The sequence below is a fragment of the Engystomops pustulosus genome, chromosome 6 (genome assembly GCF_040894005.1).
Source record: "Engystomops pustulosus chromosome 6, aEngPut4.maternal, whole genome shotgun sequence".
Classification (NCBI taxonomy): domain Eukaryota; kingdom Metazoa; phylum Chordata; class Amphibia; order Anura; family Leptodactylidae; genus Engystomops; species Engystomops pustulosus.
Window position 1 is genome coordinate 40,349,698 of NC_092416.1, and position 72,089 is coordinate 40,421,786.

A 72,089-nucleotide genomic window follows, 5' to 3' on the forward strand; every position below is an offset into this window, starting at 1 on the left:
TTGGGTAGTCAGGTCAACTAAAGCAGATCTATAAGGAAGGTGGATCTATAAGGAAGGATAAAATAAAATGTTCATTTTATAAGCTACTACATACTGAAGACCACAATTGCACTCACTAGGGGAGATTAATTATGTGGCAGAGAAGGCACATGAATACCCACCTCCCCACCAGTTTTCAGGCTTTTCTGACCCACAAACTAATTTAAGCATTCCAGTGGCAGGGAGTAGGTGGGAGCAAGGAAGGTGGAACCCCCCGGCTGGGAAAACTCACGGATGCTATAGCAAAAAAGTTTGCATCCATATTTACTAAGAGGTTGGAGAGTTCATCTTAATGAATTTCCCCAACTGTCTCATTCCTGAAGTCTCACCATCAATGCCCCCACTTGGGGGTCATAAAGTTACATGGTGCGTGGCGTTCAACTCGTTTCATAGCAGTTCTTATTGTGGACCCAAATTGAGTTCTGACAGTGGATAAATAGTCCACAATAAATAGCTCTCACCCACTCCTTGACGCTCAGATCCACTGGGTAGAATGGTGCTAGATGATAGGTCACAGCCTTTGGACAAATAAACTTTGTAAGTAAAAATAAAATATCGACACTCACTTCACACTTCAGAGAATCTTCCAATTTGATGCTTTATTCCAATATAAAAATGTGCAAATAACACAGCACAGTAGTAATCAACCCGTCTTGATGCTACAGCGTCTTTATCATGACGAGAATGCTGTAGCGTCGAAATGCATTGATAACTGTGAAGTAAGTGCCGATATTTCCTCTTTACTTTGAAAGTCCTAAGTTATGTTGGTTATGTTATGACTGCAAGAGGTCCCTCACTTGGCCTAGGAAGGTCATTTCTCTAGACTAATCTGACTCTACCAATACCAAACTTTTGATGCCAAAACTACTTATCTCTCTTGTCTATTGGCTGGGGATATTGCCATGGGATTTTGTAGCACAGGAAGATAGCCATCGAGTTACAGATGTGTCTATCCCTCTTGACTGGATATGTCCAAATGTGTGTCTCAAATCATGAGTGACTTTATTAACATAGTTAACCACACTCAAACTAAATATAAAAACCTGTTGGTCTAAGGAAACAGAGGATTGATATTAGTTACGTTTGTTATCTATGTAAATACAAATGATAGAAACATATGGGATTCCAAAAAAATTTATGAAATATAAACATATGGCTACACAAGATTTATTTTAAGATTTGACTTATTTGCATTCGTAAAAATATAGGAGTGTGTATTCGAACGCCATTTAAAATACATCCAAAAAATGCGTCGCCCATGAACCTGTTCAGTCATAGGCAATCCTCCAAATCCAATGGTAGATGAATGTCGATAGAATCACTTGGCTCCACTTTATTTACTGCAATTCTGAGAAACCATAGGGGGATATACCAAATTATTAATGTTTTTCATAGAACAATATTGTTGCACAATATGGTAAATCTACCCCAACATTGGGGGTCATTTACTAAGGGCCCGAATCGCTTTTTTACAGCGGGTTACCCAAATTTTTCTGTTTTGCGCCGATTTTTCCCTGAATTGCCCCGGGTTTGTGGCGCATCGGTGCCGGTGTGCACGCGCATTAAAATAAAAAAAAGTGTCGCTTGACACGTGCTTACCTGCACCCGGCCCAGCTTGGTAAACTTCAGTGCATCCAAATGAACTTCAGCGCAGCAGCGACACCCGGTGGATGTCGGAGGAAGACCCGAATCCTCCACACAGAATGCGCCGCTGGATCGCGAATGGACCAGGTAAGTAAATCTGCCCCATTGTCTTTTGTGCTCAGAAGGAATCTTGAATCTTGAAGGATGAATGTACATGGAGTAAGATTTTAATAAGATAGAAACCGTTCTAAACATCCAACTTTGCTCCAATTGTTTTACTTTTTCTATTTCTAACAAACTTTATTGAACAAGGCATAGATGGAAAATGAAACACCACCGAAAATAAGTCCTAGTGCATCTTTAGAAGTAAAAATTCATGTGAGAGGCTGTCTTATTTCAGGGAAACGTTATATTAAGATTTTAATAGTGTCAAGCAGATAAAAGGGTAGATATAGAGAGACATATGGGATGTGTAGTGGTGTGGGGGGTTGTAATAAAATACTGGGGGTCATTTACTAAGGGCCCGATCGCGTTTTCCCTACGTGTTACCCGAATATTTCCGATTTGCGCCGATTTTTCCTGAATTGCCCCGGGATTTTGGCACACGCGATCGGATTATGGCGCATCGGCGCTGGCATGCACGTGACGGAAATCGGGGTGCGTGGCCGAACGAAAACCCGACGGTTTTGGAAAAAACGCCGCATTTAAAAACAAAGTGTTGCGGAGCTTGCACTTACCTTCACTAGGAATAGGCCGGTGAACTTAAGTGCGTTCTGATGCTCTTTAACACAGCAGCGCCACCTGGTGGACGTCGGAGGAACTGCCTTAATGAATCCCGGCCAGACCCGAATCCACCGCAGAGAACACGCCGCTGGATCGCGAATGGCCCGGGTAAGTAAATCTGCCCCACTGTGCAGATAATCATCAAGGGTCGCACTGCTCACTTTTGTCAAACTGTGCACCTTTTTTGGGGATTTGCGGCTTGCACAGATATTTAACAGGTGTCTGCGCTGGGATTTTGGCGCACATGATCACTTTTTCACTGATTCGGACTGATCGCAGGATTAAACTTTCAAATTGTGTCGCAAGATTAAGCACTTACATGCACCAGGAAGAAGAAGGTGAACTCCGTTGGATCTGAACGGGTAAGCGACACATGCAGGATTTCGGGGGCACGATCTTAGTGAATCGTGGCACAGGGCATTATCAGCGGACAAAGCACTTTCAGTGAACTCCAGCGGCTGGGTATGTAAAAGAGCCCCAATGTGTACCATAGATAGACTATTACTATAACATTAATATTAACTATAATTGTAATCTCCAAAGGTTAAGGTATTCTTCAAAGGTTCAATTCACAAACGTTTTGCCGAATTCTTGTTTGATTCCATTCTAAACAAACCCAAACTTTGTTCTTGAGATTGTCCTTGAATCATGAAAAAGTTCTGTTTTTTTTTTTTAAACTTTCTACAATATTTTATTTTTCCTCTTCCGTTCCCTCTCCTTATGCCCTAGGATAAAAACAGAAGTTTACAAGATTTGTCCAAGATGAAGCCATAAAAATTCTCATTTGCTTTGGTGACTGACAAAATGCCAGATTCTTATGGAGTCTATGAAATATCTATAGTTTCCGTATTTGGTTAGTATAGAAGTCACAGCAGCAACATCATACATCATTCTGGTCATAGTTAAATAACTTCATAATTATATTTGTATCATTATCCATTTTCTGTTTTTCACTCTGAAATTTCTTCAGACTTTATAGAAAGGTGACTGTGTCAGACTACTTAGAGACAGAAGCTGACTGTGTCAGATTACTGTATATACTCGAGTATAAGCCGACCCGAGTATAAGCCGAGACCCCTAATTTTACCACCAAAAACTGGGAAAACATATTGACTTGAGTATAAGCCGAGGGTGTAGTATACAGCCAGCCCCAAGTGGTATACAGCCTGCCCCCCTAATGTATACAGCCAGCCTGCCCCTCATGTATACAGCCAGCTTGCCCCTTATGTATACAGCTAGCCTGCCCCTCATGTATACAGCCAACCTGCCCCCCTAATGTATACAGACAGCCTGCCCCTCATGTATACAGCCAGCCTGTCCCCTCATGTATACAGCCAGCCTGCCCCCTCATGTATACAGCCAGCCTGCCCCTTATGTATAAAGCCAGCCTGCACCTCATGTATACAGCCAGCCTGCCCCTCATGTATACAGCCAGCCTGCCCCTCATGTATACAGCCAGCCTTCCCCTCATGTATACAGCCAGCCTGCCCCTCATGTATACAGCCAGCCTGCCCCCTCATGTATACAGCCAGCTTGCCCCTCATGTATACAGCCAGCCTGCCCCCCTGTATGTTGAGCACATTTAAAAAAATAAACTTAATTCTCACCTTCCGGCGATACTCACCCCTGATCCTCGGCGGTGGCTCTCGATCCCCGGCAGCATCTTTTGTCTTCTTTCTTCTCTTGCCGGTGGAGTCGCGTCCATTCGATCTCCCCGCCGGAGCTCACTATGATGCGGCTGTGTCGCCGCTGATGACGTCACACCGCTGCATCATAGTAAGCACCGGCGGGGAGATCGCATGGACGCGACTCCGCCGGCAAAAGAAGAAAGAAGACAGCCGCCGCCGGGGATCGAGAGCCACCGCCGAGGATCGGAAGCCGGAGCCGAGGATCGGGGGTGAGTATCGCCGGAAGGTGAGAACTAAGTTTATTTATTTAATGTGCTGAACTTCGGGAGCCGCCGCCGGTGGATCCGGGCACCGGAGGGTGAGTATTAAAATTTATTTTTTTAAATTGACTCGTGTATAAGCCGAGGTGAGGTTTTTCAGCACATTTTTTGTGCTGAAAAACTCGGCTTATACACAAGTATACACGGTACTTAGAGACTCCATAGAGGGGGTGGGCAGTTAGTCACAGCAGCTAGGTCCCCACTACCCAGCTCATATTGTAAATAAAAAAAAATAAAAAAAACTGTAAAAATAAAGAATTCAAGTCACACAATGGCCAGAAACAGTGTTTCTTGCTAATGATTATTTATAGTATTTTTTTTCCCATTGTGTACCATTAATTCCATGGTGCTAAGCATTTGAAAGAGGTGTTACATAAATTGCATAAAAACGAGCACAAATAGGTAGAAAAGAATGGATTAGAATAAATGAGAAAGTAGCTCAAAATACATTCCAAAAATGTATTTTTTAATAAATTCTCCTTTACAAAGTATCTATAATGAATGGGTAGATACAGAGTTATTCTTTCTGTGGCTTACGGGCATGGACATAGTAATAGCTATCGTAATCACTGATGTCTATCCCTAACTTTTCAGTCCGTGGTATCACCTTTAATTTCACAATTTCATACCCGGCTTCTTTAAATGCTTTTTCCAGCTCATCCTTAGTTAAGGATAGACAAGAAAAACATTTCTTACCAACATAGTAAAATGTGCAGTTAAGAACACTCTGAATTACTACGTGTCCTCCAGGTTTCAGGAGCTCCTTCAGCTTTTTCAATATATTGGTGAAGGCCTCCAGGTCTTTACATGGAGCTTCGAGGCAGAGGCAGCTGGTGATACAGTCAGCTTGTGGCATGGGCTCGGCACCATATGGCTTCTCTGCCAGGGCGTCACACTTCAGCACTTTTATTACTTTCCTCCTCAGCGTTTCTTTCTTTTTTTCCAAATTGCTACTGTTGACAAAAATGTAGAAATCGATTACAATTTTACGTTTCATTATATTCAGCAAAATGCTTTACACATACAATCTGCACATGTAAATATGAAAAGATATCTTTTAATTTAGAAACAATAACAGCAAAGCGCAGGTCATGGTCTGTAGAAGACTTGCACTTTACCATTATAGCTCCTTGATCACATTGGCAATATCATATCCTGGAGCAGATTTGCAACTCTAGAACAACGCCACAGTCCTGCTGCAATCATGGGGGTCAGAGAAATTTTTGTTCTTTGTTTTATCTGTGCAGAAATTTTACCTGTCACCTTCCAGGTCACACACATGTCTGACAACATGAGTCCAGTCCAAAGCATCGGTGTCCTTTCTCAGCCATTTCTCTAATTGTTCTCGGTTTTGAGCAAGAAAATCAGAGGTGATTATGGTGTTGAACACTTCACAAGCCGAAAGCAGATGGTAAATTGTGGGTCCAGCTCCAAAATCGATTAATATGTCACCTTTCAGTCCTCCTTAAAAATTAAACAAGTGTCAGATTAGCAACTTGGAACAAAGAATATCATAGTATATAAGGCTGGAAAAAAAAGATGGAAGTCCATCAAGTCCAACCTTTAAGAACTAAATAAATGTTTTATCCCCATAACCCGTGATATTATTTCTCTCCAGAAAGGCATCCAGGCCTCTCTTGAACATGTACATAGAGTCCGCCATAACAACCTCCTGTGGAAGAGAGTTCCATAGTCTCACTGCTCTTACAGTAAAGATGGTAGAATCGCCTCTCCTCTAGGCGTAGAGGGTGCCCCCTTGTCCTGGTCACAGGCCATAAAAAGATCTTTGGAGAGATCCTTGTACTGTACGTTCAGGTATTTGCACATTGTAATGAGGTCTCCCCTCAGTCGTCTTTTTTCTAAACTGAATAATCCCAAATTTTGTAATCTGTCATTGTATTTTAGTCCCCCCATAATCTCGGTTGCTCTCCTCTGCACCCGTTCCAGCTCTACTACGTCCTTTTCATACACTGGTGCCCAAAACTCTACAAAATATTCCATGTGTGGTCTGATCAGGGATTTGTATAAGGGCAAAACTATGGGGGGGCGCAGAGGCCCTGAAATAATCGCAAATGCTAGCTTATTGCTAGCTTTTGCGATTATTTTCCCCAATCCGCCACCTTCACGCCAGTGGGGCGTGAAGGGATGTGAAGGGGGGGGTGCGGCCGGCTGAGCGGAAGGCGCGGCCGGACGGAAGTGGGCCGGCGCGGGGTGCTACTGTCCCCACGCCTGCGCACTCGCTGCTGCCGGCGACTTTTCATACGTGAAAAGTCGCCGGCTGCGGTTTTTTCTACGCCAGGCCCTGCCTGCCGTAGGATAAACGCTGCACTGCTGGCAGCCCGATACATCAAGAGGCAGAAGCCTCTTGATGTATCGGGCTGCGAATTTGCAGCGCCGGGCTATCATACGCTGGCGCTCGTGCGCCAGCGTATGATAAATATCCCCCTATGTCTTTATCATGAGAATCTATTCCTCTCTTGATACATCCCATGATTTTATTTGCTTTAGCAGCAGCCGCCTGGCTCTGGTCAATAAAATTAAGTTTACCATTCACCAATATCCTTTTTCAGCTCCAGTTTTACCAAGTATTTGACCGTTTAGAACATAATTATACTTTTTGTTTCCATGGCCCAAGTGCATAACGTTACATTTATCTACATTAAACCTCATCAACCATTTCTCTGCCCACTCCTCAAGCTTCCACAAATCCCTATGTAATGCTAAAATTGGCTTCTCTTTCTGTTGTCAGGGATGTATGCCTTATCATAGTACCATAATATTTTATTTATATTCTTCATCTTGGAGAAAATATTTCTTGTTTTATTTACATAGGAGACTTATCTTATGATTTACGTAATCCCCAGCAATGACCGTACATTTTTCAGCTATTGTATGGACAATTGATGAATGTACTCCAAGATGCCAAATGGTACGCAATATGAAATACCAGTTTTATCTGACTGTATTACTTTTTTGACTTCTCTGATCAATTACTGGAAAACTATACAAATGTATATGGGCAGCACGGTGGCTCAGTGTACCCCAGTGCAGTTCCAAGTTCCAAGGTCAACATCTGCAAACAGTTTCTATGTTCTCTCTGTGTTTGCGTGGGTTTCCTCCGGGTTCTCCAGTTTCTTCCCACACTCCAAAACATGCTGGTAGGTTGATAAGATTGTGAACCCCATTGGGGACAGGGACTGATTTGGCAAGCTCTGTGCAATGCTGAGTAGGCGCTATATAAATAAAGGAATTATTATTATATACTAATGTATTATTCATACTCTGGGGTTTGTTTTGCTGTGTTTTTGTTGCCAAAGTACTTTAATAAACTCAAGTTTTACTATGATTTTTGGTGAAACACATATGATCTTAATGATAAAACCCATCCGTTTGTCCATACATCCAGTACATTTGAACCTAAATAGGCTTTATGGCTATGTGGTGGTAGAACACCTATGACCATCTTTATCTTTACTTATATAATGGGATAAAGTTCTAAAATTAATATATTATAAGTACAGTTAGCTTTTCTTAAACATGTATTGAGTATTTTCTTATTAGATCATTGGGGTCTGGCCATTGGAGCCCCAGGGAATTCAAGAATAAGGGATTTCAAGTTAACATGAGCAAAAACAACAATTTCTGTTGGCTCCATCGAGATGTATGGAGCAAAACGGTCATGCGTGGCCGTCTGCTCAATTACTCTCACTGAACGGCACGGGGTCTGACTGAGTTAACTGGGACCCCATCGGACCCCTCGTTTTCGTGATCTGTGGTGGTCTCATCTCTGAGACCCCACCGATCGGCAAATTAGATCCTACCCTGTGGATAGGGCCTAACTGTGACTCATGGGAATACCCCTTTAAGTAACAAAAAAAGACAACTAGACAAGTCATGCTTTCATAAGACCTGGAAGGGTAGGGTTATAAAAAGAGGGTGAGGGCATTAGAGGGGCATGAATAAAAAAAGAGGTGTGTGGGTTTCAAAGCAGAAAAATTGTGAGGGCTCCAGTTATTTTTAGTAATGTCAGAACTAACAGACATAGCCATCTAAGAAGGTAATGGTGGAATGGTGGAATTGTGTCCTATTCATATGGTACACTCAGGAGCCCACATTCATTTTGTCAGCATCAGAAAAGGTTGAACCTCCCGCAGTCGGACACTTACCCCCTAATATTTTACCAATTTAGTAACTCTATATTATTTTATGTGTCCTTATCTATGAGATATATCTCACATGAAGCCTATTGCTACATTTTTAGTAATTCAGTAAAAATTGATAGAGCACCTGTAAAATATTGGATTTTGTCATCCAACATTTCAGCTGACACTAGTCTTACATGACATCTATTCCTGAAGAGCACAGAGTAATAGCTTCATATGGAATAACCTGCTTAACTAATCTCAATATATTCACTATATTCAGGCAAATGAACATTGAAAGTTTATAAGAGTCTTATTGACTTATGCTACATTCATAAGACTGTTGGGGGACGTATATATGGCTGCAAGCTTGAGGCCGTATATACATCTCCCATAGGCCGGCAATGGGCGCACCGAGTTGCACACGTTTGGCAACATACCATTCCATACCTGGGGAAAAGATAGGACATGTTCTATCTTTCCCTGTGTTATGGCGCCGTGCCATGTATCTCTATGGAGAGGGGCGGGGGCGAGCGCCCTTAGTGTGAATGTAGGCTTATACTGATACAAAGAAATAACTTTTACTATTTATCTGGTAATAATGAAAATATTTACCTGGAGCAAACGTTTCGTGCATATTCCGTAGTACAAATTCTGTCCATTCTGCAACAAAAACCCCTTGTCCGGTAGCATAGTATGTATGGTAGTAATCTAAAGGGTTAAATTCATTAATGTACCATTCTGGTACAGAGTATGAGGTCTGCATGATAATGTCTTCTCCCGATAAGCTGAGCTGCTTCAGAAAGGTCGACTAATCTCATCCCCACATATTTAAACACTATGTCCACGCAGGATTGTATCATCTATCCAATGAAATTTTACTGGTTTATTAAATATTCATCATGATTTTTTTCATCAATTTTTTAAGCACATTAACCTTGTCATCGAATTCATCGCATTTGAAACTATTTTGGCTTTTCTTTTTCTGTTGGCAGGGATGTATGCCTTGTAGGCTTTGGCACTGAATACACCCTATTTAGTAAGTTAATTTAGTTAATGTGTCAACACTACATTCCAAGTACATTTACTATTCTAAAAATTTTTGTTTTTCCTTTATGTGTACATGTCTCAAACTATCATTATATATAGAATAGGAACACTGGGGCACATTTACTTACCCGGTCCATTCGCGTTCCAGTGGCGGCTTCTCGGACGAGCGTTCGGGTCTTCCGGCGATTCATGAAGGTCCTGCACCCGATGTCCACCTTGTGTCGCTGCTGCGCCAAGGTCCGCCGAGTTGCATCGGAGTTCACTGATCTCTTCTTGGTGCATGTAAGTATGGCGCGTGCGACCAATTTTTTTTTTAAAATGCGGTGGTTTTTCCGAATTTGTCGGGCCCCCCGATTTCCGTCGCGTGCATGCCAGAACCGATGCGGCACAATCCGATTGCATGCGCCAAAAACCCGGGGCAATGCAGGGAAAATCGGCGCAAATCGGAAATTTTCGGGTAACACGTCGGAAAAAGCAAATCGGGCCCTTAGTAAATGACCCCCAGTGTGTACTAGTTACAAATGTGTCCGTTCTTAACTTTCCTCTTAGCTGGACACGTCTGTTTCTGTGTCTCACAGGATAAGCATCCTTTCAAGACAATGGGGCTCTTTTACTAAGGGTCGCGCTGCTCACTTTCTTCGGATTGGGCACCTTTTTCAGGTATTGCACCGCTTGCACAGGTATTTAAGTGTCTGCACTGGGCTTTAGGCGTATACGACCCTTTAGGGGGCGTACCACCAGATGATCTGACTGATTCGGACTGAGCTCGAATTGTGTTGCAAGCCCAAGTACTTACATGCACCACTAAAAAGAAGGTTGAATTCTGTCGAACCAGAGCGGGGAAGCGACACTTGCAGGATATCGGGCGCACAATCTTTTGTGAAACGCGGCAGAGTGCATTATCATTTGGTGAACTCCAGCAGGAATGTAGGTAAATATGCCCCAATATCTCAAATTAACTAATGTACTAGACCTAGAGTACATTGATAATTTATTCCATAGCTACTTCCATAGGTAGAAGTGAGGGGAGTCCTATCGGTGATCTAGAGTTTAATATATTTTTCTCTGTTGGTCTACTGTTATGACACTGGACACTTTGATTTCCTGAGGAGTCTACTATGTTGGTTAATGATCTGTATAGCTTTAAATCTGGTGGTCACTACTGCTCCAAAGACATGTTTCCCTTTCTATCCTTTTTTGATCATACAGATTATCGAGAGGGTAGATAAAACAGTTTTCAGATCTCAGAAGAAAACCCAAAAACTCATCATCATGCATGGTGGGTTTGGACACTTTCGAGCACATTCATCTCTTAAAGAGGACCTGTCACCCAAAATTTATTGCACTAGGAGCTGCTTACTAAAGTAAGCAGCTCCTAGTGCTTAAACAAACGCCGGTAACGCTATCTAACACTGCGGTGGAGTACAGTGTAATCATCGGACCGCTTGCAAAGCTGTCCGACGTATTCATGAGGGGGCGGTCCGAGGCGCTGCCTCTTCCCCGGACCGCCTCGCTTGCTCCATAGGCCGGCGGTGACTGGCGCGCGTCATGTGGCAGTCACCGCCCCTAACCACGCCCCACCCCCACATGAATACATTGGACCACTTTGCAAGCGGTCCGATGATTACATTGTACCCCGCCGCAGTGTTAGATAGGGTTACCGGAGGTTTCCGGTAACGCTATCCTTCTAACACTGCGGCGTTTGTTCAAATTTTAGGTGACAGGTCCTCTTTAAACGACTGTAGAAATGATTCCTGGAAATTATAATCTTAGTTCTCCAATTTCCACTAGGTTGGCAATTATTATTTTTCAAATTTGAATTGCGAAATTTAGCTTCTTCGGTAGCAGCCCCAAGCTAGTGGTCACTGCTGCTACTCGTGTGCCACGACCCTGTAAATGAACCTGAACGTGATGTCAACGGCTAGTATCATATGATCCACAGGAGAATTGTCATCTGTGGCTATCTCAATTAAGCAAATGCCTGATTAATTTCCAAAACTTTACATTAGTGTATCAATATGAAATTTTCTTTTTGAGGGTGGAGATATATGTATATACATGTACAATCATACTTGGCTGTTGTGGTGGTTTACTAAATGATACAGCTCAGGCTAATGATTGCCTGCAGAGGTTGTATGTGTATACACATCTGTCTATACTACAGACACATAAACAAGACTAGACATTGCACCTTTCATAGCAATCCAAGGTGCATTTTTTCTACTAATATCTTTCTGTCTTACCGCACTTCAGTATAAATTAGTTTTTAAATGTATCTGTGTTCTAAGGATGGGGATACAGTGTTCACCAATGGTTGGCACTATATACAGATGTAGCACTGGTTAGTGTGAATGGCTTAACCCATTAATCAGAGAAAAGATAACTTGGCACTCCTTATAAAATTGAGGAGAATTTATTTAATCCAGAATAAACAGTATAGCAATCCAACAAAAATTATTATTTTGCAACGTTTCGGTCTTATAAAATTAGACCTTCGTCAGGCACGGATTGCAAGGTATGTGGAAATGGAGTTGAGATGCGGTGCTATGACCGCTAAAGCGCAGGTGGAAAGGAGGAAAAGCGGGTGCTCCCGCTGGAGAAATGAGCACTCAATTTTTGACCTATAAGGAGTGCCAAGTTATCTTTTCTCTATATATATGGTGTAGTAACCTACTTGTGCACCCATATACTTCGAAACATTGAGTGACGTGTAATTTTCCCAATAACCCATTAATCAGACGTGATAGACAGTTTGTAGTGAAAGGGAAAACAAGGAAACTACATTTTGGCAGATAACATTTGTAGATTGGAAATATGGAATGGAGTGGAGCAAGGATGTTGGTACCACTGAGGTCATTCAGCACTTCTGTCTCTCCATACTAAAGCTAAAATCAATATTAATACAAAGTTAGGTGAAGGCGAAGGTTTTACAGCTAAAACATAACCAGAAAAAGAGCAACCACCTCACATGTCCTGAGCTTTACACTGGGTGGATTTACATAATATGGCCGCCATCCAGGCATGTAGACAGGACATTTACTAATCCTGATCTCATCTCCTTTATAAATCAGTAAACTGGCCAAAAGAGAAATAAACTGTTTGGGGAGTGACTTGTAGCTAGAGATGAGTGAAGTGTAATTTATTCAGAATTTCTGGAAAGATTTATTTGTCACGAATGCAGATTTCTTGTTGATTTGTTTAAACACAGTTTTTCCTAAAATTATTTCTGACACAAGGTTGAATGCAGAAATGGACTCCTGGGAAGACTATATTACATGTCAAGATGTGCAATTCAGCAGCTACCTACCTCCAGTGATGTCACATGAGTGATTACGAATGCTTGATAACATGACATGTCCGCCATCTGCTCACTGGCTGAGAATAGAGAGATATGTTGTATGAAGGGACAGCGCAGTCTGTAGGGAAAGTGGAGAGATGGGAAGGGATAGTCTTGTGGCTAACAATACTGGGTTTGAGCCAACACTTAGTTTGTCAAGACAAACTTAATTTGTTGGGTTATTTGACTTTATTTGCCCTGTTCCTGTAAATTTCTATCATCTTGCACCTGACCTAGTTTTTGCATCTTCCATATTATTTGTTGGGGTTACCAGTTTAGTTTAGTTATTTTGAAATAACATTTTATTGAGGTCGCTTTGGTTAGTGTGAAATTCACTGCATTGTCTTGCTGGCTGAAATTGCTTGTGGAAAATTATTATAATGAAGGTCACCTTCTCCTTTAGTGTGAACTACATTGCATTACCGGGCTGGTTTCAATTGTTTGTGGAATAAAATTATATTAAGGGCATCTTCCATTTCTGTTTGTTTGATTTACACAGCATTACTTGTTGGGGTGCAATTGCCTGTGAAATAATATTTTATCTGGGCCCCCTGCATCCTCCAAACTGCAGAACATCTTCAAAATGACCTTGATCTGCAGAGTCAGAATGGTGTTCCCTTATGTCAGCTCATATACTAGGTCAGTGGTGGCGAACCTATGGCACGGGTGCCAGTGGTGGCACTCAGAGCCCTTTCTGTGGGCACTCAGGCCTTCACCCCAGGACAGAGTTTTCCAAACAGGACCAAATCCATCAAATCTTCTTGCAGTCGTAGGCAACTTGCCTAGATGTTGCTCTCAGCGCTATTTTATAGCGACACTTCATTACCAGTTTGGAACTGCTTGAAAAGGGAGGTGGTGTTGAAAGAAGAGCATTATCTTTGGAGGTAATCCTACTGGACCCACCATTCTTCCTGCTCAGAGAGACCCTGGAGAGAAGTGACAATGATAGTCTGCATTTGCCCTCCTTCTATCAACTGTATTGGTGGACTCCCGGTAAATAAGTGTATTTTGGTTGTAGTTTGGGCACTCGGTCTCTAAAAAGTATGCCATCACTGTACTAGGTGTACACAAGGTGGAACTCCACCCTACATATATTGGAAAGTTTATATGATTTTGTGATGATGCAGACAGACCTGCATGTAGCGTTGACATCAACCATTGGCAGATGATGCATGACACCCGCAATTTGCTGCACCCCTTTTATTTGTCAGTTGCCAGGACTGTGGCGTAAATAAGGTAATTTCACTGCTACACATCCTGGCTGGGGGATACAGAGCATTGAGGTTGAATTGCCACTGGAGGAGAATGATGACAACATGTAGGACTTGAACAAACATTGGTTTAAGGCAGAAATTTGTGTTATATCAACCCAAGCAACAGGAGAGGAACAGGAAGAGCAAGGGGAATGTAGGAAGATGTTGAAGATGACCTCGAGACACCCTTTCAGTATGCCACGGAGCTAGAGGCAGAGCGTCCTTTTGACTACCTGGTGGAAATAAATTTCATCTTTACTATAGGTTGAAATACTCTTCTAGCCTCTACTATTTGGATTCTAGGTGCGGCATGACTATTGGCTGCATGACTGTTTGGATTCTGGGGGTCTGTGCTGTTTTTGGGTCTGGGGGCTCCATAACTATTGCCTACTCTTTGAGGAACATTATGGCTGATGGAATTTCCATTTTCTTGACTAGAATTTTCCTCAAGAAAATCTTCTGTGTCTCAATTTATCCCCAGACTTTTTCTTGTAAATTTTTAACAATGTTCCTTAGATTTTAATTGAAATCTGCCAAGAATATAAGGCAAGATGCTTCTTTTTTCTGCCAGTGAACAAAGCCACAGAAAAGAATGCACAAAAAATCTTCCCAGTGAGTTCAAAGATCCAAACCTACCAATTACTTCTCATCCAAGTATGCAATTGTTAAAGGGCATCTACCATCAGAATGAAGGACTGTATGAAAAATGAGCCTGAGGGGCTCCGGGCTGTATAGATGTTAATGGTGCTTGGAGCCTCTGATTTGCATACCGTATTTCATCCTGGTGGTAGTTGCCCTTTAAATATCTTTATGGAATTTTAAAATTCTTTTCAGTGTCCTTTGATATATTCTTCCCAAAAAAGACTTCTAAAAAGTTAAATTTATCATGTCAGTCAGTCTTTGTTGAGATTATGTTCTAGTGTAGGTCGGGAGGTTTCACCTTCTTCTGTTGGTCTTCCTTTTTCCATGTCTTCATCCACATCTAGTGTGTTCTTAAGTTTCCTCCATATGTGTGTGAGCTTGGTGTCTGTAAAGCAAATGCTTCCCCATCCCCCTTGAAGAGGATCCTTTTCTAAAGTCTGCACTCCTATAGAGTTACATTTTAAGCCAAATTCATCCTCTCAACTTGTTCACATCCATATATGGTAACCCTAGGAAAATTCCCTGGTTAACAAAAGAAGCCTTTATGTGGTCAGCCCTAACTCTTGTCACCATCTTGATATAAGTCAAGAACGTACATACAACACCAGTGCTGGCCGTATATGGTCCTGAATTACACTTATTAGTATTACACACTTACTCTCCATTTGCATCACATTTGTATCTTATGGACCATGCTGTAGCACTGTTGTTACTTGATAAACTCTTCAGTCAATATTCAGGCCTAAATTAGAATATTGTAGATCCTTAATATTTAACAGCAATAGTCTAAACATTGTATTACATAGACAGTAGCAGATTAGATGACTTCCATATATGTGCTCTTTAATTGATAATGTTGACAAATGTGGCATTCTTTTTTATGGTGAATTAATCCATAGGTAGTCTTTAGGTTTTCAGTCTCAACCCAACCTCCATTTACTCATTGACCTGAATTTTAGAATACATATTTCCAATAGAAACATGCAGATACATACAATAGCAATGGCTTTAAGAGATGAAAGGAGATGCAAGAACTTGCTCTTACTTAGGTTTACAGGCACAAATAAAATACTTTCCATCATAATCAGCAACATCCATCCTTGATTTATCAGTACGCGGAGCATACACAGCTTTTTCAATATGGTAACCAGCTTCTTTGAAAGCATTCTCCAGATCCTCCTTTCTTGAAGTCATTACATTAAAACGCTTTTTACCAGCATGATAAAATGTAGCATTCAGAGTACTCAAAATCAATAGGTGTCCTCCAGGTTTTAACAAGTCCTGGAAGTTTTTAAGAACATTACAATATGACTTTATGTCTCTACATGGAGCTTCAAGACAGAAGCAAGACAAGAGACAGTCGACTGGTGGCACAATGACGGGATCAAATGGGTTTCTTTTCAGAGCATCACATTTGAGGACCTCTTTCACTTTACTGCGGAGCTTCTCGGCCTTTTTATCACAATCATCCCTTTAAACATAGAAGAACAGAAATAATTTATACATTTTATAGAGAAATAATTGCTCAAATTGGATCAAAATATTAAAATAAAAGGAGTTTTTTTTTCATTATGGCATATGGACAGCAGGTTTTAAATTGAATTCATTCCCACCATGGGAATAACCATGCGTTTGAATGGAACTGGCCACCATGAAACACAATGTGACCCATTTACTAAGAGTACGCACGGAGTATTTTCGTCGGGTTTCCCGACTATTTCAGAATTGCGCCGCATTTAAGTGGGGTTTTTGCCGCACATGATCGGATTTTGGCACAATCGCGCCTACTTGTATGCGCCACAAATCAGGGGCGTGGCGACAGACAACCCGACTGATTCGGACTAAGCGCGGGATTTACAATTCAAATTGTGTCACAAGACAATGCACTCACATGCACCGGGAAGAAGAAGATGGACTCCGGCGGACCTCAGCGGGGAAGCGACACATGCAGGAAAATGGAAGCACGATCTTGAAGAATCATGCCGGACTTCATCCTCGTCGGAGAACGCACCTCAGGGATCGCGACAGGACCGGGTAAGTATATCTGCCCCAATATTTTCTCTACAGTGGCAGCTACATGGTTTATGTCTAGTAGCCATCAAGTCAACTGTACGAAATTGACTGTTAGGCTGTTGCAGATGAAATGAAGGAGGGCCATGAAATATCTCAAACGTGAAGTTATTTGTATTTCTTTAAATTATACAACTATTGTCATAATTGCTTTAAAGTGGTTGTGTCACAGCTTTGCGGATCAATTTAAGACTCCAAGGGTCTTTGCTGTTGAACCCCACAAGTTCCCATCATCTTACACTTCTGGGTTTTGACTGCAATGTATATAAGTCCCACAGAAGTCAAAGGAGTACAGGATAGATTTCCTTCTTGTGATTCATTGACTTCAAGTGGACTAGCTGTCAATTAACAGGATGTAAATCAAATAAGAGGAACTTTAGATTCTAAGTTTTCTGCTGACTGTGCGTGTGCGTGCGTGTGTGTGTGTGTGTGTGTGGGGGGGGGGGGGGGGTAATTTAACAGCGCCCTTCAAAATGATATTTATCCCTTATACTATGGGTTGGGGATACATATCATAAATTAAAGTAAGCTTTTACCAGCAATTACCAGTACGGATGATGGGTGTTAAAGGTTTGTGTACCGTGGACCCGCAATGTTTAGCAAAACAGTAAATAATATGTATGAAGTTGGTGTAAACTTGAAATAGAATACCTGTTTCCCTCTATCTCACATACTCGTTTAATAATGTGAGACCAGTCAAATGCGTCTGGATCCTTCTTTAGCCATTTTTGGAATTCAGCCCGATTCTGCTCCAGGAAATCCGAGGTAATAATGTTATCAAACACTTCACAAGCAGAAAGGAGATGGTAACCAGAGGATCCGGTGCCAAAATCAAGCAGTGTATTACCTTGCACATCACCTTTAAATTTATGAAATAACATTAAAAAAGTGATGTAAAAACATATGTATTAGCAAAATTTGGATTTGGAAAGTCCTGTTCTGGAGGATTTGTCTATCAAATCACCTCATCAAGAATGGAGATTGCTAGCCTCAACGTTATCCCTGCTATTATTGAATAATTATTGGCTGCATATGAACAGCTCTCTCCATTAATATGTCCATTAGGACACGGTCAGAAGTCTGAGTCAAAGATCATATAATTGACACCTGACATGTTTTGAACACTGTTCTCCATTTACTGCTAAGGGCCTGTCAGGTCATTAGAAGGTAATGAAGCTAGCTTTGTTTGCGTGGCCTCCTGATTCAGATCCCAGAGGCGGATATCCCAGAAATGTCTAAGGAGCTGCTACTATCCATGATCTGAGTACTGATTATACTATAAATGGGAGAACTGAACCATTTCAGTGAATTAAAACAACAGAATTTCTTACCCTTAATGAAAGTTTCATGTAGATTTTGTAAAGCAAATTCAGTCCATTCTCCTAAAAACATCCCTTCCCCTGCTGCAAAAGACGTCTGAAAGTAATCTTTTGGGTCAAAATCATCAATGTAGGTTTGCTGTGGGGTTATAGCAGTGGCCATGATCTTAGATACTCCAGAAATAGACCTGGTTGTAAACAAACAAGAGCCATTTAATAGGATTGCCACTACATAGTCCGTCAGTTTGGGGATAATATCACTAGCAAAGATTGGTAACCTTACTCACTTTTCCGCCGGGTTTCCCGAATTTTTCCGATTTGCGCCGAATTGCCTCAGGATTTTGGCGCACGCTATCGGATTGTAGCGTATCGGCGGCGCCTTTCACGTGACAGAAATCGAAAAGGAAAAAACGCGGAATGTAAAAAAAATTTGGGTCACAAATGTGTGACAAATGTGTGCCATCGGGCGCACGACCTTAGTGAATCCCGGCAGAACCTGAATCAGCGTCGTAGAACGTGCCGCTGTATCGCGACTGGACCGGGTAAGTAAATCTGCCCTAATACTGTTTGATTACATGGAATATACTTTGCGGAGCTAAGAGATTCTGAACTAATGAAAATTATTCATGTGGAATAGCAAATGTAATGGAGTAAGATACAAGATTACTACTTCCTCCTGCTCCGTACTTATGTGTTTGTCTCTTAATTTGTGCTCTTCTTTTTTCATTTCCCCTCCTACCTGACTTCTCAGCAAAGAAAGAAAAACACAGACAATTGACAAAGAACTGAATATGCTGATTTATACTGATTCTATACTAAATACATATATGCCTGCAGTTAGGCAACTATATATAATACACTCAGCTCCTATTACTCGATGTCTGCAGATAGAACACTATGTACAACCTGCTACCTGCAGATAGGACACTATGCACAACCTGCTACCTGCAGATAGGGCACGATGTACTACCTGCTACCTGCAGATAGGGCACTATGTACAACCTGCTACCTGCAGATAGGACACTATGTACAACCTGCTACCTGCAGAAAGGGCACTATGTACAACCTGCTACCTGCAGAAAGGGCACTATGTACAACCTGCTACCTGCAGATAGGGCACTATGTACAACCTGCTACCTGCAGATAGGGCGTTATGTATAACCTGCTACCTGCAGATAGGGCATTATGTACAACCTGCTACCTGCAGACAGGGCGCTATGTACAACCTGCTACCTGCGGATAAGGCACTATGTACAACCTGCTAACTGGAGATAGAACAGTGTATCATCTGCTCAGCTTCTCCTACTCTATAACTAGATGCCTGCATATAGGACACTTTGTCCAACATGTTGCCTGCAGATAGGACTCTGTGCCATCGGCTTAGCTCCTCCTGTTCTATAATATTTTGCCTGTAAATAATACACTATATAATACCTTTTCCGAAATTACTCCATTCTGCCTTTAAATAGGACACAATGGACAACATGCTTCGCTCCCTCTGATCTTCGCAATGCAGCCTTCAATGCACATTGCTCTATAACATGTTCTACAATTTGCTCAACTTGTCCTGTCCTCCAATTATCTGAGACCTGCAGATAGGATAGTATGCCCAATCTTCTCAGCTCCTCCTGCTCTGTAACATGCTGCCTGAAAATAGGAGATTATGTACAGTCTTCTCAGCTCCTCCTGCTCTATAACATGCTGCCTGCAATTACATTAATTACCATAATCCCAGTAAAAGAACACGGCACAAAGTGAAGCAGGACAATTTCCACTTTTCAGTTCATAACAATATAAAATGTTCTGATATTATTCCTTTTCTTTTCTGTCATATCTATACACACCTGTGCAGATCAATGTAACCAAAATTATAAACCCTAAAAAGAAGAAAAGATTGACCTACCCCAACGAATAAGACAGCTCTCTGCAATGCTTACTATAAGAAAGTGTTAGAAGCTTGGCTCACAATATCTGATGCAAAAACAGGAGAAATTACAGAAATGTGAATGGGATCCAAGCTTGGTGTAAGCCAGGCACTGTATTGCATCATTGTGTTACCTTTTACTACACCTGCCACAATCTGATGACTATAATAAGATTTCCAACAGGATATAATTGTTTTTTGTAAAATAAGCAAAAGAGTGGTGTTCTGACCCAAAATCAAGACATCTTTTCTCAGTAAACCTTTATCCTAGGGCAATGCAAAAAGGACATTGATAATAAAATTGGGCTTTGTTGGAAGTTATTTACACAGTTGTATGTAGAAACTGGGGAAATGATTTTGAGGAAACTATAGAGTCATATAAATGGATAGGCAGAGAAAAGGAGAACAAGTGCAAAAATTCATAATTCAATAATAGAACGGGTGGTGCTCAGAAAGAGTGACTGTCACCTTATGTAATTAGATTGTAGGCGTATTGGATTTTGAACTGTCTTAAATGATGAGGGATGAACGCTGCTAGCCAGGAGAAGTCGGACCGCCAACCCAGGATGGCGGACATACAGGGGTATGTATGACAAAAAGGTAGAACTTTTGTATATATTGGCGCTGTGTCCAAGAAAGTTGCAAACTCGTTTGTTAAAAAGCTTGATAATTTATTCAGTTCACAACGCATTTCGGCTTCGGACAGGAGCCTTCGTCAGGTGCAATACATAACGAAGGCTCCTGACCGGAGCCGAAACACGTTGTGAATAGAGATGAGCGAACACTAAAATGCTCGGGTACTCGTTATTCGAGACGAACTTTTCCCGATGCTCGAGTGCTCGTCTCGAATAACGAACCCCATTGAAGTCAATGGGAGACTCGAGCATTTTTCAAGGGGACCAAGGCTCTGCACAGGGAAGCTTGGCCAAACACCTGGGAACCTCAGAAAAGGATGGAAACACCACGGAAATGGACAGGAAACAGCAGGGGCAGCATGCATGGATGCCTCTGAGGCTGCCTAATCGCACCATTATGCCAAAATTATGGGCAACAGCATGGCCATGACAGAGTGACAGAATGAAGCTAGATAGCATCTAAAACATCCAATAATTGACCCTGACACTATAGGGGACGGCATGCAGAGGCAGCGGCAGCAGGCTAGAGAGTGGCATGGCGACATACCCTAATTGGACTCAGGCTTCAAACCAATGGGTGTCAGAGAGGAACCAAAGGAGGTGAGCAAGAAGCGCTCAAATAATATCGGTACATGATAAAAGTTTGCCAGTATATTTTGTGGATTACACAGCAGGGTGGCGACAAAGTTAACATGGAAGCCATGAAAACAACCCAAAATTCTGCCTGACACAGCTCGTTTGATAAGGGGACCATGTATGCTTACAGTTCATGCCAGTCGCTGCACTGGCTGCCAGTCTCCTTTCGAATACAGTTTAAAATAATAATAACCCTCATCCATAAAGCTCTGTATAATGCTGCACCCCCCTACCTCTCCTCTCTTATCTCAGTCTATCGCCCAACCCGTGCTCTTAGATCCGCCAGTGATCTTAGATTAACCTCTACCCTAGTGCGGACCTCCCACTCGCGTCTCCAAGACTTCTCTAGAGCTGCACCAATTCTATGGAATGCTCTGCCCCGGACTATCAGACTAATACCTAACCTCCAAAGTTTCAAACGTGCTCTTAAAACCCATTTCTTTAGGCAAGCCTATAACACTCATTAACTGCATGAAGTTTTAACTCTTCTACTAACCCGTCCTGTGTCGTCCTCCCATCTGTTATCCAGCAACCAACAGGCACCAGACTTCTCTGCAGTCCCATTCACCCTGGACCTGGTATATAAGATGACGGCTGAGTGGTTCAAGCGACAGCAATTCCATTTATTATATTTGTTTCTATTCCCTAAGAAGAATGGCTTGACCATTAAATATTCTTTTTTTTTTTTACATTGCTGATATTTGTTTATTTTGTTTTTTTTTTTTTTTTTTTTTTTTTTTTTTATAAAACATTTTTATTGAGTAAAACAAAATACAATGACAGATATGAAATTGGTACATTTGTTGAACAGTTCAGCTGTGCTTGTTAACAATGAGTAGTCGCTATTGTACACATCATTGCAAGTGATAGAATGTTAGGTCTGAATCACAATCTGAGCTGGGAGATCCATGAGAGGTGTGCATATTGTCCAGGTTAACAAGGGGGCTTTAGCAGTAGTACATTGTGAGAGTCCCCTTGATACGCAGGTTCCTGGGTTGTAGAAGACACAGCATCTTGTTTGGTAAGTTTATGCTAATACATATTATACCACAACATTATAACGTCAACCTTAACAACAGGGGAAACATTAGTACATACATAGTGACCAAGAAGTGCAGGGTTAGGTTTCATATGATGCCCAGGTATCACTTAGAGGTGGTGCATAAGGGGCTAATTAGCCATATTTGCCAAGCTTCTGCATATTTTTTATATTTATTTTGTTGTAACGCTAAGATCTTTTCAAATGTACAGGTGGAGTTGATAAGAGTGATAATCTCTTTGATTGGAGGTGGGTTAGGATTTTTCCAGTACCTGGTAATGATCAGCTTTGTCGCCATTAGTAAGTGCGCAACCACTATTCTGTGGGGTATTTTCAAAGACTCTATGTCCAACAATAATAAAGCTAGTTGCGGCGTTGGTTGGAATTGGTATTCAAACAATTTGCTAATGATTTCAAAAACTTTGTGCCACAGGGGGGCAATAACTGGGCAGTCCCATAATATGTGCAAAGTAGTACCCTTGGCTCCACACCCCCTCCAACACATCGAGGAGGTGGAGGGAAAGATAAGAGCTAATCTGGCTGGAGAGAAATACCACCTCATTTGTGTTTTGATTATTGCTTCTTGGAACGTTGTGCTACGGAATGTGGAATGAGTGAAAGAAAAAGCTTTGTGCCATTGAGTTAATTTGAAAGATTTCCCTAACTCTTTCTCCCAACTTATCATGTTAGGAAGCTTAGTTGAGGTGGGTTTAGAATGTAATGCTTTATATATGTTAGAGATACCTCTAATAGTGCATTTTTTGTTATCTAGGAGATATGAGAGTGATGTGGAAATTTTCGGCTCACATGCCAGATTAGCAACCAGAAATTCTCTTACTTTGAGAGAGGAGAGAAATTCTTGTGTTGGGAGATTAAACTTGTCCCTCAAGGTTGCAAATGTTAGGGGTTTCTTATCAGTAACCAGGTCTTGAATTGAAGTTATACCAGCCAACTTCCAGGAAGTAAGCCTGAGGTCTGGGATGTAGTTTTCAAGGAGGGAGATAGGGATGTCACTTAGTGAATAGGGTTTTGTGTCATAATCAGAGGCTGTTAGTGTCAACCTCCATGCCCAATCTGAAACTGAGATAGCCGAGATATATGTAGGTACGGCGGGTAGTTGCCAAAGGCCTGCTATAAGCCTGTTCTTCAATGGGTAGTTTTTGTTTAAGTGTGTTTCTAGCGACACCCAAGCCTTATCGGGGTTATTCCTCCACCAATGTGTCAGTTGATCAGTAAGAGCTGCCGTGTAATAGTGATATAGGTTTGGTACCCCCAATCCTCCTCTATATCTATGATTAGTGAGCGTGTGAAAGGCAATTCTGGGTCGTTTACCCTGCCAAATAAATTTCCTTATTTGGGAATGGGCGGTTGTGAAAAATGATTTGGGTAAATGAATGGGAATGGTTCTAAATACATAAAGGAATTTCGGTAAGATACACATTTTGTAGGTTGCTATTCTGCCAAACCAAGATAAAATGTTTTTGGAGAAAGTGTTTAATTCTTTGTCTATGTCGGCTAGGAGGGGAGAGAAGTTAAGATCGTAGATTTTGTGAGAGGGAGAGGTTAGTTTAATACCTAGGTATGCTATGGAGGTTGTTTGCCAATCCAATGGGAATAAATTTTTTAGATATTGCAATTGTTCATGTGGGATAGCTATGGGCAAAACTTGTGATTTAGAGGAGTTCATTTTATAAAAAGAGACTTTACCATATTCTTCTATTATGTTAAAAATTATTGGGAGAGTGGTGTCGGGGTTAGTATTCATTAATATAATGTCATCGGCAAATAATGCAATTTTGTGGTCGGTAGGGCCTACTTTAATACCTGTAATTTGGGGATGGTTTCTGATCATTTCCGCCAATGGCTCTATTGAAAGTATGAAAAAGATGGGGGATAAGGGACATCCTTGCCTAGTGCCATTGGACAATGAGAACTCACCTGATAGGAGACCATTATTATATACTCTAGCCGTGGGATTGGAATATAATGCTTTGATGGCTGTGAGAATATGGCCAGTAAAGCCAAATTTATTTAGTACCGAGAATGCATAGGACCAGTTTACGCGGTCGAACGCCTTTTCGGCGTCCACCGTCATGAAGGTCGCCGGGGTGTTGCGACGCTCACATATTTGCATGAGGGTGGTTAATCTGCGCGTATTATCTGGAGCCTGTCTCCCAGCAACAAAACCCACTTGATCGTTCTTTATTAATATAGGGATAATATTTTGCAGTCTTTTGGCTATGATTTTAGCGTATATTTTAACATCACAATTGAGAAGTGAGATAGGCCTAAAGTTAGCTGGAGATGTGGGCGGTTTGCCGGGTTTGGGAATAGTAACAATGAGAGCTGAGAGCATGTCTTTGGGGAAGGATCCTGCGTTGGAGGCTAAATCAAAGGCATCTTTCATATAGGGGAGTATTATATCTGAGAATTTTTTAAAGTAGTCTACTGGGAGACCATCTGGTCCTGGGGCTTTTCCTGAAGGGGATGATGAAATAGCTTTTTGGATTTCGTCGAGTGTAAAAGGTGAGTTAATTTGCTCCAGTAGCTCGGGTGAGAGTTTGGGGAGTGTTAGTTTTTTAAGGAAGGAGTCTATCATATCTTGGGAGGGTACTATAGTTTCAGGGTCTTTAGCTATATTATACAGTTTTTCATAGTACTGTTTAAAGGTATCAGTGATACCTCTAGGAGCTAACACTTTTTCTCCAGTAGAAGAGTGGATCACATATGGTATTTTAGTTTTTTGTGCTCGTTTTTTAAGTGATTGAGCTAATAGTTTGCCTGCTTTTTGCCCTTGGGAATAGTATTTGGATTTCAAGATTAGGTGGTTATGAGCATGTTTTTGTATGAGAAGGTTGCGGAGCCGATCCCTCTCGTGGATGAGTGCCCTAGAGAGTTCTGTAGTGGGGAGCCTTTTATTCTGAAGTTCTAATTCATGGATTTTTTTCTGAATTGTATTTACCTCTCTTTCCCTCTCTTTTATAGAGATTATATTAAGTTTAGAGAGTTCTCCCCCAATGAAAGCCTTGTGGGCGATCCAAACAGAAAAGGGGCTTAGCTTATCAATAGTGTTAAATTTGAAGTATTCTTGTAAAGCTCTTTTTAGTCTCTCTGTGTATTTATCGTGGGCAATAATTGATGTTTTAGCTCTCCATACGTAATCACTATGGGAAGATAAGTCGTCTGTTAACTCTATAATGACTGGGGAGTGGTCTGACCACCTGATATCTCCAATTGAGGTGTTGGTTGTTCTGTCAATTAATGACTTGTCAATAAGTATATGATCTATACGGGAATATGTTTGGTGTGCATGGCGGTGGCGCTCCGCTGGCCAGCCGAGCTTTCGCCAGTCCAAGCCCCTGTCTCTAGGCTACTCCCCAAACAGCACTTCTAAGAACCTTTTGTATAAGATCAAGTGTAGTAGCGTTCTTATAAGTTTAGGATATGCCGGGTGAGGGGAATGTAAACAGATGCGCAAGAAGCGCTGAAATAATATCCCTAAATGGTAAAAGTTTGCCAGTATATTTTGTGGATAACACAGCAGGGTGGCGACAAAGTTAACAACTTTGATGTGGAATCCATGAAAACAACCCAAATTTCTGCCTGACACACCTCGTTTGATAAAGGGACGATGTATGGAGGCAGCTATATGGACGACTTTTGGAGGTAGCAATGGAGACAACGTGTGGAGGCTGCTATGGAGACAATTTAATTTGGATAGTGCCTGTATGTGGCAGTCCCAAACATTTTTCAAACCAGAGGAGCAGGTAGGTGGCCCTCCAGTAAAATGGAATAGATTGAGTGCCTGTATGTGGCAGTCCCAAAAATGTTTCAAACCAGAGGAGCAGGTAGGTGGCCCTCCAGTAAAATGGAATAGATTGAGTGCCTGTATGTGGCAGTCCCAAAAATGTTTCAAACCAGAGGAGCAGGTAGGTGGCCCTGCAGTAAAATGGAATAGATTGAGTGCCTGTATGTGGCAGTCCCAAAAATTTTTCAAACCAGAGGAGCAGGTAGGTGGCCCTCCAGTAAAATGGAATAGATTGAGTGCCTGTATGTGGCAGTCCCAAACATTTTTCAAACCAGAGGAGAAGGTAGGTGGCCCTCCAGTAAAATGGAATAGATTGAGTGCCTGTATGTGGCAGTCCCAAAAATGTTTCAAACCAGAGGAGCAGGTAGGTGGCCCTGCAGTAAAATGGAATAGATTGAGTGCCTGTATGTGGCAGTCCCAAAAATTTTTCAAACCAGAGGAGCAGGTAGGTGGCCCTCCAGTAAAATGGAATAGATTGAGTGCCTGTATGTGGCAGTCCCAAACATTTTTCAAACCAGAGGAGCAGGTAGGTGGCCCTCCAGTAAAATGGAATAGATTGAGTGCCTGTATGTGGCAGTCCCAAAAATTTTTTAAAACAGAGGACCGGGTAGGTGGCCCTCCAGAAAAATGGAATAGATTGAGTGCCTGTATGTGGCACTCACAAAAATTGTTTCAAACAGAGGACCGGGTAGGTGGCCCTCCAGAAAAATTAAATGCATGAAGTACTATAGCAAGAGCCAGTGGGCCCTGTCAAAAAATAGCCATTTTCCTCTGCTTTACTGTACAAAGAGGAGGAGAAGGAGGAAAATGAGGAGGAGGAGGAGTGGATCAATTATTCAGGTTGAGCTTCCTTCACCTGGTGGAGATTGGAAATTCTGAGAAATCCAGCCTTTATTCATTTTAATAAGCGTCAGCCTGTCAGCGCTGTCAGTCGACAGGCGTGTACGCTTATCGGTGATGATGCCACCAGCTGCACTGAAAACCCGCTCGGACAAGACGCTAGCGGCAGGGCAGGCAAGAACCTCCAAGGCGTACAGCGCCAGTTCGTGCCACATGTCCAGCTTTGAAACCCAGTAGTTGTAGGGAGCTGTGTGATCATTTAGGACGATGGTATGGTCAGCTACGTACTCCCTCACCATCTTTCTGTAAAGATCAGCCCTACTCTGCCGAGACTGGGGACAGGTGACAGTGTCTTGCTGGGGTGACATAAAGCTGGCAAAAGCCTTGTAAAGCGTACCCTTGCCAGTGCTGGACAAGCTGCCTGCTCGCCTACTCTCCCTCGCTACTTGTCCCGCAGAACTACGCACTCTGCCGCTAGCGCTGTCAGAAGGGAAATACTGTTTCAGCTTGTGCACCAGGGCCTGCTGATATTCATGCATTCTCACACTCCTTTCCTCTGCAGGGATGAGAGTGGGAAGATTTTGCTTGTACCGTGGGTCCAGGAGAGTGAACACCCAGTAATCGGTGCTGGAATAAATTCTTTGAACGCAAGGGTCACGGGATAGGCAGCCTAGCATGAAATCTGCCATATGCGCCAGAGTACCAACGCGTAAGAATTCACTCCCCTCACTGGCCTGACTGTCCATTTCCTCCTCCTCCAACTCCTCCAACTCCTCTTCTTCTGCCCATACACGCTGAACAGTGAAGGACTCAACAATGGTCCCCTCTTGTGTCTCGCCAACATTCTCCTCCTCTTCCTCCTCATCCTCCTCCACCTCCACCTCCTCCGATATGCGCTGAGAAACAGACCTGAGGGTGCTTTGGCTATCAACAAGGGAATATTCTTCCCCTGTCTCTTGTGACGAGCGCAAAGCTTCCGACTTCATGCTGACCAGAGAGTTTTTCAACAGGCCAAGCAGCGGGATGGTGAGGCTGATGATGGCGGCATCGCCACTGACCATCTGTGTTGACTCCTCAAAGTTACTCAGCACCTGACAGATATCAGACATCCACGTCCACTCCTCATTGTAGACTTGAGGAAGCTGACTGACCTGACTACCAGTTCTGGTGGAAGTTGACATCTGGCAGTCTACAATCGCTCTGCGCTGCTGGTAAACTCTGGATAACATGGTCAGTGTTGAATTCCACCTCGTGGGCACGTCGCACAACAGTCGGTGAGCGGGCAGTTGGAGGCGGCGCTGCGCTGCCCTGAGAGTGGCAGCATCTGGGCTGGACTTCCTGAAATGCGCACAGATGCGGCGCACCTTCGTGAGCAAATCAGACAGATTGGGGTATGTCTTGAGGAAACGCTGAACTATCAGATTTAACACATGGGCCAGGCATGGCACATGTGTCAGTCTGCCGAGTTGCAGAGCCGCCACCAGGTTACGGCCGTTGTCACACACAACCATTCCCGGCTTGAGGTTCAGCGGTGCCAGCCACAGATCAGTCTGCGCCGTGATGCCCTGTAATAGCTCTTGGGCGGTGTGCCTTTTGTCGCCTAGGCTCAGCAGTTTGAGCACCGCCTGCTGTCGCTTAGCGACGGCACTGCTGCTGTGCCTAGAGCTACCGACTGATGGCGCCGTGCCCACGGATGGTAGTTCGGAGGAGGAGGTGGAGGAGGGGTGGGAGGAGGAGGAGGCATAGTAGGCCTGAAACACCTGGACCGAGGTAGGCCCCGCAATCCTCGGCGTCGGCAGTATATGAGCAGCCCCAGGGTCAGACTCGGTCCCAGCCTCCACCAAGTTAACCCAATGTGCCGTCAGCGATATATAGTGGCCCTGCCCGGCAGCACTCGTCCACGTGTCCGTGGTCAGGTGGACCTTGTCAGAAACGGCGTTGGTCAGGGCACGGATGATGTTGTCTGACACGAGCTGGTGCAGGGCTGGGACGGCACATCGGGAAAAGTAGTGGCGGCTGGGGACCGAATACCGAGGGGCGGCCGCCGCCATGAGGTTGCGAAAGGCCTCGGTCTCTACTAGCCTATAGGGCAGCATCTCCAGGCTAAGCAATCTGGAGATGTGCACATTAAGGGCTTGGGCGTGCGGGTGGGTTGCACTATATTTGCGTTTCCGCTCCAGCGTCTGGGGTATGGAGAGCTGAACGCTGGTGGATGCTGTGGAGGATCGTGGAGGCGACGATGGGGTTTTTGTGGCAGGGTCCTGGGCAGGGGGCTGACTAGCAGCTGACAAATGGGAAGGAGCAGTGGTGTGCACGGCCGGAGGTGAACGGGCTTGTTGCCACTGAGTGGGGTGTTTAGCATTCATATGCCTGCGCATACTGGTGGTAGTTAAGCTAGTAGTGGTGGAACCCCTGCTGAGCCTGGTTTGGCAAATGTTGCACACCACAGTCCGTCGGTCATCCGGTGTTTCCTTAAAGAACCTCCAGACTTCTGAAGATCTAGCCCTCGCCGCAAGAGCCCTCGCCACGGGAGCTTCACTAGTTGACACATTTGGCGCTGATGCACCAGCTCTGGCCCTGCCTCTCCGTCTGGCCCCACCACTGCCTCTTCCAACCTGTTCTGGTCGAGGACTCTCCTCCGTCTCAGAAGCACTGTGTTCACCCGGCCTCTCAACCCAGCTTGGGTCTGTCACCTCATCATCCTCCGAGCCCTCAGTCTGCTCCCCCCTCGGACTTCCTGCCCTGACAACAACTTCCCCACTGTCTGACAACCGTGTCTCCTCATCGTCGGACACCTCTTTACACACTTCCACTACGTCAAGAAGGTCATCATCACCCACAGACTGTGACTGGTGGAAAACCTGGGCATCGGAAAATTGCTCAGCAGCAACCGGACAAGTGGTTTGTGACTGTGGGAAGGGTCCAGAAAACAGTTCCTCAGAGTATGCCGGTTCAAATGCCAAATTTTCCTGGGAGGGGGCAGACTGGGGGGGAGGAGGCTGAGGTGCAGGAGCTGGAGGAGTGGCGATTTCGGTGACATGGGTGGACTGCGTGGAAGACTGACTGGTGGTGGACAAATTGCTCGAAGCATTGTCAGCAATCCACGACATCACCTGTTCGCACTGTTCTGGCCTCAACAGTGCTCTACCACGAGTCCCAGTAACTTCAGACATGAACCTAGGGAGTGTAGCTCTGCGGCGTTCCCCTGCTCCCTCATCAGCAGGTGGTGTCTCACCCCGCCCAGGACCACGGCCTCTGACCCCTGCAGTAGTTGGACGCCCACGTCCCCGCCCTCGTCCTCTACCCCTAGCCCTCGGGTTAAACATTTTTAAAATGAGAGTTATAACTTTTTTTTTTTTTTTTACTTCTTTTTGTTTTTTTTTGTGTTTTTTGTTTTTTTTGTGTTTTTTGTTTTTTTTTTGTGTTTTTTGTTTTTTTTTGAGTTTTTAAAACCAAACAATGCTATCCTATTGCTATGGCTATTTTCTAGCCAAGTATCAAAGCACACTACTATGCCAGATGAGATGACACTGAGTTAGTGCCTAATTGAAATCCAACCCCTACTAAATTTTCCCACTTCGGTCTTTGCTATGGATATGTGCGTCACTAAGCGCAGAACACAGCAGTCGCAAGTCTCACTACAAATTGCTCAGAATTGGCTAGTACATGCACTGCAGAAAGTACAGCCACCAGCAGATCAACCAGAAATCAAATATATAGAACGCTACTGTAGGCGTAAGTAAGCTCTTTGTATTCTCCTATGGCTATTTTCTAGCCAAGTATCAAAGCACACTACTATGCCAGATGAGATGACACTGAGTTAGTGCCTAATTGAAATCCAACCCCTACTAAATTTTCCCACTTCGGTCTTTGCTATGGATATGTGCGTCACTAAGCGCAGAACACAGCGGTCGCAAGTCTCACTACAAATTGCTCAGAATTGGCTAGTACATGCACTGCAGAAAGTACAGCCACCAGCAGATCAACCAGAAATCAAATATATAGAACGCTACTGTAGGCGTAAGTAAGCTCTTTGTATTCTCCTATGGCTATTTTCTAGCCAAGTATCAAAGCACACTACTATGCCAGATGAGATGACACTGAGTTAGTGCCTAATTGAAATCCAACCCCTACTAAATTTTCCCACTTCGGTCTTTGCTATGGATATGTGCGTCACTAAGCGCAGAACACAGCGGTCGCAAGTCTCACTACAAATTGCTCAGAATTGGCTAGTACATGCACTGCAGAAAGTACAGCCACCAGCAGATCAACCAGAAATCAAATATATAGAACGCTACTGTAGGCGTAAGTAAGCTCTTTGTATTCTCCTATGGCTATTTTCTAGCCAAGTATCAAAGCACACTACTATGCCAGATGAGATGACACTGAGTTAGTGCCTAATTGAAATCCAACCCCTACTAAATTTTCCCACTTCGGTCTTTGCTATGGATATGTGCGTCACTAAGCGCAGAACACAGCGGTCGCAAGTCTCACTACAAATTGCTCAGAATTGGCTAGTACATGCACTGCAGAAAGTACAGCCACCAGCAGATCAACCAGAAATCAAATATATAGAACGCTACTGTAGGCGTAAGTAAGCTCTTTGTATTCTCCTATGGCTATTTTCTAGCCAAGTATCAAAGCACACTACTATGCCAGATGAGATGACACTGAGTTAGTGCCTAATTGAAATCCAACCCCTACTAAATTTTCCCACTTCGGTCTTTGCTATGGATATGTGCGTCACTAAGCGCAGAACACAGCGGTCGCAAGTCTCACTACAAATTGCTCAGAATTGGCTAGTACATGCACTGCAGAAAGTACAGCCACCAGCAGATCAACCAGAAATCAAATATATAGAACGCTACTGTAGGCGTAAGTAAGCTCTTTGTATTCTCCTATGGCTATTTTCTAGCCAAGTATCAAAGCACACTACTATGCCAGATGAGATGACACTGAGTTAGTGCCTAATTGAAATCCAACCCCTACTAAATTTTCCCACTTCGGTCTTTGCTATGGATATGTGCGTCACTAAGCGCAGAACACAGCGGTCGCAAGTCTCACTACAAATTGCTCAGAATTGGCTAGTACATGCACTGCAGAAAGTACAGCCACCAGCAGATCAACCAGAAATCAAATATATAGAATGCTACTGTAGGCGTAAGTAAGCTCTTTGTATTCTCCTATGGCTATTTTCTAGCCAAGTATCAAAGCACACTACTATGCCAGATGAGATGACACTGAGTTAGTGCCTAATTGAAATCCAACCCCTACTAAATTTTCCCACTTCGGTCTTTGCTATGGATATGTGTGCCACTAAGAGCTAAACACAACGGTAGCAAGTCCCCCTCCTCACAAAATGGTACTAGATGCAAATTAAAATAAAAAAAGTAGAACGTTATTGTAGCCCTAAGAAGGGCTGTTGGGTTCTTTGAGAATCACTCCTGCCTAACAGTAAGCTAATAGAACACCCTAACGCTTTCCCTGACCAGCAGCAGCTCTCTCCCTAGCGGCATCCAGACACAGAATGATCCGAGCAGCGCGGGCAGCGGCTAGTCTATCCCAGGGTCACCTGATCTGGCCAGCCAACCACTGCTATCGACGTGTAAGGGTACCACGTCATGCTGGGTGGAGTGCAGAGTCTCCTGGCTTGTGATTGGCTCTGTTTCTGGCCGCCAAAAAGCAAAACGGCGGGAGCTGCCATTTTCTCGAGCGGGCGAAGTATTCGTCCGAGCAACGAGCAGTTTCGAGTACCCTAATGCTCGACCGAGCATCAAGCTCGGACGAGCATGTTCGCTCATCTCTAGTTGTGAACTCAATGAATGATCAACCTTTTTAACAAACGAGTTTGCAACTTTCTTGGACGCAGCTCCAATATATACAAGAACTCTACCTTTTTTGAATTTGATGCAGCCAAATATCACAAAAAAACAAAAGGTGCAAAGCTACAACTATGAATACTTATAATTTATTTCCTTCAGGGCTCAGAGACATTTATTCCTATAATTTATACCATTATCTATTTAGTATTTATCTATCTTTTCCAGGAAAAGGCAGCACAACAGAAAAATCTGGTGCAAAATGATGGGCCAATCCATAAGGTGGCGACATGTTGGTTCTCCAAATATTGAGCTTTTCTTAAGCTTGAGAGAGGCTCAATATTTGGAGAGAAATGTTGCCAAAATAAGGATTAAACCACCATTTTTTTCCAATGGATTAATGGAGTCCTGTGACTGTCCCTCATCCCCACAATAGAAATGGCAATTATTGGGAGGATAAGGACTAGAGACACAGGAGAAGTAAAGCAGGTCTTATTGTTAAGGTTAATGACAATAGCAAAGATACTTATTACTGGGGAATGGGGCAGGAATTTGAAAGGTCAATATAATTTTACATTAAAAATTAAACAATATAAAAAAAGAATACAAGCGGAAAAACGTGCAACATCAGGAAATGGACTAAAAGCTTAAGGTTAAGATATAGCGGCTATGTCAGTAAGGCTGTGGTGTGTTTGTTATTTTATTATTATAATTTTTCTCTCTGGACAGGAGGGAGGATAGGAGGGGGTGAAATATGATTAAGGATGTATACACAGACTAATGTTATTAGTAGGAATATTCAATGTACTGTGAATGTATGTGAAGGGGATAAAAAAACACAATTTTTACAACTGATTTTATTTGGTGTGCTACCTTTTTCTGGAATATTTAGAAGGTCCGATGATAATACAGCCTGATTCTATGCGGCTTTGCACCAGTGTTATCCATAACTGTAAGTTATTTTGTCCTGCTTTGGACTTTCTTTGACTATATACTTATCTTTCTAACTTATCTTTCTAGTTATCTAACTATCCATCCTATGTAGTAAGTTATTTTAGGCTTTTTAGTTATACACTGTATATAAAGGCAAACTATGCTAGAAGTACCCACCTCTGCTCTTCTGCTTTCCTTGGTTGGTGGGGATTTACAGATTATTCTTGGACCTGAGTCGGTTTTGCTTTTAAATGTTCTTAGTTCTTTCTGATTTGCTGAATGAAACGCAGGACTTATAGTATTTTACGAGCGAGCAATCATAAATAATAGAGTACTTCAGATTTCTGTTGCTTACAACAGATATTCTTACAACAGATCTTCTGAAGAATAATTGCTCAACTTCACGTATACTGAATGAGGATCTTGTAACCAGGATGTTTCTATACTCTGTCTATACTTTGTATCATGCCAAATGGCTAATTTGGGTAGTGATGCTACTACTACTGTTGTAGTACTTTGTATAACATAGACAGTCAGATTAGCTAATTGAAGGAGTGGCATGTACTATGTGGCCTAACCCTGTCACACAAGCTGTACAGTTATATTTTCTAGTTCTGAGAAAGCTACAGAATATTAGCAGTGGGAAATACTGGAAATGCAGGGATTGCTGTTTTCTAGGGCACCAAAACAAATCTGAATATATTTTCAAATATTTAACAGATCTGTTGAAATATCCATTCATTTCAACGGTTCCTGTTAGTCCGGGCCAGCACCAGATCCCAGCAACCCGCTCCTGACCTTTGCTGTGTGAACATGGTCCAGCCTTCAGCTCTCCAGGTAGTGTCTCTTCTACTGCTTCTGGCCTGCAGTCTTAATCAGGCTCTAACGAGGCCTGTGACCCGCATCTATGGGCTATACAGAAACCCAGGACTGAAGCCAGGATGGAGTAGACGTCCCACTACCAGCCTACCCCTACTCCATAATAAGCAGGCCCAGTACGGACATTACAAAGGTGTCTATGCTAGCTAGGCCAACACAGACAAAACAGACTATTCCTGCTTACTATATGTCTGCATTAACCCACCTGCATTTTATCTGCCTGTAGGACAGATAGCCGTTCTCGCAAATGACACCTCTCACTTTCTCTCAATGTTTTCTAAAGAAACGATGGTCCAGCACTCGTATAATATAAAAAAATGTGCTTGAGCTTTATTTCATTCCATTTAAAATGATCGGGATGGTTACAAAGCGACAAAAAAAACATTGGGCATGCATGCTCAAAGTTTAAAACCAGTAGCAGACCTTTGCATTCCTGACGCTATATATCTTGGTCCATAGTCATGGTCTACCTGCTACTGTTGAAAGACTAGGGTGGTGTCGTCATGATGACTGGGCGTGAACACAGAGAATATGGTAAATATAGAATCTTGTATAATATACCATATTCTGGATCACAAGTGTTTATGGTAAATGTAGAATCTTGTATAATATAACATATACTGGATCACAAGTGTTTATTTAATGTTATTTAAGTTACAATGGCTTTTGAATACATGTGTCAATATTTTATTTTTTTCTTTTCAATGAATTAGCAAATTCTCCACTCATTATTAGATAGGGAGTGCAGAATTTATTTTAGCACAAGTCCACAACATCACAAAATCTGTAGTTAAAGTTTCTGAAGAATTGTCAAATTCTACTGCATCTATCCAATTCATGGGCACTAGCTCTTAGTATGGTACATGGGTGTATCTCTGCTTCCACTTACCGTATATACTCGAGTATAAGCCGACCCGAGAATAAGCCAAGACCCCTAATTTTACCACCACCCATTGACTCGAGTATAAGCTGAGGGTGCGAAATGCATTGTTCGCAGACCACCCCTGTAATTAGCCAGCCTGCCCCCAGTAGTATACAGCCAGCCCAGCCTGCCCAGTATAGTATACAGCCAGCCCAGCCTGCCCCCTGTAGTATACAGCCAGCCCAGCCTGCCCCCAGTACTATACAGCAAGCCCAGCACTAAAAAAAAACGTACATACTCACCCTTCGGCGGCCCCGATGTCCCTGATGTCCGCGCGACTCCTCTTCTGGCTTCCTTCATGTTCTTCCCGGCCAGCAGGCGCATAGTATGACGCGGCCGCTGCTGATGTCATACAATGCGCCGGCCAGGAGAAAAACATGGCGGCGCCCTTCAGGATGTTACCTAAGAAATAAGAAGACAGAAGAGGACCCGTGCTGACATCGGAGCCGCTGGAGGGTGAGTATATAAGTTTCTTTTTTAAAAAAGTGTGGTATTGACTCATGTATAAGCCAAGTTGAGGATTTTCTGCACATTTTTTGTGCTGAAAAACTCGTTTATAAGCCGAATATATACGGTATATGTGCAATTCTTTGCCACATTTTAAAATGATGCGCTTTTCATTAAATAATAATTAAATTATGTATTAACACAACAGGGGAGATTTATCAGAAGTGTCTGAGAGCAGCACTCTTCTAGTTACCCAAGGTAACCAATCAGAGCTCAGCTTTTATTTTCCCAAAGTCGTTCATAAAACTAAAGCTGAGCTCTGATTGGTTCCCATGAGCAACTAGAACAGTTTTACCTCAGACACTTCTGATAAATCTCCCCCAACATATCAAATTGCAGCTACAATAATCAGCAAACAAGGGAAGGTCGTGTCACATACAGCGCAAGGTGGTTAAACTCGATCAATAGTTTCTTTACAAGTAGATTTAGTGCAGATCACAAGTGGGAGACAGAGTGGAGAGGAAAGCATGAATGGAAATCACAACCTTTCTCTAGTACTGATCTACATATAAACAGTAAAAATTATAAACATTAGGTATTGCCGCATCCCAAATGTCCGATCTATTAAAATATACTAACAGTTATTCCCGGCATTCAACCCTGTAATGAAAAATACCTCTTTTTTGCCATTTGAAATATATATTTTTTAAAAAAAGCGATCAAAGGCTGTACCGTCCTTAAAATAGTAGCATTGAAAAACATCAAAAGTCACAAAAAATGACCAACACCCACAGCTCCGTAGATTGAAGTATGAAAAAGTTATTAGCTCCAGAACATGGCAAAATGATTTTTTTTTAACAGGAAGTTTGAATTGTAAACGTACAAAAACATTATAAAACCTACATAAATTTTGTAACCATGTCATTGTACCGACCCAAATAATGAAGGAGACATGTCATTTGTGGCTCACAGTGAATGCTGTAAAATCCAAGTCCACAAGAAAATGACTCGTCGGACAACGCACCTCGGGGATCGCAACGGAATGGGTAGTTTATTATCTCCTTTTCTTCTGACAGGTTCCCTTTAAAACTGCAGCTATGGGAACCATATGGGGATTTTAGTAGTTTATGGCCATAAGCAAATTATGTTTGTATTTTAAAAGGGAGAATTTTGAAAAAAAAAGCAGAGACGCTCCGCAGTAAGGTGAAAGAAGTCCTAAAATGTGATGCTCTGAAGAGAAACCCATTTGATCCTGTCATTGTGCCACCAGTTGACTGTCTCCTGTGTTGTCTCTGTCTTGAATGTCCATGTAAGGACATAAAATCCTACTGTAATGTTCTAAAAAATTTCCAGGACTTGATAAAACCTGGAGGACACCTATTGATTTCAGGTACACTGAATGGTACATTTTATCATGCTGGTAACAAACGTTTTAATGTAATGACCTCACGAAAGGAGGATCTGGAGAAGGCTTTCAAAGATGCCGGTTATGAAATTGTGAAAGTTGTGTATGCTCCGCGTATTGATAAGTCCAGAATGGATATTGCCGATTTTGATGGTAAATACTTTATTCATGCCCAGAAACTAAATTAATTAATAATTCTAGAACTAATGTTTTTTTGTTTATACTGGCATATAAAAAATAAACAAATTATAAATAGGTTGTTGGCAGTTGGGTTAAATCTAAAAACCGAAATATACATTTAAAAAAAATCTTATTATTCTCCTATGAAAATGAATTCTCCACTTGATTTGACAACACTGTTAATACCATAAATTTGAAAATAAAAATGTGCCTACTCTTTAGAAAAGTAGCATTTTGCAATAAAATATTATAAAAAAAAATATTTTGTGGTTTGTTGGACCTTTTACCCAATAGAACTGTATTAATTCACAACAGGAAAAATGGTCTACCTTAACTTTATAAATGGAATGGCGACTAGAATAGGAAGACAGATTTGTATTGAAGAATGCTGTTATTTGTTATTTGGTAAAGCAAAAAGGTGGGTAAAGGGGGAGGTACTAACAATGTACTAAATTCTGAATGAACAGAACAGGGATCTTTCTAATGATCTTTTTATACCTAAATTTGTGGCAACAGCAGGGACACCTAATAGGTCTAGAAAATAGGTGGTTCTACTATACGCATAGACAGGGATTCTTTACTGTAAGAGCTTTAAGACTGTGGAACTCTCTGCCAAAGCAGGAAGAGAGTATGGGGTTGGTAGTATAAAAAGAAAAAGATCTAACAGACGCGCTCTTCAACAACGTGTCAATTTGACGTCTTCTATTAGAAAAATGTTGGGATTAAAATAGGAAGAGAGGCATGAATATTTATCTATGGTTACAGTAACAAAATGTGCTAACCCCTTAATGACCAGGCCCTTTTTTTGCTTTTGCATTTCCGTTTTTTACTCCCCACCATCACAAGTGTGAGGGCTTCTTTGCTGCGTAACAAATTGCACTTCATAGTGATGGTATTTAATATTCCATGCCCTGTACTGGAAAGCAGGAAAAAAAATTTCAAATGCAGTGAAATTGGTGAAAAATGGATGCATTTTTTCACCAATTTCACTGCATTTGAAATTTTTTTTCCTGCTTTCCAGTACAGGGCATGGAATATTAAATACCATCACTATGAAGTGCAATTTGTTACGCAGCAAAGAAGCCCTCACACTTGTGATGGTGGGGAGTAAAAAACGGAAATGCAAAAGCAAAAAAAGGGCCTGGTCATTAAGGGGTTAGCACATTTTGTTACTGTAACCATAGATAAATATTCATGCCTCTCTTCCTATTTTAATCCCAACATTTTTCTAATAGAAGACGTCAAATTGACACGTTGTTGAAGAGCGCGTCTGTTAGATCTTTTTCTTTTTATACTACCAACCCCATACTCTCTTCCTGCTTTGGCAGAGAGTTCCACAGTCTTAAAGCTCTTACAGTAAAGAATCCCTGTCTATGCGTATAGTAGAACCACCTATTTTCTAGACCTATTAGGTGTCCCTGCTGTTGCCACAAATTTAGGTATAAAAAGATCATTAGAAAGATCCCTGTTCTGTTCATTCAGAATTTAGTACATTGTTAGTACCTCCCCCTTTACCCACCTTTTTGCTTTACCAAATAACAAATAACAGCATTCTTCAATACAAATCTGTCTTCCTATTCTAGTCGCCATTCCATTTATAAAGTTAAGGTAGACCATTTTTCCTGTTGTGAATTAATACAGTTCTATTGGGTAAAAGGTCCAACAAACCACAAAATATTTTTTTTTATAATATTTTATTGCAAAATGCTACTTTTCTAAAGAGTAGGCACATTTTTATTTTCAAATTTATGGTATTAACAGTGTTGTCAAATCAAGTGGAGAATTCCTTTTCATAGGAGAATAATAAGATTTTTTTTAAATGTATATTTCGGTTTTTAGATTTAACCCAACTGCCAACAACCTATTTATAATTTGTTTATTTTTTATATGCCAGTATAAACAAAAAAACATTAGTTCTAGAATTATTAATTAATTTAGTTTCTGGGCATGAATAAAGTATTTACCATCAAAATCGGCAATATCCATTCTGGACTTATCAATACGCGGAGCATACACAACTTTCACAATTTCATAACCGGCATCTTTGAAAGCCTTCTCCAGATCCTCCTTTCGTGAGGTCATTACATTAAAACGTTTGTTACCAGCATGATAAAATGTACCATTCAGTGTACCTGAAATCAATAGGTGTCCTCCAGGTTTTATCAAGTCCTGGAAATTTTTTAGAACATTACAGTAGGATTTTATGTCCTTACATGGACATTCAAGACAGAGACAACACAGGAGACAGTCAACTGGTGGCACAATGACAGGATCAAATGGGTTTCTCTTCAGAGCATCACATTTTAGGACTTCTTTCACCTTACTGCGGAGCGTCTCGGCTTTTTTTTTCAAAATTCTCCCTTTTAAAATACAAACATAATTTGCTTATGGCCATAAACTACTAAAATCCCCATATGGTTCCCATAGCTGCAGTTTTAAAGGGAACCTGTCAGAAGAAAAGGAGATAATAAACTACCCATTCCGTTGCGATCCCCGAGGTGCGTTGTCCGACGAGGATTCGAAACTGCCGTGATTCACTAAGATCTTGTGTCCAATTTCCTGCATGTGTCGCTTCCCCCGCTGAGATCCGCCGGAGTTCACCATCTTCTTCCCGGTGCATGTAAGTGCTTGGCTTGCGACACAATTTTGAATGTTAAATCCTGCGCTTAGTCCGAATCAGTCAGGTTGTCTGACGGCCACACCCCCGATGAAAGTGTTGCATTAAAGTCGTCCCAATTGCGCCAAAATCCGATTGCGCGCTCCAAAACCTCCAGTTAAATGCGTCTCAAAATGTAAAAAGTCGGGAATGTAAAAAAATGTAAAAATTCGGGAAACCCGCAGTCCGCAGACCCTTATTAAACGTGCCCCAATGTGTTATTGCTCAGTAACAACAACTTTAAAGTGAGAAAAAAATTGGTTGTGTAAAGTCATTTTGACTGGTGTCAAGCAACGTTAACACAGTAATATGGTTATTAGGAGCACTGCTACTTTGTTAAAGCGGTTGGTCACTATAAATGATGTTTTTGTAATATCTGTGTAAGTGCGGGGGGCAGGATATTAGATAATTTTATCAACAAATATCCATTAAACGTTCTTCATCACGTTCTTGATATGTAAAGTGAAGCCTTCTGACTTTTACCTCATCAGCCAGAGATTCCTGACCATAAAATGGCCGCAGATGGAGGGTCATGTGATCTCTATCTGTCCATGAACAACCATCATGCAAGGACCTTGATCTTATTTTGATAAATACCATCATAAAGGTCCTGGTAGGGCGATTTTCCAGAGCCTTGACCCTCCATCTGTGGTACAACACACCGATTTCAATTTGTTAGGTTATTTCAGTTGACAGGTTTCCTTTATTGCAGACCCTCTTCTATGACCACTATATAATCTAATATTGATTTGACCATTTTTGTTTACTTTATAATGTATAGATACAGGATAATTTAGTTGACAAGTTAATTTAGATTGAGAGACTGAACTTCTTAAAAAGGAACCTGTCAGCAGAAATTGACCTTATAAACCATTACCAGCAGCTGAACACCTTCTAGATCATGTCTATTTCATGGCCCAGCATGATGGCAACGTCCAGAAAATCAACTTTGAAGTTATATGCAATATAAAGTCAAGGAGGCGGAGAGTTTAAACACTGAAGTGAAGCTCTTTTCACTTCAGAATGTCCCTTTACTGTAATTGATGGTCAAACATCCAGACACATCTCCTTCGTTCTGAGGTGAGGAGAGCTTGACTTCAATACGAACTCTCTGCTTTCATGACTTTATACACCTAATTTATATCTCACTTTAATGTTGATTTTCTGGATGATGCCACCAGACCACGGAAGAAACATGAACCAGAAGGTGTTAATCTGCTTCACAACATACTGGTAGTGGTTAATTAGATTAGTTTCTGATGACAGGTTCCCTTTAACCATTTTATTTCTGGCCCTCATCTCTGATTTTATAGTGCAGTTTTTATCACTAGTTTTGCATATTGAATCTTTACTTGTGCATATGGTCTTATGTTTTCAACTGACAAATGATTAAATACCTGTTTCCCTCCAGCTCACATACATATTTGATAATGTGAGTCCAGTCAAAAGCATCTGGATCCTTCTTCAGCCATTTCTGGAATTCAGCCCGGTTTTGCTCCAGTAGATCATAGACAATGATTTTATCAAACACTTCACAAGCTGAAAGGAGCTGATAAATGGTGGATCCAGTACCAAAATCAAGCAGTGTATCTCCCTTTCTTGCATCTTTAAAGATAGAAAATAATATTTAATTATCAGGTTAATGTCTGCTGTTGCAAATTGTTTAAAGGAAATCTACCATCACAATCAATCATGATAAACCAAGGACAATCACTCATAGATCCAGGCACCGTGACTGTGATAATCTTCTTATATTTATTATCTATTGCCTTCCTTCTAAAAATCTATATTTGCAGTTAATGAACCCCTCCATGCTGCAGCTTCCAGGCTGTTACACAGTCTCACCCTCCCACCTGCTCCCTCAGCACTGCCCCCCTCTGCCTGATATAATCTCATTACAACAGAGGAAGTTTCAGAACACAGTGGGAGGGCGTAGTGCTCCTGGCACACTGTAGCAGCATAGAAGGACTCTAGTAACGCCCTTCTGGCTCGTTAGGTTAATTTTAAAAGTTCATTTTAGAATGAAGGAGGCAATGAATAACAAATATAAAAATATTACAGTTAAATGTGCCTGGATCTTCTAGTAAGTGTTCCTGGTTTATCATGTTTGAGTACCTTTCCTGCAAGAAAGTTCTCTTAACTTAGCAAAATTACCTTTAAGAGGTGCCAACATAAATTGGTGCTGCCGTTGGATTCCAGAGAACTTTCTTCTCTATTCCTAGCTAAGCAATTGGTGCAATTATTTTTGGCACTTAATATGCTACCTAGGCTTTCTACCTAAGCTCTCCAACTTCAAAATTTCTGTTCGAATTCATGTTCACTGAGCCTGAACCCCTGCGATCAGTGCTGGCACCAGTTGCAGGTGTTCTCTCTTCAGCAGCAGCTGGCAATGTGGCGCATGTATGCTGGCACTTACATGGTGGTGGTATTAGAAAAAAAAAAAAGGTACCACCTGTTGAGTCAAATAATGACTCAAACTTCTGAAATTTGGTTCCGCAAAGTTTGGGTTCAGTCAGCAGTCAAAATCCAGTGTTGACCTTTACAGTGCAGATTTTAACCAATAAGCCCTATACCCCAAGCTGGATTTGTCTGGGTTCTGCTCAGCATATGGGGAATATTTCTTAATTTTTTTCTCTAAGAAGAGAATGTTGCCTTGGCCTTCCGTTGAAAGAGATTTTGTCAAACTCTTCTATATGTTCAACAGAGACTCAAAAGGAAGCCATTGCCAGCTTTTCACTATTAAAGGGAACCTCTCACCAGGAGACCCATTTTTAGCACTCCCCCAGTACCCACAGGAGCATAGTACATACACTGCCAAAGTGTTTTTGTATAAAAAATAGGTTTTACAGAAAAAAAGATATGTTATATTGTACCTTTCATTAGCATCTGCTGTGTGACTAGGCAGTTGCCTTTTGGGAGGGACTGCAAAGGAGCAGTTCCCCCCCACCCTTGAGAAACATGTGACCTTTTCAAATATATGAATAACTCCCCACACTCGGAATTGGCAGTAGAGGAGCAGGGGGCATCGCTAAGCCCAGTGATGGGTGTTTTCATATATTTGAAAAGGTCACATGGAGAAGCTGAATCCCAAGGTGGGGGGGAACTGCTCCTTTCCAGCCACTCCCAAAAGGCAACTGCCTAGCCACACAGCAGATGCTAATGAAAGGTACAATATAACATATCTTTTTTTCTGTAAAACCTATTTTTTATACAAAAACACTTTGGCAGTGTATGTACTATGCTCTGTGGGGACTGGGGGGAGTGCTAAAAATGGGTCTCCTGGTGACGGGTTCCCTTTAAAGGAAACCTACCCGGAATCTACTATCAAAAGTAGATCTGATGGTAGATTCCTCCTTCCTGCCTCTTCCTGTAATTTGATAATCCTGGAATATAACATAACTTGCACATTATGTTATTAACTGTAAAATGTAAATTAACTGCAGAGGCTACAGGGGCGTGTACTAGCCTGGCCCCGGACCGCCCTTTCTACTCCATAAGCCAGCGGTGACTGCCGAGCTTCATGTGGCCTCATGAATATGCCCGACTGCTTATAGCGCGGTCAGACGTTTTCTATTATTCAATTATTAGTACAAAACATCCATAATTCATATCTTTTTTTAAATGGTACCTTGCCAGGAGACTCTCCATGCCACCAGCAGCTTGCCAGCTCCCTCATGCCCCCTCCCATTAGGAATGAGGGAGGAGGGAATGAAGGAGTTCAGGAAAACATTGGAGAAGTGTAAACATGCTGCATGTGACTCAGCAGTCTCCTGGCAAAGGGCCTGTCTCTTTTTTTAAATTGATTATAAATAGATATGAGATGGGCAAATTTTTCGAAAACATTTGATTCGGTCCGAATAGAATCATGACGAATCGCGTTAAAAAACAGGTATTACCTAGCTGCAGAGAGCCTGTGGGGTGTTGTAGAACATTGTGCCATGCTTAAATATGCATAGGAAGCGTGGTTTGGTCTTCAAACAATGCTGTGTTTTAGTATGACTTGCATAAGACAGCCGCCACTCTTGGAATCGCTTCACTCTTCACTTCCATGTGCACTTACAGAGGCCAATTTCACCAAATAAGCGAAGAGGGAACCCAGCCTGACAAAGTAACATCTGAACCAACTCGACCGAGCCAAAATCCCACTATAACATCAAAGAGTGAACTCTTTTTACACTGACATCAGATGATTCCATAGATTACGACAGAATATGTTCTGTTAAATGCGGATACATGTAGAAACCCCCCTAAAGAGTGGAGAGGGTGTTGGCAGCAATTTTGCATTGACGTCACTGATCATTTTGTCCTTCTTTTCACGCGTCAGTGTCCTCTTTCAATCGGTCAATAATCCATCATTATTGCTAAAGCCAAAAAACAAGAAAGGAGTTGATCCAAAATATGATCCAGAGATGAGCAGCAAATGGGATACTTGCATGTCCTGTGTGTTCTGTAACCACTCTTGCTTTTGGCTATCAATCCTGAAGCTTTTAACCCTTCTGGCAGATGAAGTGAAGGGGAAAACCAAACACTGGCAACGTCATAGAGTGGTGGAGGGTGAAAACAGCATTATGGAAATCACAGGGTTTTCCAGGGAGACATCGGTCAGTTGGCAGCAGCATGAGTAGGCCACAAAGTGGCACAATGATAAGAGTGTGAAGGTGGCGGCAGCAGCATCAGCAGCAGTAACAGGAGGCCACAAAGTGGCACAATGATAAGAGTGTGGAGATGGCGGCAGCAGCAGGAGCCCACAGGTGTCAGCAACATGGTAGCAGCAACAGGGAAAGCCACAGAGTGGTCCAATGACAGAGCGTGGAGGTGGCGGCGGCGGCAGTATCAGCAACAAGAGGCCACAAAGTGGCACAATGATAAGAGTGTGGAGATGGTGGCAGTAACAGGAGCCCACAGGTGTCGGCAACATGGTGGCAGCAACAGGGAAAGCCACAGAGTGGTCCAATGACAGAGTGCGGAGGTGGCGGCGGCAGCAGCAGCATCAGCAGCGGCAACAGGAGGCCACAAAGTGGCACAATAATAAGAGTGTGGAGGTGGCGGCAGTAGCAGGAGCCCACAGGTGTCAGCAACACAGTGGCAGCAACAGGGAAAGCCACAGGGTGGCACAATGTTATAGTGTGGAGGTGGCATCAGTAGCAGCAGATTGGAGACACCACATCCATTATACATTACAGTTTTCCTGAAAATATCAGGCCTTTGACAAAAAAGAACTCCAAAGGTGGCACCAGCAGCGACAGCATGAGGTCAGATGTGTGGAAGTGGCGGCAACATGGTAGGCCACAGAGTGGCACAATGACATAGTGTGGAGGTGGCATCAGTAGCAGCAGGAGCCTAAAGGGTGGCACAATGATAGAGTCTGGAGGTGGCATCAGTAGCAGCAGGAGCCCGCAGAGTGGCACAATGATATAGTCTGGAGGTGGCATCAGTAGCAGCAGGAGCCTGCAGAGTGGCACAATGATATAGTGTGAAGGTGGCATCAGAAGCAGCAGCAGCAAGAGCCCGCAGGGTGGCACAATGATATAGTGTTGAGGTTGCGTCAGCAGCAGCAGGAGCCCGCAGAGTGGCACAATGATATAGTGTGAAGGTGGCATCAGAAGCAGCAGCAGCGGGAGCCCACAGAGTGGCACAATTATAGAGTCTGGAGGTAGCACCAGTAGCAGCAGGAGCCCGCAGAGTGGCACAATGATATAGTGTGAAGGTGGCATCAGAAGCAGCAGCAGCGGGAGCCCACAGAGTGGCACAATGATATAGTGTGAAGAAGGCATCAGAAGCAGCAGCAGGAGCCCGCAGGGTGGCACAATGATATAGTGTGGAGGTGGCGTTAGCAGCAGCAGGAGCCCGCAGAGTGGCACAATGATATAGTGTGAAGGTGGCATTAGAAGCAGCAGCAACGGGAGCCTGCAGAGTGGCACAATGATATAGTGTGGAGTTGGCTTCAGTAGCAGGAGCACGCAGAGTGGCACTATGATATAGTGTGATGGTGGCATCAGTAGCAGCAGGAGCCCGCAAAGTGGCACAATGATATTGTGTGTTGGTTGCATCAGTAGCAGCAGTAGCAGGAGCCTGCAGAGTGGCACAATGATATAGTGTGAAGGTGGCATCAGAAGCAGCAGCATCAGGAACCCGCAGAGTGGCACAATGATATCGCTTGTTGGTGGCTTCAGTAGCAGCAGCAGCAGGAGCCCGCAGGGTGGCACAATGATATAGTGTGGAGGTGGCGTCAGCAGCAGCAGGAGCATGCAGGGTGGCACAATGATATGGTGTGGAGGTGGCATCTGCAGCAGCAGGAGCCTGCAGAGTGGCAACATGATATAGTGTGGAGGTGGCGGACAATTCCAGTCCCTGGTAAAGATGGTAAGAGGCAGATGATACAACTGGCAGTAGATGTGTGGCATCAGGTGGGTAGCAGCATCAGAATAGTGGCTGAGGCAGGTAGTTAGAACCCCGACTCATTTCTCAACGTTTCGAGGAAGTGTAATGGCTGAACTAATCTGATGCATTAGGCATTAGCGAGTTGAAATCCTGGCTGATCCAAGCCTGATTCATCTTGACAAAGGTCAGTCTCACCACATTACGGGTGGACAAGCGGGTTCTCCTTGGGGTAACGATGGCTCCCGCCACACTGAACACCTGCTCTGATGCCACATTACTGGCCGGGCAGGACAGCTTCTCTACTGCAAACTCTGGAGGTTGCGGCCACGCATCAAGTTTGGCTGCCCAGTAGTCCATGGGATCCTCTACCTCAGGTGGTAAAGTGCCGTCCAAGTAGGGCACCACCTGCTGGTGCAGGATCTGCTCCATGTCCTGCTGCTGGTGGTGGCAGATACCCTCCTCACTAGGCGGGTGAAGGAAGTTGCTCATTAAGGAATCCAGACTTAAGCTGCTGCAGATGGAGCTGCTACTGCTCCAACCCACCCAGCTCCCCACAGTAGCTGTGGCAGTAGTACGCAAGCGATGACTGCCAGGAATCCCCCGGTCAGACCTGACAGAGGATGGACAAGGTCGCATATGGGCAGCGGCCAACTCTGTGCACAGTATTTCTCTATAGTATGCCAGTTGTTTCTCCCTCTCAGCAGCTGGAAAAAAGTCACCCATTTTTGCCCAGTAGCGAGGGTCCAAGAGGGTGGAGAGCCAAAAATCATATCCCTATGGCGGATGTTGACTATTCGGCTGTCACTAGTTAGGCAAAGTAGCATGCTGCGGGCCATCTGCGCAAGTGACTCTGAGGGACTCCCGGCCTCCATCTCCACAGTATACTGCCACGGTGCTTCTGGGTCATCTGCCTCGTCTTCTACCTCCTCCGGATGCTCCTACTTCTCCTCTCTTTCACTTCCACTCACTTCAGTGGAAAAAACACTGATCTCACCAGACTCTGCTTGTGCTTTAATGTCCGCCTCCTCATCCTCCTCCAGTTAAGCCCCCACTGGACTCATGTGGCCATGAGATGTAGTCTCCACTTCTCCAGTGCCCTGACCAGACAGGTTTTACAGCATGAGTTCCAGGACATGAAGCAGTGGAATGATGTTATTCATCCCGCTGTCCTGGCCTCTTCAAAGGGCCTGAGCAAACGGCAGGTGTCTTGCATGAGCTGCCAGTGGCTGACATCAAAGTTACACAGGGGAGTACTACGGTCTGCTTGCATCATCAAAAAATCATTAATGGCTTTTCTCTTTTCATACAGGCTAACATATGGAGGCTGGAATTCCAACAGGTGGAAACATCGCATATCAGACTATGTTGGGGTAGGCCGGTCTGACGCTGCAACTCGAGGATGGTGTGCTTGGCTTTGTAAGAATGGCTGAAGTGCGTGCTCTGGTCATTTTTAGAATGTCTTGCAGATGGCTGGAAGATTTCTGGAACTTGTTGACTATCAGATTGAACACGTGCGCCCTGCAGGGTGCATGGACCATCCCTCCTTGTTGCAGCTCGGACACCATGTTCCTTCCATTGTCTGTCACTATGGTTCCGATTTTTAGTTGTCCTGGAGAAAGCCACACATTAATTTCTTGTTGCATGGCACAGAGTAGTTCCTCCCCTGTGTGACTTTGTTCGCCCAGGCAAACCAGGTAGAACTGCATGACACCGCTGTGCCCTGCACATGTGGTATGATGTAGCAGCACTTGTGGAGGCTGAGGTGGTGGTGGAGAAGGAGGAGGAGGAGTTGGACACTGGCGCAGGAGCAGCAGTTTGACAACATGGAGGAGAAAGCGCCGTCTCTTGTGGAAGTTGTTGGTGTGGCTGGGAGGGAAGCACATTCACCCAGTGGGCTGTAAAGGACATGTAATGGCCCTGACCATAGTTACAGCTCTACACGTCCGCGCTGGCGTGCACCTTGGAAGAAACTGATAAGCTCAAGGACTGGCCCACCTTCTGTTGTTCATAATGGTGAAGGGCTGGAAGTGCCTTTGTGGAAAAAGGCCAAAGCCATTAGTTCTCTGAAGGGTGCAGAGTCCATTACTTGGAAAGGGAGAGACTGCAGTACCAACAACTACCAACAAGGAGCAGGAGTATCTGGACCTGCATATGATGTCAAAGACAAACAGCTCCCTTCAGCAGAGGTGTTGGAGCCTTGACTTGCTGAAACAGAATGCGTGCCACTAGGTGCTGCTGCTGCTGTTGCTTCGGCTGCAGGATGGACCACATCTGACACCCGTTTCTCCTAGACCATTGGATGGTGACGCTGCATGTGTTGGCGCAGGGCCGTGGTGCCAAGGTTAGCTCCCTGGCCACGCATCACTTTATGCCCGCAGATACGACATATACCCACGCTCGGCTCCTCTGGTGTCTTTACAAAAAAGTGCCACACTGCCGAGGTGGTAATTTTACTGCCAACACTCTGCATTGAGTGACTACTACCGCCGCTGCCTCGCTGAGCCCCTGTGCCACTGCTTACTTGGACCTGCGAGTCGGGATTTGTACCCCGCAGACGTTTCGCTCCAGTTCTCACACTGCTTCCACCCTGCTGACTCACGGCCACAGTAGCAACTTGCTGCCTGCTCCGCTGCCTGACGCACAAGCTGACACCCTCTTCGCCTGACGATGATGAATCCCCTGCTACACCCAGCTCCCAAGTGCGATCAGCTACATCATCGCCAATTTGCGTTTCCAGGTCACTTCTACTCTCCTCACCGGTGTCAGTATGCACAGCCTGCCTACTGCAGGAAGCAGCGGAAGTCTGCCCCACCTCTTCCCTGCCAAGCAGCTGCTGACTGTCCTCAAACACTTCGACCTCACTGAATAGTGGCGCTGAGCCCAGAACACCTAGTAGCAACCACGTAGTGGCTGCGGGAAAGGAACAGGACAGAGGCTGGTTGAGTACAGGTGAGGGCCTCTGGCCTGCTCCTGGGCCATGCCAACTAATTGTTGTATCTGAGGAACCCACAGACTCTTGGCTGGGGTTGTCAGATGTTATATTTGAGGAATTGGATGACCTAGTCAACCATTCAACAACCTTTGGGTTGTTGATCAAGACACTGCCGCTAGATGACAACGGCAGTTCTGGCCTCACAGAGTCACCCTTGCTGCGACATCCCCTTACTGTACTGCCACCTCTGCCTGCTCCACCTGCCACCTTTCTGTCTGACATAATGGTTTATAAACTAAGTGTATTTGACACATAAATCTGGCTGTAAACTATAGCCCAAAAAGGTATGGGAATGTGCATTATACAGATACCCCACAACTGACAGTGTAATTTCTGCGAAAATCACTGTATAAAGTACGTGGATTTGACATGTAAATCTGGCTGTAAACTATAGCCCAAAAAGGTATGGGAATGAGCGTTATACAGATACCCCACAACTGACAGTGTAATATTTGCGAAAATCACTGTATAAACTACTTGGATTTGACACATAAATCTGGCTGTAAACTATAGGCCCAAAAAAGTATGGCAATGTGCATTATACAGATACCCTACAACTGACCCCCAGTGAGAGGTCCACAAATCACTACAGCAGCTGCATAAAGAAATCGCTACTGCAGATGGATGAAAGTCAAACAGATTTCTTCCTATTCGATTTTGTCACTAAATAGAACTGCTATTTGGGGTATACAGATCCCCCTTAAAGAACAACCAGGGATTGGTCCGTCAATAGCTACTGCTGTGCATGAAAGTCCAACAGATTTCTTCCTATTCGATTTTGTCACTAAATAGAATTGCTATTTGGGGTATACAGATCCCCCTTAAAAAACAACCAGGGATTGCAGCAAGAATCGTTACTACACAGAACGGTAGCAGCAAACTACACGCTACAAGCAGCACATGAAGTGTGAAGTGCGAGATGTAAAATGGCTGGGTTTTATAGTGCTGTGTGACATCACATAAGCCTGCCGGTCACTGATTGGCTTACAGGTCTGCAGATGTCATCGGGGGTGTTCCTTTCTCCTTCCCAGACCTCTCTGCCCCATGTTACACGTTGTTCTCGCTCCCATTTAGCAGAAAAAAGAGGGGAAAAAAAGAACTTTGTTCCCGTGAATCAGCATAGTCTTCGGCTTCGTGACAAATCAAATTTTTCCTTAAATTCTAACCAGAGTTAGAATCTTTAGAATCGATTCGCCCATCTCTAATTTTTATCAAACAAAATTTCTATAAAAACAGAAAGGGATACAGTAAAAAGACTTCTAGTTTTCTTGTAGTAAAATAAATTATTTCATTGCCTTTGAAATGTTAAATGCTTGAACTTACTAATATATACTATATAATGACCTAGAAGGGAAGGAGAACCCGCTTGTCCACCCGTAATGTGGAGAGACTAACCTTTGTCAAGATAAATCGGGTGTGGATCGGCCAGGTTTTCAATACACAATGCCTTATGCATCAGATTAGATCAGCCATGACGCCTCCCCCAAACGTTGAGAAATGAGTCTGCATTCTAACAACCTGCCTCAGCCACTATTCTGATGCTGGGACTCACCTGATGCCACACATCTGCTGCCAGTTGCTCCATCTGCCTCCCACCATCTTTTCCAGGGACTGGAATTGTCACCCACCTCCACACTCTGACCTCCTGCTGCTGCTGGCACCTCCACGCTCTATCATTGTGCCATGCTGTGGCCTACCATGTTGCTGCCACCTCCCAAATTTTTCATTGTGCCTCTCTCTGACCTCATGCTGCTGCTGCTGCCACTGCCGCCTCCAGGCTCTAACATTGTACCACACTGTCGCCTACCATGTTGCTGCCACCTAAAGAATTTGCCATTGTGCCAGTCTCTGACCTCATGCCGCTGCTGCTGTAGAGCAGTACTGAACAAGTTGCCTCTGTCTGTAGTGCTCTCTTCTTCCTGCCGCTCCCCTGCAGTACGTGAGAAGCTATTCATGCTTGAGGAATCTGCTCAACTATAGACAGTGCTCAGCCAGGTCACCAGAGCTGTGTTGTGAACCTTTCCTCCTATGAGCCTGACAAACATGAGATGTCAGTTCTCTCCAAAGGTCTGTCCTTCTGCCCTGCAAGATCTGTGGACAAAATTAAGCTCTTTAATGACATGGAGGAATTCTTCAGAAAAATAAGACTCAGAGAATATTTCCATGACAGAGACTTTCATCACAGCACAGATTTGGAGACAGAACAGTTCAACAGCAACCCAACAAAAAGATCTACCTGAACCCCCAAATCTGGAACCAACTTAACACTGGACAAATACATTGACCACTTCAGAAAAAAAGTGAAAACTGAAATCCTGGGGAAAAGAAAGAAACAAGTAAATAACCTAACCCTGCAGGAACAAAGGGTTATTATATCATTGAAAGCAACCCCAGATATCATCATAAAACCTGCAGACAAAGGAGGTGCAATAGTCATAATGAATACTTCTGACTATATCAAGGAAGCAAACGGACAGCTGTCCAACCCCATTCATTATATTAAACTTGAGAGTGATCCAACAAAGGCCTACAAGAAGCAACTTATTGATATGACCAAGAAGTTTTCAACTGAGATGCAACACAAGGTCAACCTTCTTATCCCAGAGGATCCCAGGCCAGGCTGCTTCTATATGCTCCCCAAGATACACAAAGATGGTAATCCAGGAAGGCCTATTATTTCTGGCATTGGCACCTTGACGGAAAGTATCTCAGGTTGGGTGGAAAATCTCCTTAAACTCCTGGTCAGAAGTACTCCTAGCTACATCCAGGACACTACTGACCTGTTAAATAAACTCAAGACTGTAGGCCCACTTCCTGATGGTACAATTCTGGCCACCATGAATGTGTAATCTCTATACACTAACATCCCCCATAAATATGGAATAGCAGCATGCCGGGCACACATGGAGAAGCACAACTTACCAACAGAACCGGTCTCAGATCTCATACAATTTGTGCTCACCCACAACTATTTCTCATTTGGAGAGGATCTGTACCTACAGTGTATGGGAACATCAATGGGTTCAAGGTGTGCACCACAGTATTCCAATCTTTTTATGGCTGAACTGGAAGGTGCTTACTTATCCACATGCACCACAAAACCCATGATCTACCTCCGTTATATTGATGATATTCTGATCATCTGGACTGCAGGTGAGGAGGCCCTAATTCAATTCCATGAGGGCTACAACAACTTTAACCCCACCATCAATCTGAAACTAAGCTATTTAGACAAGGAGATACACTTTCTGGATACCACCATACAGATTAAAGACAGCCACTTAACCACAACAATATTCCATAAACCAACAGACAGAACGGCCTACCTGAGAAATAACAGCTTTCACCCCAAACATACCAGACAATCTATCATATACAGCCAGGCCATACGCTACAACCGCATCTGTTCACACAAGAAAGGCCTGGAAAAACACCTCCTGGAGCTCAGGTCTGAATTTCTCCAGTTGGGTAAAGCAGCAGCCATCAGCAGAGATGATTTACTCAAATATAAGGAGACCCAACAGGAGGCCAGAGTACCCCTAGTAGTCACTTACAGCCCACAACTGGAGATCCTACGTCACATTGCCAAGGAACTACAACCGATTCTGCATAAAGATACAAGACTAAAAGAAATATTTCCAGTCCCTCCTCTCCTGTCTTTCCGGCAACCACCAAACCTAAAACAACTGGTTGTCCGGAGTGCCCTGAGACCTCCATCAGAAAATGGTACCTCACCTGCCTGCAAAGCAGGTGTAAAACATGACAGCACATCCGTGGTCTACCTTATTATGTGTCAGCAGTGTCCAACCACAGGCCTTTATGTTGGGGAAACAGGCCAGAGACACCATCAGTGCATGAACTCGCACATATCTGAAATTAACCCCTTAACGCTCTGCGCCGTAGCTCTACGGCGCAGAGGTATAAGGGATGTGTGAAGAGGGTCACGGGCTGAGTCCTCTTCATACAAAGGTGGGGGTTTTTGCATTTTGCAGAAAACCCCCACCGCTAATAACCGCGGTCGGTGCTTGCACCGATCGCGGCTATTAACTATGTCATTGCCGCCGGGCGCCGCCATCTTTAATGCGATCGCCACGCCCCCGAACGTCATGGGGGGGCGGCGATTGGTTGCCATGGTAGCCTCGGGTCTTCTTTTGACACGAGGCTACATGGCTTCTGCAGATTCGTTACAATGAGCCAGTGGCAGGACAGAGACACCGGGGAGCAGCACAGAGACACCGGGGAGCAGCACAGAGACACCGGGGAGCGGCACGGAGACATCGGGCAGTGGCACGGAGACATCGGGCAGCGGCACGGAGCGGCACGGAGACATCGGGGCACGGAGACATCGGGGCACGGAGACATCGGGGCACGGAGACATCGGGGCACGGTGACATCGGGGCACGGAGACATCGGGGCACGGAGACATCGGGGCACGGAGACATAGGGGCACGGAGACATCGGGGCACGGAGACATCGGGGCACGGAGACATAGGGGCACGGAGACATCGGGGCACGGTGACATCGGGGCACGGAGACATCGGGGCACGGTGACATCGGGGCACGGAGACATCGGGGCACGGTGACATCGGGGCACGGTGACATCGGAGCACGGAGACATCGGGGCACGGAGACATCGGGGCACGGAGACATAGGGGCACGGAGACATCGGGGCACGGAGACATCGGGGCACGGTGACATCGGGGCACGGAGACATCGGGGCATGGTGACATCGGGGCACGGAGACATCGGGGCACGGAGACATCGGGGCACGGTGACATCGGGGCACGGAGACATCGGGGCACGGAGACATCGGGCAGCGGCACGGAGACATCGGGCAGCGGCACGGAGACATCGGGGAGACTTCAGTGGAAGAAGAGCAGCGGATCCCGGGACAGCGTATCTCCCGACAAGTAAGCAGATGTGCCGAACATCTGCAATCTATTCTTCACTGTGTTCTGCACTGTGTTTTTCACTTAAATGATCCTGTGGTCACTGTGTTCACTGTTTTTATTCTATTCTTCACTGTTCTTCACATCTGCTAACTTGTCGGGAGATAATATACGCGCGGAACAGTGAAGAATAGATAGCAGATGTTTGCATACATCTGCTAACTTATCAGAAGACATTCTTTTTCAATTAATTAACACATTTTATTCCCGAACCATGGTCCCTTTGAAAAATGCTCGAGTCTCCCATTGACTTCAATGGGGCTCGTTATTCGAGACAAGCACTCGAGCATCAGGAAAAGTTTGTCTCGTATAACGAGCACTCGAGCATTTTAGTGCTCGCTCATCTCTAGTCTTAACATTCATGCCAGCTTCATGACCTCCTATCTCTGACCTGGAGACCACAAGCAGATAAGAGCCAGGGTTCATGTGTCTCACATCATAGGTTTTGAATGTTTTTATTGCCATCCTGTTGTAAATAAGATGTCCCTGTTTTTATCAATCTGTTTTAGAGTTTTTTAATATCCTTTGATGATCACTGTTTAGTGTGTATATAATGCTGTGAATTTTCTGTTTCATGCATAACATCATGTCTGACGAAGAATACTAGTATTCTCGAAAGCTCACCATCAAATATACTCAGTTAGCCTCAAAAAGGTATTGTCTGATTTCTTCACTCTTCAACTATAGTCAGTATAGTTGGTTGTATCCAAGTCCAACCAAAATAAAAGCATCAGAACTGGTAGAGAAAGCTTGGAATTATATTTGTGAAATGTTGTATTTTTATTACCATATAAACTTGAGTATAAGCCTAGTTTTTCAGCACAAAAAAATGTGCTGAAAACCCAAACTTGGCTTATACTCGAGTAAAAATATATAGGTTTTACCAGGTTTTTGTGGTAAAATTAGGGGCCTCGGCTTATACTTGGGTCGGCTTATACTTGAGTATATACACTACTTGAGTATAACACTGAAATAGAAAATGTGTTATTTTGTTATCCAGAGTATATTTAATACTTTTGTCTTAGTGGGGATACCCCTTTAATAGACGGAAAAAAATACTTTCTGATCTCTAATCCCTTTCCATTTCAGAGTATACAGTATAAACAACATATAGGGGCCATTGGGCCAGGCAGCACGGGATCAGAGTCAGGAGCGTAGCAGAAGATCAGGACAGGCGGCAGAGAATTGTAGTCAGGAACAGGAATTGAGGTCACAATGGGAAATCACAATAATCGCAGGAATAACACAGGGAACCTTTCTCAAAGGCACAAGGCACAAAGATCTGGCAGGGGACACAGGAAGGGGCCGGGAATTTAACAACAAAGGCGGACGGCCACCGCCATTTTAATCTCAGAATGCTGACGTGCGCCTGCCCTAGAAGGCAGGGTTGTGCACACAGGAGCAAGGGGAACGCTGCTGGAATGAGGGAAGAAGAGTGCTGCTGTGGGGCTCCAGGGTCACGGGGAGGCACACGGGTGCACCTACGATTTGGAACTTGGGTCGCAGGAGCACCATGACACACCCCCACATCATCACACCTCCTCCTCCATGCTACATCGTGGGAACCAGGCATGTAGAGTCCATTCGTTCACCTTTTCTGCATTGTACAAAGATATGGTGGTTGGAACTAAAGATGACAAATTTGGACAACCATGAAGCCCTGCAGTAGAGATGTGTCTGCTGCTATAACTCTGTGTGCCATTGACTTAGTATCTAATCTGAGCTGCTGTTTTAACCTGCGATTTATGAGGCTGGTGACTTGGAAGAACTTATCCTCCCCAGCAGAGGTGACACGTCCTTTCCTGGAGCCAGTTTCTTTGAAGGTGTCCCCAACTGCAGTTGCAAAAACGCTACAAAGTTTTCCCAATTTCTCAGACTGACCAACCTTCATTTCTAACCCCTAAGTGACAGCCTATAGGGGTTTCTATGTCGGTCACCAAGGTGCCTTAGGCTAGGCCACTGGCAGGACTGAGTAGCTGCAGAGGCATAGTCTGACACTTTTAATGCACTGCAATACATGGTTATTGCAGTGCATTAGTATGAACTAGTGATCACACAATCACTAGTTCATATGATAGTATTGTAAGAATAAAAGAAAAAACAAACTCATTTTTTTTATTCATTTAAATGAACCGAGGGCTAGGGGTAGAAGATGAGGGCGGCCAATTACTGCAGGGGTCAGAGGCTGTGGTCCTCAGCGGGGTGAGACACCACCTGCTGATGAGGGAGCAGGGGAACGCCGCAGAGCTACACTCCCTAGCTTCATGTCTCAACTTACTGGGACTTGTGCTCAAAATAACAGAACAACACAACAAAGATTAACAGTACTAACAATAACAGAGGTCGCTTAAGACCTAATCATAAAGTATTAACATGTAAAACGAGGTATACCACTCAAAGTATTGACATGTAAAATGTGTCACTATAAAAAGATCAGAACCGAAAATGAACCGCAGATACGCTATTATCTGATACCTTCACATCTCGATATTCCTTAATATGAACGAATAATTCCTAGCCAGCAGAAACTGCATATTCACCTTTACATCTCTATACTCCTTAATGTTAACAAATAATTCCTAGCCAGCAGAAATTGCATACTCAGCCGGGCCCACTTTGAACTTATGAGATAAGTAGGAAATATAGGAAATATAGTGGAATACCATCTAAGTCGATGCGCATGCGCAGTGGAAGTGCCAAAATCTGAACTAAGTTAAACGGACATGCGCAGAACTCTAGACATGGAGCCCATGCGCATGCGCATTGAGACAAAAATAATCGGCACTAAGGAAAACTGACATGCGCAGAGAATGGCCGCTCTTAGTGATGTTCTATTGTGATTCTATGCGGATTGGATAATAAGGGACACAGCCCCCTGCCGTTATTGGCTATTGGAATTTAGCTCATCGATTGGATACGAGAAACGGCCCTTTTTCATTACGTCATGATGAGAAGTTATAAAGAACAGGAATTCACGTGGTGTGCCACATTGTAGCCCCGGCACCCCTGAGGACGCTGCTCTATGCAGTGAAACATGTCGGGGGGGCTATATTGTTAGGATTTTAGTTCAGCAGTAGAGTTGTAGAGCAAAAGAGGGATATCAATGAAGCGAGAATTTAGAGTGTATAAAATATCTACCGGAGTTTAGAATTTACAAAATACATACCGGAATTCATTAAAAGGGTTAAGAGAGGCAGGACCGCATTAATCCTTGGAGTGTGAGACCATCAGATGGGCGACACCTACCTCTAGATAGGGAGGACTTACGCACCCCCACATATACCCTTTGAAGGCTTCCAAACAGAAAAATAGGAGTGAATGCCTTCTGGAGCTCTTTTCACTAATCAAACTACAGTGAAAAGTCAAAACTAATCCGGAGTATATCATCATCACACTGTGATAACACTCATATGACTTGCCCCCCGATCCATCATAGAGAGAAGAATAAAGCTCTGACAACCTAACTGACTGTAATTTTAACTTTAGTTTATTGGAATTGTACCCTCTCCTTTCATCTACTGTACTATGTTAGTTTTTACCTTTTAAATAAATATCATTAAAAGTTATGTTTTAGTGGCAACTGGGTATACACGTCCGAACTGGACGATTTGCTTGTTCTATACATAAGAGGTGGCCCTCACAATTATTGAATAAATACCAAAAAAATAGACGAAAAAAGGGAAATCCATGCAAATAATAATCTTATTAAAGAAAGACCAGCGGGTTGAAACGCGCGTGGGGGGCTGAACACCAGGTACTGTGGTCCATGGGATTTCCCTTTCACAGATTTTTATCCTTTTTTGGGTCTGATACTTTTTCAAATAACTGCATGTTTATTTGTAGTATTTATTTGCTTAACCTCTTCCCGCTCAGCGTCCGATATATCGGACGCTGAGCTCAGTGACTTAGCGCTCAGCGTCCGATATATCGGACGCTGAGCTGATGCCGGTTTGGCTCAAGATCTGAGCCGAACCGGCATCGGGAAAGACGGGGTGCTTAACCCGTTAAATGCCGCGGTCAGCGCGACCGCGGCATCTAACATGTATCTGGGGGGTCTTTCCCCCACGATCGGCCCCCCCGAACCGTTTTCGGGGTGCGCCGATCGTTGCTATAGTAACTCTGGGGTCCGATCTGGACCCCAGAGTTACCTGCAAGAATTGCCAGTAAGATGGCGTCTGTGACGTCATCTTACTGGCACAGTGCCAGCCTATGCAAGTGTATAGGCTGACACTGATAATACTCTGCAATACATGAGTATTGCAGAATATTATCATGAACAAGCAATCAGAGGATTTCTTGTTCATGTACCATGGTATAAAAGTGAAAAAGTAAAAAAAAAATGTTATTCAATAAAAAAATAAAGTAATAAATCACTAAAAATGCCCAAAACCCCCAAAACATATAAAGAGACATATAACAAAAAAAAAAGTCTAAATCATAACACAAACCCCACATATATAGTATCACCGCGTCCGTAACAACCCGTAGAATAAAAGTAAATCATTATTGAACCCCCACGATAAACGCCGTAAAAGAAAACTGCTATAAACCTTCCAAAAATTATGATTTTTAGCTATTCAATCCCACAAAAAATGCTATAAAATGCGATCAAAAAACCATGTGTACTCCGACATGATACTGGTGCAAAGTAGAACATGTCGCGCAAAAAACAAGCCATCAACCAGCTCTGTAGCCAAAAAAGTAACAATGTTATGCCACTTGGAAGACGGCAATACATAAATGATAGATTTTTCCCCACATTAGGGTTTTGTTTGACAAATTTAGTAAAACGTAAGAAAATATATTCAAGTCTGGTATCCCCGTAATCGTATCGACCCATAGAATAAAGATAACATGATTATTAGGCTATACGGTGAACACCAAAAAAAAAAAGAGTAAAAAATCCAGTACAGAATTGATGCTTTTCTACTCCTGCCCTCAAAAAAAGTTCCTAAATTTTCAACAATAGGTGATACCAACCCCAAAATGGTAACAATGCAAAAAGCATCTCATCGCGCAAAAAAAATGGCATCACATGGCCCCAATAACGCAAAAGCGAAAATTTTATAGCCTTCAAAAGGGGCCAATGAGGAAACTAAAATCCTGGCAGCTGCAGGGCGCTCCTTCCCTTCTGCGTCTCGCTGTGCGCCCATAAAACAAGTAACGGCCACATGTGGGGGGTCTCTGTACTCAGGAGAAATTGCAGAACAAATTGTATGGTGGGTTTTCTCTTTTTATATTTTGGAAATGTGTAAATTTTAGTGCTAAATGAACGTATAAGGGAACAATTTGACCATTCTAAATTTCACCTCCATTTTGATTCAATTACTATGAAGATCTCAAGGGGTTAACAATCTTCGTAAAAGCGGTTTCTGATAGCTTGAGGGGTGCAGATTTGAAAATGGGTTGGTTATATACGGGGGTTTTCATGCTAAATATGTAAAATTTCATTCCAAACTGTATTTATCCCCAAAATAGTCAATTCTGAAAATCCGGAAAAGCGATATTCTTTTTGTAAGCCGCGTGACATCAAAATAAATTATCCAGACATATCAAAAATTATGAAAATGTAAAGTAGACAAATGGGAAATGTTATTCAGCAACTTATTTAGGTGGTAAATCTATCTGCCTGGAAACGCAATGATTTTGAATTTCAAAAATGGCAAATTTTTCCAAAAATTTATCATATTTTCTTTTTTTTTGTAAATAAACGCAAAACTAATCAGCCAAAATTTACCACTAAAATGAAGTACAACATGTGGGGAAAAAACAATCTCAGAATCGTTTTGATAAGTAACAGTGTTCAAAAGTTATAACCATATAAAGCGACGCAGGTCAGAATCCAAAAAATCGGGCTGAGCCTTAACCTGCAAAATGGCTGCGTCCTTAAGGGGTTAACTTCTGTGTCTGGGCATGAGTTTTTGTTATGTGGTGCAGTACACATTACTGCCATTAGGAGCTGCGCTCCCTTTGCACTACTCTATATACAGCTGTGTACCCTTACCTGGGTTGTTCATGTATTATCTCTCCTGGAATTTTCTAGTACATTTTAAAGAATTAATTTGTTATCAATAAAGTTTCTCTATTTCATAAGATTATTATTGGCATGGATTTCCCTTTTTTCATCTATTTTTTTGGTATTTACTGGGACTCGTGGTAGAGCACTGTTGAGGCCAGAACAGGTGATGTCTTGGATTGCGGACAATGCTTCAACTAATTTGTCCACCAGTCAGTCTTCCACGCAGTCCACCCATGTTACCCAAATGAACACTCCTCCAACTCAACCTCCTTCTCTCCAATCTGCTCCCTCCTAGGAACATTTGGCATTTGAGCCAGCATACTCTGAGGAACTGTTTTCTGAACCCTTCCCAGAGTCACAAACCACTTGTCAGGTTGTTGTTGAGCTCTTTCCCGATGCCCAGGTTTTCCACCGGTCGCAGTCTGTGGGTGATGATGACATTGTTGACGTAGTGGAAGAAGTTTGTAAAGAGGTGTCGGACGATGAGGAGACACGGTTGTCAGCCGATGTGTTAAATCTCATAGTTCAGCGGTTCCTCAAGACATACCCCAATCTGTCCGATTTGCTCACGAAGGTGCGCCGCATTTGTGCGCATTTCAGGAAGTCCAGCACAGATGCTGCTACCCTCAGGACAGCGCAGCGCCACTTCCAACTGCCCGCTCACCGACTGATGTGCGACGTGCCCACAAGGTGGAATTCAATATTAACCATGTTATACAGAGTTTACCAGCAGCGCAGAGCGATTGTAGACTGCCAGATGTCAACTTCCACCAGAACTGGTCAGCTTCCTCAAGTCTACAATGAGGAGTGGACGTGGATGTCTGATATCTGGCAGGTGTTGAGTAACTTTGAGGAGTCAACACAGATGGTCAGTGGCGATGCCGCCATCATCAGCCTCACCATCCCGCTGTTTGGCCTGTTGAAAAACTCTCTGGTCAGCATGAAGTCGGAAGCTTTGCACTCGTCACAAGAGACAGGGGAAGAAGATTCCCTTATTGATAGCCAAAGCACCCTCAGGTCTGTTTCTCAGCGCGTATCGGAGGAGGTGGAGGAGGATGAGGAGGAAGAGGAGGAGAATGTAGGCGAGACAGAAGAGGGGAGCATTGCTCAGTCCTTCAGCGTGTATGGGCAGAAGAAGAGGAGTTGAAGCAGGAGGAGGAGGAAATGGAGAGTCAGGCCAGTGAGGGGAGTGAATTCTTGCGCTTGGGACTCTGGCGCATATGGCAGATTTCATGCTAGGCTGCCTATCCCGTGACCCTCACGTTCAAAGAATTTATTCCAGCCACTGATTACTGGGTATTCACTCTCCTGGACCCACGGTACAAGCAAAATCTTTCCACTCTCATCTCTGGAGAGGAAAGGAGTGTGAGAATACATGAATACCAGCAGGCCCTGGTGCACAAGCTGAAACAGTATTTCCCTTCTGACAGCGCTAGCGGCAGAGGGCGTACTACTGCAGGACAAGTAGCGAGGGAGAGTAGGCGAGCAGGCAGCTTGTCCAGAACTAGCAGGGGTACGCTTTACAAGGCCTTGGCAAGTTTTATGTCACCCCAGCAAGACACTGTCACCTGTCCCCAGACTCAGCAGAGTAGGGCTGATCTTTACAGAAAAATGGTGAGGGAGTACGTAGCTGACCATACCATTGTCCTAAATGATCACAGAGCTTCCTACAACTACTGGGTTTCAAAGCTGGACATGTGGCCCGAACTGGCGCTTTACGCCTTGGAGGTTCTTGCCTGCCCTGCAGCTAGCGTGTTGTCAGAGCAGGTTTTCAGTGCAGCTGGTGGCATCATCACCGATAAGCGTACACGCCTCTCGACTGACAGCGCTGACAGGCTGACGCTTATCAAGATGAATAAAGTCTGGATTTCTCAGGATTTCCATTCTCCAACAGTTAAAAGCAGCTCAACCTGAATAATGTATGCATTACTCCTCATTCTCCTCCTCTTTGTACACTAAAGCAGAGGAAACTGGATATTTTTTGCCAGGGCCAACATTTAATTTTTATGGAGGGCCACCTACCCGGTCCTCTTGTTTGAAAACTTTTTTGGACTGCCACATACAGGCACTATCCAAATTTAATTGTCTCCATTGCTACCTCCACACATCATCTCCATAGCTGCCTCCAAAAGTCGTCCACATAGCTGCCTCTATACATCGTCCCCTTAGCAAACGAGCTGTGTCAGGTAGAATTTTGGGTTGTTTTCACGGCTTCCACATCAAACTTGTTAACTTTGTCGCCACCCTGCTGTGTTATCCACAAAATATATCGCCAATCTTTTATCATTTACCGATATTATTTCAGCACTACTTGAGCATCTGTTTACGTTCCCCTCCCCCGCCATAACCAGGCCAATTACTTATAAGAACACTACTACACTTGATCTTATACAAAAGGTTCTTAGAAGTGCTGTTTGTAGCCCCCGTCTGCTTTGAAAATTATAATTTTTTCTAAGTAAACGCTTCTGGCCCCACGCCCATTTTGGGTGGGGATGACCGAGAGACAGGGGCTTGGACAGGCTACTACTACCTTACTGCCTCCATACATCGTCCCCTTATCAAACGAGCTGTGTCAGGCAGAATTTTCGGGTGTTTCACCAGATACATAATGGAACTCAGCCCATCTGTCGCTGCCATGCTGGAGACCTGAAGTTGAAATCATAGCAGCGCAATATGGATGCCCCATACTGTCGCTCTTAATCATGGAACCATTTGCGAAAAAAATTACAAAAATAGAACCGCTATGCTATTCCATTATTCCTAGATGAAATATTCAAACGACTCCGTCTGCTTTGAAAATTATAATATTTTCAAAGTAAACGCTTCTGGCTCCCAGGCCCATTTTGGGTGGGGAGGAGCCGAGAGACAGGGGCTTGGACAGGTCGCGTGGCAGCGGACCGCCAGCTCCATCCCAAGATTAGGCAGCCTCAGAGGCATCCATGCATGCTGCCCCTGCTGTTTCCTGTCCATTTCGCCTCCACGATCCTCCACAGCATCCACCAATGTCTCCATGCACAACTTTTAACTGTCTATACCCCAGACGGCAGAGCGCGAGAGGAAATACAGCACATCATCCCCTTATCAAACGAACTGTGTCAGGCAGAATTTTCGGATGTTTCACCAGATACATAATGGAACTCAGCCCATCTGTCGCCTCCATGCTGGAGACCTGAAGTTTCAATCATAGCAGCGCAATATGGGTGCCCCATACTGTCACTCTTAATCATGGAAGTCGTCTCCATGGCTGCCTCCACTTGTCGTCCCCTTAGCAAATGAGCTGTGTCAGGCTCATTTTTCGGGTGTTTCACCAGATACGTTATGGAACTTGGTCACTATGTCGCCACCATGCTGTGTTATCGACTGAATATACCGTCAACCTTTTGTTCACATAGGAAATAATTTCAGCGCTTCTTGCTCACCTCCTTTGGTTCCTCTCTGCCGCCTTAACCAGGCAAAATACTGATACGTACAGTGCTACACGTTATTCTAGCCAAAAGGAATTTTTTTAATTGGTTTGAAGCCTGAGTCCATTTGGGGTATGTCGCCATGACATTTTTTTAGCCTGCCGCTGCTGCCGCTGCCTCTACATGCCGTCCCCTATAGTGTCATGGTCAATTATTGGATGTTTTAGATGCTATCCATACTCAGTCACTCTGTCATCACCATGCTGTTGCCCATAATTTTGGCATAATGTTGCAATTAAGCAGCCTCAGAGGCATCCATGCATGCTGCCCCTGACGTTTCCTGTCCATTTCCGTGGTGTTTCCATCATTTTCTGAGGTTTCCAGGTGTTTGGCGAAGCTTCCCTGTGCAGAGCCTTGGTCCCCTTGAAAAATGCTCGAGTCTCCCATTGACTTCAATGGGGTTCGTTATTCGAAACGAGCACTCGAGCATCGGAAAAAGTTCGACTTGAGTAACGAGCACTCGAGCATTTTAGTGCTCGCTCATCTCTAATTGTAATAGATAAGGAATAACAAAGCAGTCTTAGGTTTTTTGTGTGACCTGAGGCTGTCAAAGCAACCAATTGCTGCCTCCAATGACTTAATATGGGGCGGTGATCCAATCCAAAATGGAGGCACCCATGCATCTCCAGCAATATGTAGCAACCAACCACCTGGTACAGAGGACTCAGCCCATGAGCCCTCCCACTCTCAACGTGTGCCGTACTATTGCGGCAGGAAGGGGTTAACTGCAGAGAGATGAAGAGTTTTAAACCCCTTACCAATGTGTAACACAGCAGAATGGTCATACAAATACATTTTACGGTGACTCACAAGAAGTTTGCAATAGATACCATATAGAATTGTTTCCCATACATCCCTTCATCCAATCCCTTTCTTTCCTTGGTTGAATCTGATGGACATTTGTCTCTTTTCAACCATTTTAACTATGTAAGGTCAAAACAAAGAGGACAATTTAGCACATAATCAAGAGAAAAACAAGCAAAGGTCAGACAATCAAAACTACAAAAGTCCAGGAAATGCTAGCATGCTCCAAAAATGACTCATAGCAAGCACACAACCATTTTATTAGATAGACCAAGAGACTTATTGGGCCAGCCTCTTGACATTCAGACTAACAGGGAAGGAATGTAAGTAGAGTACAGAACCAAATAAGCAGGAGATAGATAGGTATGGTGGAGAGGAATTAGAACTACAAAAAGTGAAATAAGGCAGTGTTCAGACTAGTGCAGGACAGAACACAATGCAAACTAAGTACAAAATTACAGATGTTACAAAATCGTGAAATAATGCATAATAAATGATATTTTATTGCATCACCACTTCTAACCCAAGTATGCTGCATTTAAACTTCTATACTATAGATTAGCACTTTTATTTTCACAATTTTTTTGTACATAATTATTTGAAGTGTAGGTTTTAATTGCCCATTTACTATTAAATACTGGTATTTACGAGTAACATGATTTGAAGAATTTGCTGTTACATTGGCTTCCGGGCATGAATAAAAAATTTTTCTTCATAATCGGCAATATCCATCTTAGACTTATCAGTGCGTGGGGCATACACAGCTTTTTCAATTTGGTAACCAGCATCTTTGATAGCCTTCTCCAGCTCATCCTTTGTCAAGGGCATTAGATTAAAACGTTTTTTTCCAACAACATAAAATGTTGCATTTAGTGTACTCAAAATCAAAAGGTGTCCTCCAGGTTTTATCAAGTCCTGGAAGTTTTTCAGCACATTACAATATTCCTTTATGTCTTTACTTGAGCATTCAAGACAGAGACAACACAGGATACAGTCAACTGGTGGCATGACAATAGGATCATAAGGGTTTCTCTTCAGAGCATCACATTTTAGGACTTCTTTCACCTGACTGCGGAGCTTCTCAGCCTTTATTTCACAATTCTTCCTTTTGGAAATATAAGGAATATAATATTTGTCATTTTACACTGTAAATATAGCTATTGGGGAAAAATACATTTATATGCATGTCCACATAGCCCCTCTTCTCTCCAAAAATGTCCTATAACCTGAACTTTGAACCTGCAACTATGAGGACACAGCCACTTTTTTCTTTTAACCCCTTCGCGTACAAGGACGTAATAGTATGTACCTGCGGGAAGATACTTCCCGCACCGGGATGTTTTATTATGTCCTGCTTCTGGCACTTCTCACAAACAGAGCCAGCACTAGAACGGAGCCGGCGCCAGAAGCTGCGGGTGTCGGCTATATATTAAAGCCAACACCCACCTCTAACACCCACGGTCGGAGATTTCTCCGATCGCGGGTGTTAATCCCTAACACATGTTAGGGGCATTTCAGAAGAATCGGACCCCCCCCGCGCGACGCTTACCGTGGTTCAGGACCCGGCTGTAACACACTGAGCATGCGCAGCAAGGCCTCTCAAGTCCCTAATTCTAAGCCTTTTAATAGTTAAGTAAAATATGTGGAATCTTAAAAACCATGCCAACATATAGCAGACATTTGGGAAATGTAGGTTATGGATTTATTTGGGCGCTATGACTATCTGCTTCAAAAGTAGATAATTTAGAACTTTGAAAATAAAGAATTTTTCAACATTTTTGTCAAATTTCAGTTTCAACTAAACACAAGATATCATCCAAATTTTTTAACTAATTTTTAAACTTTTAAACTAATTTGTACAAAGTACAAAGTGTCACAAGAAAACAAACAAACAATCTCGAAATCCACTGGATTTGAAAAATGTGGGCGTGTCTTAAAGGGGTTAAAAGCTAAAAACAAAAAATAACTTTAAATTTTTCCATGTATATCATTGGTCAGCAAGTCAGTAGATGCCTATAATAAAATCTTTTTGCGACATTAGCTTTAATTTTCCTAGGTACCATTCAATGGTTTGGTTATTTTTTTAAATCATGGGATTTAAGTTGTTTATTCTTTTTTGTTAATACATGTATTACTTGAAATACATTTGTACATTGGTAATCAGATACATGTATTGTATTTGTTACATGTTATTTATCAAAACAATAAAAAGAAAGCTACATAAAAATTTTTGACGCCATTCACTAAGCAGGTTAAATAATAGATTTTATTTATTCAGAGCAGTACGAACGCAATCAATGTTAAATGTGAGGGATTTTATTGTTTTATTATATTTAAATAGAGTGTGTGGAATAAAGGGGGACTTTATTATATATATATTTTTTTGCCTTTTTTTTTTTTCTTTCTTTTTTTTTTTTTTTTTTTAATTTGTCTTCAGATGGGAATTGAAGGTGCAATATCATGATTACACCTACTATACACTGCAGTACCATAGAAGTGTGTACCGGCTGAAACCAGTGTATTCGGTCTTGCCACTGGTAGGAACTAGGGTTAACTCTTGCAGCCCTGGGGGCCTTCACTAAACCTCTGGCTGCCATGGCAATGCATCAGCACCCTCCGATTGTGGCCGAGGAGTGCAAATGCAGGGCAAGGGGGAGCCATCAGAGCGTCGTAAGAGGTTAACTGGCCGCAATCAGTAACAACACTGACTATGGCCACTGTCACTATCAACCTGGCTCCTGCTGCGATCAAAGATCAAGGTACGTTGGGTGCTTCAAAGCCCCACTTACCAGGGCCTCCTCCTACTACTTCTGCATAAGGGTTTTTTACTTGATTAATTAATCAATACCTGTTTCCTTCCATCTCACATACAGATTTGATAATGTGAGTCCAGTCAAAAGCATCTTGATCCTTCTTTAGCCATTTTTGGAATTCAGCCCGATTTTGTTCAAGAAGATCTGACACAATAATTTCCTCAAACACTTCACAAGCAGAAAGGAGATGATAAATGGAGGCTCCTGTGCCAAAATCAAGCAGTGTATTACCTTCTACTCCACCTTTAAAGATAGAACACAATAATTATAGGTCAGGTTAAGATCTGTATTAAGTTGTTCCAAGATGAAAGAAAGTTCTCAGGATTTGGGGCATTACCTTTAAGAGAAAATAGAATAATCTCCAGCAATTTACAGGTGTATAATCGGGGCTGACATTCTTATTCCATGGCCCTTGCTACTTGTTCTCTAGCCCTCACAATAACTAATTGGTGTCATTACTATTGCAAACTAATATGTCGATCAGGCTCTCTACTTTTAGAAGGTCCTTGGCATAGGCACACTGGTGTGTGCACCATCTAGCAGTATCTTCTCTTCTTTTAGCTTCATATGCCCTTTTTTTAAATTATACAAATGAGCTGAGGGTTCCAGGCCCAGAGGTTTTAATGGAGCCTGGAGCTCCTCAGACTCGTTTACATCATTTTTAAAGCTTTTTTTTCCCTTAAAAACCAGGGCATAGGAAGCTTAACAGAGAGTGGATCCTAGTAATAGGTTTCCTTTAAATTGGAGGAGATTAAGAAAGTCCATCTATGGTATCCATAGAGTGTGAGGGTTTAGCCACTATAACAAGAGTTTAACAGGGCAAGTATAGGACCCTTATAGGGTCAACCATATTATACCTATTCTGGTAAATTTTCTGTGTGGAGACATGGCTCATGTGCCCAACTAACAGCAGGACTTGGGACTACTTCCATTGTCCTGCTGGATTCAGGTGAATGAAGAGGGTCTGAGGATTTTTTTGGAGAAGCCCTCCAATCTCTATTTTTTATCATGCAGGGGGCTCAAGTCATTCTCTGTATGTAATAGAATATTGTTACATTATACCATTTTAAATTTTTTAGTTTATTAAATTTTTTTTTTACACACAAACACAGCTCAATAATAAATTTAAAATTGTAGTTGTACTTTAATTTTTTACACAATGAGATGCATGAAAAACAATAAAACCTAAAAGATCTATGTGCTTCCTGTTGCTGGCGCCCCCTGCAACCTCTGTGTGTATGAGATACTCCTATACACATGACTGACAGCCTGTATAATGGATGTGATACTCCTGGTGCTGGCTGCTCTATGTGCTTCCTGGTACTGGCGCCCCATGCAGCCTATGTGTATGAGATACTCCTATACACATGACTGATAGCCTGTATAATGAGGTATAATGGTGTAATGCTTCCATGCACTGCAGTTACTCGCTCTATTCTCTGCACTACAGGCTATGGGATACACAAGAGCCCAGTAGAGAGGGGCAGGAGCGAAACCTAGCATGGTGCCAATAGGTGCTAGATTTCTATTAGCTCCATTTCCAGATCAGAAGCACAATAGCCAGTGATGGTAATGGGGTTTATCTTTGTCCTACAGACGATTAGAACTGCTAGAGACCTCGGGGAATAGATGAGGAAGACTTCCCAAGAAAGACTGGTGAGGAGAGGACATGTCCTGTGGGAGGGGGTTGTCCATTTCAGTTTTTAGGAGGGTTAAAGGGGGTCCCTGTATTTTGAGTGGGGGAGGGAGGGAGAAGTCCTGAGACACTAATGTAACACATATATGACTAGTCCCCCAGTAGATATGCCCTGTGTCTGTATTACTAGGAGCCTCCCTCCACCGCTCCCTGCACTGATACAAGGAAGCTGCTAGTACATTGTGTGCCTTATATCAGTGTCATGCACTGGATGAACACCCTTCCCCCCCTTAAATTTGTGTGCGCTGGCTTTATTCACAATGTTACATTCTTACAAAAATGAGATTATAATTCATTGTTCAGATCTGTATGAGAGCATGTCCTCATCTCTTTTCATTTCAAAGTTAGCCCAACCGTACATACGAATAACAGTTGCTTTAAAATGCAACAGGGGTTTAATAATTAAAATCACAGATTTTTTACCTTTTGTGAAAGTTTCATGTAGATTTTTCAACACAAAATCTGTCCATTCGCCAAAAAGTCGACCTCCTTCTGCCATATAGGTCAACTTTAAGTATTCTTTGGCATTAAATTCATCAATGTAAACTTGCGGAGAGCTAGCCATGATCTATCCAGAGACTTGTTATTGGGTTCTGAAATAGATAAAGAATATCACCATAAAATTAAAACAAAAAGATTTTAGCTTTATTTTCAAAATTGAAATATATAAATTACACCACAAAAATAACATATCCAACATTACACATCATTTTTAGTTGTGGCGCCCTTCCCCTTACCCTTAGGCCGAGGTACTGACAGGGGCACCAGGGGCCGCCACTGTGCTCACTGAAAAAGGACTTCTAGGGAAATGTTTGTGGCACCAGTTGGAATATTCACTGACTTTAGGCCCTGGGAGATAGGTGTCGTGGTCAGCCTGATGTTTTACCCTTCCCAACTAGGACAGGCTCCCAAGGGATGAATGGAGGGGGAGGAGGTGACTTGAATTGTGGTAATGGCAGCGCCCAAACGACTCCACACTTGTACTTGAACTTTAACTGTAGGGACACCGGCCACCTTGGTGAGCCATCCTCCTCAATGTGCTCCTCACATGCACTGCACTTTTCTAGCTGTACTAACTCACTTGGCCTCCGCTTCTGCCTGGTTCCTCAGAGCCCCAGGCTCTTCTGCCCATCTCTTATAGGCCATCTTGCTTTTCACTCCTGACTAACTCCTCCCTTCTTCTTCCCATAATACTCCTGTGCTGCTCTCTCACCTAGGTAAGCTGTCCCCCTTCTTTATAAACCATATAACAATTAAAAGTATATACACAGTACATTGCTTTAGGACCTGACATTGTACACAAAGTGGAGGGTGCTACACAGTCCACAAAGAATTTATTTACATACATCTAGTTTCTGGGGAATATAGGCCATAAAATCAACAACTAGCAAGAAAGATTTCAAAGGAACTACATAGGGTGTTTTTTCCCCATAGGGACCATCTTTTTTAAATAAAAAAAATTAAAGTAATTACTTATCACAGTTCACTCATTATGCATGAACATATTTATAGCTGCAGCAAAAATGTGTCGAAACTAGAGATGAGCGAGCACTAAAATGCTCGGGTGCTCGTTATTCGAGACAAACTTTTCCAGATGCTCGAGTGCTCGTCTCGAATAACGAGCCCCATTGAAGTCAATGGGAGACCCGAGCATTTTTTTGCTAAAACAGAACAGTAAAAGAACAGTGCTTAATTAAATATTCCAGATGTTTCCTGATGTTTTGCTTGTTAGAACACATTAAAATAACACTATTCTTCACTTTGCAGATGTGCGCGCGTATCTCCGAACCTATCGGAAGACAAGCACGAACACCTGCAATGTGAAGAATAGAATTAAAACATTAAAAACAGTGAATACAGGACCATTTAAGTGCAGAAAACATTGAAAGAACAATATTCTTCACATTCCAGATGTTCCGAACATCTCCGAACCTAGCGGGAGACACGCGCGCACACATGCAAAGTGAAGAATAGTGTTATTTCAATGTGTTCTTACAAGCAAAACATCAGGAAACATCTGTAATATTTTAGTAAACAATAAAAACACTGTTCTTCACTTAATTTAACCGCTTAACGCTCTGCGCCGTAGCTCTACGGCGCAGAGGTATAAGGAGTGTATGAAGAGGGCTCACGGGCTGAGTTCTCTTCATACAAAGGTGGGGGGTTTTGCATATTGCAGAAAACCCCCACCGCTAATAACCGCGGTTGGTGCTTGCACCAATCGCGGCTATTAACCCGTCCGTTACCGCCGGCAAAGTCGCCGGTGGCATTTAAAAGACGACGGCGTGCGGGCGCCGCCATCTATGTTACGATCGCCGCGTCCCCGAACGTCATCGGAAAGCGGCGATCTGTTGCCATGGTAGCCTTGGGTCTTCGTTTGACCCGAAGCTATCTGGCTTCTGCAGATTCGTTACAATGAGCCAGTGGCTCATTGTAATGAATGAGCTGCAAAAATGCCATATATTGCAATACAGAAGTATTGCAGTATATGGTAGGAACAATCTGACCATCTACGGTTAATGTAAAAAAAAAAAGTTTAAAAAATAAAAATGAATAAAATATTAAAAATTCAAATCACCCCCCTTTCCCTAGAACTGATATAAAACATAATAAACAGTAAAAATCACAGACACCTTAGGTATCGCCGCGTCCCAAAATGCCCGATCTATCAAAATATAAAA

The 72,089-nt window shown here is 43.2% G+C and overlaps 3 protein-coding genes across 8 annotated transcripts in view; all 3 read right to left on the bottom strand.

Moving 5' to 3' along the window:
- Positions 1-3,028: 3,028 nt before the first annotated feature.
- LOC140134967 (nicotinamide N-methyltransferase-like) lies at positions 3,029-9,322 on the bottom strand. Of its 3 annotated transcripts, XM_072155824.1 has the most exons (4): positions 9,112-9,322; positions 5,611-5,818; positions 5,051-5,307; positions 3,029-3,131 (listed from the first exon to the last, which is right to left on the bottom strand). In XM_072155824.1, exons 1-4 carry the CDS (start codon positions 9,260-9,262, stop codon positions 3,088-3,090), a joined length of 660 nt encoding a protein of 219 aa, XP_072011925.1. In that variant the 5' UTR covers positions 9,263-9,322; the 3' UTR covers positions 3,029-3,087. The 3 variants fall into 3 exon arrangements, with proteins under 3 accessions (XP_072011925.1, XP_072011924.1, XP_072011923.1); XM_072155823.1 differs by lacking the exon at positions 3,029-3,131 and having other exon boundaries at positions 4,800-5,304; XM_072155822.1 differs by lacking the exon at positions 3,029-3,131 and having other exon boundaries at positions 4,800-5,307.
- Positions 9,323-15,600: 6,278 nt separating this feature from the next.
- On the bottom strand, positions 15,601-43,988 carry LOC140065662 (nicotinamide N-methyltransferase-like). Of its 4 annotated transcripts, none has more exons than XM_072113242.1 (4): positions 43,919-43,988; positions 18,180-18,355; positions 17,500-17,707; positions 15,601-16,249 (listed from the first exon to the last, which is right to left on the bottom strand). In XM_072113242.1, exons 1-4 carry the CDS (start codon positions 43,936-43,938, stop codon positions 15,820-15,822), a joined length of 834 nt encoding a protein of 277 aa, XP_071969343.1. In that variant the 5' UTR covers positions 43,939-43,988; the 3' UTR covers positions 15,601-15,819. The 4 variants fall into 4 exon arrangements, with proteins under 4 accessions (XP_071969343.1, XP_071969346.1, XP_071969344.1 ...); XM_072113245.1 differs by lacking the exon at positions 43,919-43,988 and adding an exon at positions 41,688-41,808; XM_072113243.1 differs by lacking the exon at positions 43,919-43,988 and adding an exon at positions 33,979-34,162.
- Positions 43,989-65,131: 21,143 nt separating this feature from the next.
- Positions 65,132-72,089, bottom strand: part of LOC140065664 (indolethylamine N-methyltransferase-like) — a 13,669-nt gene continuing 6,711 nt past the window's right edge. The window contains exons 2-4 of the mRNA XM_072113246.1: positions 69,832-70,001; positions 67,748-67,955; positions 65,132-66,004 (exon numbers count right to left, since the gene is read on the bottom strand). Coding sequence (XP_071969347.1) covers positions 65,575-66,004; positions 67,748-67,955; positions 69,832-69,973 — 780 coding nt within the window. The 5' untranslated portion in view covers positions 69,974-70,001 and the 3' untranslated portion in view covers positions 65,132-65,574. The remainder of the gene's footprint in view (positions 66,005-67,747; positions 67,956-69,831; positions 70,002-72,089) is intronic.

What these genes read in the sequence shown, in the direction of transcription:
- LOC140134967 (XM_072155822.1), bottom strand. Translation starts at nt 9,262, where the DNA reads ATGCAGACCTCATACTCTGTACCAGAATGGTACATTAATGAATTTAAC. An exon ending in GCACGAAACGTTTGCTCCAG is followed by an intron (nt 5,819 to 9,111) that starts GTAAATATTTTC and finishes TTAATTTTTAAG; the next exon opens with GAGGACTGAAAGGTGACATA. An exon ending in TGTGACCTGGAAGGTGACAG is followed by an intron (nt 5,308 to 5,610) that starts GTAAAATTTCTG and finishes TTTTGTCAACAG; the next exon opens with TAGCAATTTGGAAAAAAAGA.
- LOC140065662 (XM_072113242.1), bottom strand. Translation starts at nt 43,938, where the DNA reads ATGGAGAGTCTCCTGGCAAG. An exon ending in ATGGAGAGTCTCCTGGCAAG is followed by an intron (nt 18,356 to 43,918) that starts GTACCATTTAAA and finishes GTTTACAACCAG; the next exon opens with GTCTATTTCTGGAGTATCTA. An exon ending in ACATGAAACTTTCATTAAGG is followed by an intron (nt 17,708 to 18,179) that starts GTAAGAAATTCT and finishes ATAAATTTAAAG; the next exon opens with GTGATGTGCAAGGTAATACA.